The 67,462-nt window shown below is 37.9% G+C and overlaps 5 protein-coding genes and 3 non-coding genes across 8 annotated transcripts; all 8 read left to right on the plus strand.

The window, feature by feature from the left end:
• Positions 1-23,108: 23,108 nt before the first annotated feature.
• On the plus strand, positions 23,109-25,703 carry LOC106637435 (tRNA N(3)-cytidine methyltransferase METTL6). Its single transcript, XM_014350218.2, has 10 exons — positions 23,109-23,181; positions 23,261-23,659; positions 23,752-23,897; positions 23,973-24,116; positions 24,214-24,378; positions 24,573-24,648; positions 24,863-24,931; positions 25,118-25,174; positions 25,357-25,433; positions 25,618-25,703. Exons 2-5 carry the CDS (start codon positions 23,288-23,290, stop codon positions 24,368-24,370), a joined length of 819 nt encoding a protein of 272 aa, XP_014205704.2. The 5' UTR covers positions 23,109-23,181; positions 23,261-23,287; the 3' UTR covers positions 24,371-24,378; positions 24,573-24,648; positions 24,863-24,931; positions 25,118-25,174; positions 25,357-25,433; positions 25,618-25,703.
• On the plus strand, positions 24,423-24,509 carry LOC111642934 (small nucleolar RNA snR60/Z15/Z230/Z193/J17). The gene has a single exon (XR_002759617.2). It is a non-coding gene; the product is annotated as a small nucleolar RNA snR60/Z15/Z230/Z193/J17 (small nucleolar RNA).
• On the plus strand, positions 24,716-24,801 carry LOC111642932 (small nucleolar RNA snR60/Z15/Z230/Z193/J17). Its single transcript, XR_002759615.2, has one exon. It is a non-coding gene; the product is annotated as a small nucleolar RNA snR60/Z15/Z230/Z193/J17 (small nucleolar RNA).
• On the plus strand, positions 24,964-25,051 carry LOC111642933 (small nucleolar RNA snR60/Z15/Z230/Z193/J17). Its single transcript, XR_002759616.1, has one exon. It is a non-coding gene; the product is annotated as a small nucleolar RNA snR60/Z15/Z230/Z193/J17 (small nucleolar RNA).
• Positions 25,704-28,897: 3,194 nt separating the features above from the next.
• LOC106637437 (uncharacterized) lies at positions 28,898-30,436 on the plus strand. Its single transcript, XM_014350221.2, has 2 exons — positions 28,898-28,973; positions 29,808-30,436. Exons 1-2 carry the CDS (start codon positions 28,959-28,961, stop codon positions 30,096-30,098), a joined length of 306 nt encoding a protein of 101 aa, XP_014205707.2. The 5' UTR covers positions 28,898-28,958; the 3' UTR covers positions 30,099-30,436.
• An 8,348-nt stretch (positions 30,437-38,784) lies between these two features.
• Positions 38,785-40,502, plus strand: LOC149375595 (uncharacterized). Its single transcript, XM_089598797.1, has 3 exons — positions 38,785-38,919; positions 38,964-39,143; positions 39,237-40,502. The coding sequence occupies exons 1-3, from the start codon at positions 38,785-38,787 to the stop codon at positions 40,500-40,502; spliced, it is 1,581 nt and encodes a 526-aa protein (XP_089454923.1).
• A 7,019-nt stretch (positions 40,503-47,521) lies between these two features.
• LOC149375596 (uncharacterized) lies at positions 47,522-49,650 on the plus strand. Its single transcript, XM_089598798.1, has 2 exons — positions 47,522-47,533; positions 47,833-49,650. Exons 1-2 carry the CDS (start codon positions 47,522-47,524, stop codon positions 49,648-49,650), a joined length of 1,830 nt encoding a protein of 609 aa, XP_089454924.1.
• A 5,274-nt stretch (positions 49,651-54,924) lies between these two features.
• Positions 54,925-58,719, plus strand: LOC149375597 (uncharacterized). Its single transcript, XM_089598799.1, has 2 exons — positions 54,925-55,146; positions 57,211-58,719. Exons 1-2 carry the CDS (start codon positions 54,925-54,927, stop codon positions 58,717-58,719), a joined length of 1,731 nt encoding a protein of 576 aa, XP_089454925.1.
• Positions 58,720-67,462: the final 8,743 nt, after the last annotated feature.

A 67,462-nucleotide genomic window follows, 5' to 3' on the forward strand; every position in this document is an offset into this window, starting at 1 on the left:
ACAATTGTTACCGGACCTCTGCAGCCATTGTTTACCCCATTGGAGGGTGAACGGGTACACGGAATGTTAATGAGTGACAGAGCCCAAGCTGTACAACGTCACTGATTCTATCTTATTGTATACTCTCTAAGCTCGGGACTTACGTAAACGATTCACGGTGCACTTGTATACTCCACAATGATGTCGTATACGCATGCTCATAAAAGTCCATGATACATTTGTTTTCCGTGATTTCACTGCTTGGGCATGACTCGATGATGGTGTGTATTTAAGAGAGACATATGTATACGTATACGCCATACACATTTGTACGACTGAGGCTTTCGCGGTGATGCAGTTAACGAAGTAACGAGTCGAAGGGAAACGAGCGAAAATAAGGCCACGGTGTTGCTCATTCTTTTTTTTTTTTTTTTTTTCACAACTTTCCGGAACACAGGTGTAACAGCCGAAATTATGGTTTCCTCTGACTCATACAAATACGATATCATACATATATACACTTGTGATAAAAACAGCGGCTATCTTTTAGCCACTGCTGCAGTTTTTTTTTTTTTCCATGATCCAGAAAATTTCCCTCATCACGTGCACGCGCGCTTTTACTGCCCGATAAGCACGAACGCCGGATTAAATGTCGTTTTACGTTACCGTTGCGCCATAAAGTCCGCCTTTTTACACGCGGGCGCGCGACTCCCGGGGTATCTAATTAATCTCTCGTCATCTCGTTATCGCGCTCGGGGCAACCTGTAAACACACCGGGAATGTGCTGATCCACTTTTCTGGATGAAAAAAAAAAAAAAAAAAAAACAAGAGCATCGATCGTCCGAAACACGGAAAGTAATCCAAGTGCGATACGGCGGGGAACAAAAGTTTTGAAATCCTCTCCGGCAAATAGAGCTTATGACGCCTTTTTTTTTCTTCAATGTCCCACCAGCAAACGACAGCGATAGGGAAGGGGAAAAAAAGATAGCAAGGGGATGAGTCGGGGGTGGAACAACAGGGAGGGCTCGGGGGGGAGGGTCGTCGTAGGAAAGTTCACCCAGCGCGTGAACAGCTCGAATACGGCAGAGAAGCAAGGGGGTGAACGCGTATAAACAACGAGGCTTTGTGCCGGGCACAGCCACGTGCACGGGTGGGCGGTGGAGAGCCATAAAGAAAACGCACCTTCGGCTGCAGAAGTGCTTGCCGCTTCACGTGTGTATTACAAGTATGTCGTGTGTATACGTATATATGCACACGCCCCCAACGGAGCGGCTGACCGTACGGATGGCTGGCTTAAGTGGGTGCGGGGGATATAATAATGCGCTCTTGTTATCTCTATTATTAGACTTGCTCCCTTTTGTCCGACCCTACGGAGATGGTACAAGACTGCACGTTTATATAAATGCCGTGCATGCACGTACACGTGTATAGGAAGAGTCTGTCACTGTACATCTTGGCTCGTGGACGTATCGAGGCTTGCTTGTGAGTTACGCGAGTCGGTCCTTTCTGCGGTCAACGAGTTGTCCAAGGAAAAATATGATTCCTGCGAAAAATATCCTTGTGACCGGTGAAGATGATAATAATAATGGACCTCTGAACGATGGTGACATTAGATTTAAGAGTTTTCTTCTCTCTCGGTGTGTTTTCGTTGCATGACGATGTCATTTATAATAAATGTTGGATTCCTTAAATCTAATGCAAAAACATTGGGTACATGGTGCATCGTTCCGAGTCGTTAAGTCTTGTGCAATACTTGGATTTACCTTCCAATTCCAGCAGCCTTACTTTATCAACTAAAGATTGCCAATGTACTTACGCTTCTTTAATCCATAATATTATCATTCTACAACCAATCAATAATATTACTATATAAGATTTTTTTTTAGGAGCATCAAGCGAATCTATTGGATATCATTGAACTGAATACCGTACAATACAGACTTTATACAATTCATTGTAACTTTATCACCTCAACAACTTTAACAATAACAACTATCCATTGTAATTGTTAAAAATGTGTATTGTCAAAAACAAACAAAAAAGAAAAATTAAATCTCATGGCTGCCATTACAAAAAAAAAAAAAAAAAAAAAAGCATAAACATTGTTAAGAGTGGACGTGCTCCCAATGAGGAGTAGCTCGCGAGTTGCAACACATAAAATCGCTCGCTTAACGGGTCTTCGGAGCACCCGTGCTATTCCATCCTTTCTATTTATCTTCGCCAATAATGGCCAAGCTGCGCTCCTCCACGTGTGAGTGTGGGAGGAGTTTATACAGAAAGCTGGGACGAGGTTGAGGTGGTCATCGAGTGTGCACCTATAACCATCACAAGCAGCTATACATACAATAATAGTATAGTGTCTCCTTTAACAACTACTCCGGAGATAATAACACTGTGCTCTTTGTCGTATTTTTATTTCTTCTACTTTTTACATTCGTTGCATTTTTTTTTTTTTTTTTTTCCCCAATATAAGAAGAAAATGGCACATGAAAAAGGTGAAATCAACTTACTTCTTTGTGCCACTGCAACGTTCATGACTGACTTGGTGTTTTATATGACTACACGAAGAAAGAAAGGAGAAGAAGACATTCTTGGAACAAGTTTTTCATTAGAAATAATATCTTGTTTTATATTCGTTGTTTCACATTAGCTCCATTTTTGTTATCTCAATGTATGCCATTATGGCTAATATAACTCTGTTCGCGCACAAAAACGAAACTTTGAAAGATAACAACAAGTTTTATTTGTACAAAAGATCACAACAATCGATTACAACGTGAGTTTATTTACTGAAAAACAGCTAGGACGAGAACTTGACGACGTCTCACCTCTTTTCGATTTTTTAGTCAGACGAACGCTTGAATAAAACAAAAAAGCATCGTTCTTTAGCTACTCGATGAACAAATAATTTAACGCAAAATAATGCCATCGTTGCTAAGCGAACACCTGTAGCCTTCCACCCATGAGAAAATCCCTTTGATTCCTCATGACGTAATCTCTAAAACTTTAGAAGCGTGGCCTTGGAAAACCCTCTTCGGTCACCTTGCACACGGCCTACGTTGCGGTAACACATTACCCGTAACGGCGGAATCAAAGCTTAGCAACAATAATTTGCAACAATAAAATATTAAAATAAACAAGAGAACTTCTGACGTTACAAAGTAATCCGTAACAATAACAGTAACATGTAAAAACCTACCCTTGCATCAAATCGGGGCTTTCTATCATTAACAAGAAGATTTTTTTGTAAATAATTTTTGTTATATTCCATGCAACGCTTGAATTTTATGACGTAAATGCCTACTCCAATAACAAACAATACTTGCGATTTGAAATAACGATCGTGAACTCTATCTCGGAATTAAGATGTGGATGAGAGCCAATATTGATATCCTCGTCGAGTACTGAAACCTCGAGCCATTACCCTGCGGACCGTGGAAGCATTAGGCAAGACGCACACTACTTCATTATTACCTCACCAATAATGTCCGCTCGTATAATGCGGTGCATAACGTTGCACGGTAACGCATCGCGGTTCCCTACCTTTTACTGCTGCATCCCCATAAGCTCTTGATTATGCTGAATCATGAACAACGCTTGGATGCTCGCAGGCGCGTAAAATATTTCTGGGAAACAGAAAAACTTTTACCGTTCTTAAACGGTCTATAAGTTTAAATAATTGTGATGCCCATAGCGAGGAGCGTGCGATTTTTCAGTAGCAATCAGTTACATTCAATATTTCAGTGTGTAGGTGAAATTTCCTTTAATAAGTCCTGCAGAGCTTCTCATTCCTACATGACTATGTGTTTTATTGTATCATCATTGCTTTTAGAAAAACTTTCTCTGATAAATTGTGAATTTATTACCAACCGACAAATAAAAAACTGACATTTTTCATGGTTTCTGAGTCATTGGGTCCGCGATTGAAAAAAATACGAATGTAATCGTATTAAGTTATCTAATCCTTAAGATCAGCTCGTCGTTGTGCTATCCAACCACATCAGAAATACTAATCCCATGAAATTCAGATTCTGGCTTTTAAGTCTAAAAGATGATAATAATTCATAATATTAAAAATATAATTGATGAAAAATTTATAAATTAAGTATAATCTTAGCAACTGAAAACGATAATTGATAAAATTATATTATTAGATTACAAATCGATAAGGGACATTTATACTGATCATTTATTAAAAGAACCATGGGGTAAACGTAATTTCACGACTAACTATGATTACAAAATTCATTCTATGATTATTGATGAATTTAGAAGTCTGTCAATGACTTTTGATGATTTTTAATAACTTTGTATGATTGTTTTGTCGTAACTAAAGACTTTTCAAGATGAATTCGTTGATTGGATACAATATTTAAATTACAATAAAATAAAACCATCTTACTGTCTATGTGATGATCAACTATGGCCATATTTGTTTGTTATCCGTGATAAGTACTGTAAAAGAATACAACGTGCACTAGTAACGAGCTTTATTCAATAAAAACAATGTCTTTGTGATATCTGGTCGTGAAACAAGACAAAATTTGTTTAGCATTGAAACAGTGCAAACGATTTATCTAAAGTATCGTATAATGAAACAAAAAATTCCTGATTTCTCAGACAAACGATCAAGTTTTTATTTAATTTATTTTATGCGGTTGCTCTAGTGAGCTGTACCACTTTGACAATTTTCCATCACATTTACAGCTAGTCAACGTGGATAGCCCCTGCACCTTTGTCCACGTATAAACAAACATCAGTGCTTACGCGAGATTAACAATGCATCAAGAAAATAGAAGAAGAAGAACAAAGCGTGCACAGCATATACGTACGCAGCACAGCCTGTATGGCCCGTGCATTCCGCATATCAGCATTTCAATGCACGCGAGAACACCTCGCGAGACCCGCGGCCGCAAAATAAGAGAAACACAGCTCGAGCAAGAGTAGCGAGCATCTTGTACCATCCCTGTGCAACCAACACTGCACTGTAATATTGAACTGTATGCCTTAGAGAGAAGCATGTAGCCGCAGCCGCAACTTGGGTATACGGGATTAATAGAGGAGCACTCAAAGTCCCAAAGCACCGCATACAGCCTCGGCGGAGAGGTATAGGATAATAGTTGGCAGCGGTGGCGAAGCTATACCATATACTCGTGTAGCTCGGACAACGGTATAATACACCGGCCGCTTGTAAGTTGACCGCGAGTGACCGGCGAGCCGGCGTACCCGTATATAGGTATATAGACGCGAGTACGAGTATACCGATCTTCCAGCGCGAGTGCACGCGCCTCTTAGTGAGAATCGAGTGGAGGAGAGAGAGAGGCATCTGCATGTGTAACGATCGGCTCACGCATGCGAGTACAAGGTGGCAAAGGATGGGGAGGGCCGTGACGAGATTTTTCCTGGAAATCGGCTCCTCGCGAGAGGCGACGCGCCTTGACGAGCGTAAAATGGCACAGCGTCGCCCTCGTCTTTGACATATCCTTGTCATTTTCGCTGCGCCGCATAATTTGACGCTTCGTAAGGGTACAGGCACTCGTAAGTTCGAAGCAGGAGTTAAGGTGGTGGTTGTTGTTCTTCTTGTTGTTTCTGCTACACTATTATTGCCTTGTGCAAAGCAAAGTTTTAGCCAATGCTTTGCGCACGTGTATTGTGCATGTGCGTGTATGAGATAGCGTTAAGCGAGATGTGTGTTCATGATTATACGGAGGATGTGGAACATGTGCGGTGCTCGTTTATAGAGTGTGCGATTGTATCGCTAATGCCGTGTTCAACAATTATGGAAGTCCCAACGGAGGAAGGGAATTTTGGGGCTTGAGAGTAAAATTCTCACGGCGGTGGTTTACCTGTCATTTCAAGAGGACTTTGATTTCCAATCGAGTTACCAACAGTCATTGGAAACATTTCAAGGATGCATGATTTGTCTTTTCTAAACAATATATATTATGAGTTGCAGGCTTCTAGTATCTCATGATTACGTGATGCTTCTATTAAACTTGATTTGATGTCCATTTGTTAAGTAGAAACATCGAATGTTATCCAACATGGTGGTCACCCCAAAATTGCGGATAATCTGTCTTCATAATTCCAGCAACCTGATTATTGTGCGAAATGATTCGACAGTTGGAATGTACTTAACACTGTGACATTATCCTACGTCCAAATCGAAGTGTTAGCTATAGTATTAGAAAAAGGGATTTCGAATATAAGGGTTTGACGAGTATGGTGTTATGATATTAATTGCATTATGGGCAGTCATTCGCAAACAGCGGAGCATCTATTTATTCTTTACTTTCTCGATGCCAAATCCAGAATAATTTGGGTCTCTATAGCCCTCCGAATGATTGACAAGTAAAACAATAGAACGAGCCTTTTTGTTTCAGTCGGTGAAATCTTATGTAAAAGAATTCTTTTTATCAACGAATAAAAAAAAAGTCAGCAAACAGACGAACGTACAGGCAAAGGAGCTGCTCGAGATGACTATACCTACAATCCATTTTGCAAGCTAAAGATACAAAAAATTAATGGCACACGAGTCTGCGCTACTACTTGTAAGATTGTCCATTAGGAGTAATTTATTGTATCCTTGACCTAGCCATCAGAAAGTTGAAAAGTACTAATGTGGATTCAACATCACGGATGCATTAACTTTTTACTCACAGTCATTTTGCGTTCCACCTATACCTCACGATCCTAGTGAAGTCTTGCAGTGATGATTTCCACAACTGCACGTGCGGACAAAATTATTCATCCAAGGAGGACACAATACTTTTAAGATACCATGAAAACGTATTGCAATTGCCGTATACATAAACTCGGGGAAGTTTTTAGATACAAAAGAAATAAAAGAGACACCCACAACAAGCGGAACGGACGCGATCGAGCGAGCGAGTAAATCGTCCTGTCATCGGGAGTACACACATAGGAGGGTAATAGCCCGTCTATAAACAAAAGTGCATTCCATTCGCACGTGTGCACCAACTCGGAGAGTCGGAGTCGGAGCGTATGATGTACGTGTATATACCTACCAGGTATGGGTGGAGAAAAAAGAGCGAAAGATCGCGGGAAGCGGTTCCCAAGGAGACGTGCATTAGATACAGTGAGAGCACGCGGGGGAAAAGAGAGAGGCCGTTGGGGGAAAAAAAGTTAGCCAGCACCGGTGGCCGCGACTTTCTAAGCGTTTATTCACGTGCCATCGGTGATATTCATGTAGGTACTGGGTATGATATACCTGCAAGGCTTACGCAGCAGTTTCCGGGCACACGGTCCATTGCACAAAAAATGAAACAGTTTGATGAGCACGTAGTGAAACAAGATTTCATTCTCTTTTTTTTTTCTTATGATTTTTTAGAATATTTTTGATGGGACAATGGGCTATTGATTTTTCAAGTGCTTACCAAAATGTCTGATTGTGCACGACTTGTTTACGTGCATTCAGTCTTCGTGCAGTTAAATATATTCATTTGTTTTATTCCCACCCACGATATTATGTATAGGGTACAACTAAGTGGTATTGAACAAAATTACCACGAGGAGAGTTTTTCTTGGAGTCGTAAAATACTGTGTCCCCAGCCTCTATGAGATCACGCAATGGACAACAGACTTTGTACAATCTCATCGTAAAGAAATGTAAAGGAGCTGTCTGGGAAGATGATGACGCCATACAGCTTATAAGGTCAACAGAACAAGCCTATGCTATAAAAGATGGCTAATGCACTTGGCTTTAACTTCATCGTAGAGCCTGACCAAAGAGCAGATTGCGAGAATTAGAATTACATAATAATTACTATTGGAAAGATGAATGTTGTAGTCTCACATCCAAGGTTTGATATTTGTTGGTACTTGATTTTATTTTTAACGTAAGATCATTTTGCTTAGGCAGAGAATAATTTTTTTAACAATCTTTACGTGTGACTACGAATGTTAAAAATTTGGAGTGCTCGTATTTTAAATTTATCACATTGCGTAAATTAGTTAATATTTTACAAATTCTATTGATAAATCGATTGATGTTTAAAAAAAAAAACTATGCAACACTTTCATGGAGGTGAAAAACGTTCAAGGAAACCAATACCTGACTGTATGGTTCAGATGAACTGTATTTAATGATCTACTGAAAAAAAATATTGCCAAAATTTTTCAACTGACACAAGCGTACTTTTCGAAACTCTCGTAAAGCAAGGACTACATTAATTTTCGTGCAACATACTCATGCAAAAACATGAACAAGGCAACTTGTGACAATTTTGCCCCCAAAGCTTGGTCCACAAAATGTCCATTGTTTGTGAAAAACTCCACATATACGTACGCATGCACGCAGCACAAGAGACAGTCACATAGTGGCGGATCGCGCGGTGAAAGAGAAATCTCGCGGTGACGAATTTTCACAACGTGCATATGCATATAGGTATGCACTGCGAGCCACGTGAGTACTCATCAGAGGACACTTGGAAGCAAACGCTCGTACGGCTGTCCATGGAATTCCATTCGGATGTAGATGTTGAGTAACTGTACCTCACGAGCTCAAGTACACATTAATTCGGATACAGTCGTGTAAGTACACGATATGGAGCGGACGCGATAATGGGTTGAGCACGAAACGGCGGAACTCGACAATGGAGCGAGACGGGTCCCTCCCATCGTCGCGAGCGTGTGCGATCGGCGAAGCAGCAGCGATGGGTACTTATATACACGAAGCGATGACGAAGTCGACGCGTGGCGTTGCTTCGCGTTCTATTTATAAGCGACCGCCAAAGTTGTTGTTCTTACGCTGGAAAACAATGGCTGCACGTGCTGTGTTTCTTTTATCCCGTTTTCGAAGACTGCGAGGATTTTTTTTTTTTTTAACGACATGAGTAGACTCTGATTGGAATGGTCCATTTTTCGGTTCGTACAATGTAACAAACCGAACGAGCGGATGAGAGTTTGAAAAAAAAAATTTGTTTCTTTTTCATGCCCACGTAAAACGAGTGTCTCTCTGCTGTGCTGTATTTCTTTTTTGCAATAGTTCTGTTTCTAACGCATTGTGGGTCGTTGCTGGCGTTGTTTTGCAACGCTGCAACTTTCTAAGGAAAACGGCGAGTCGTGGAAATGGGAAGCACGAGAATGATAATTATTATAGAAAATCCAGTTGTTCGATTGGAATTTTTGTAAAGGTGAAGTTTTTTTTTTTTTTTGCTTTTCGATAGCTCAGGTAACGTAGAGTATGCCACGAGTATATTTTCAATTAAATTTTGTGAGCGTTTCAAACATTTTTTACACTCGAGCCTGACTACATTAGAGAGCGGTGCGTGATGTTGTTGGAATTTTTAAATTTTTAAATAACGCGTGGATAAGGCAGCCTTTTGTAATGAATAATTGTTTTACAAAAATTGTTGTGTTCATTCAAAAATAACCAGTATACTCGGGTGTACTTGCTGACCAAGAAATTTCATAGCAAATTTTGGGAAAAATTTTTAATATTTATTTGCAACTCGGCGGGAGTTTTTAGTCCGATAAGCCAGAAATTTGATTTTCCACCCTACATGCAATTACTTTCATGGCTTTAGGCGTAAATTTGTTCGTTACGTTCCGAGAATTTCCACGTAAAACAGGAAAAAAAATGGTGCGTTCATCAATAATTTGATATAACGCGGGCATCGAAATATGCGTGTATGCAGAGAATTTTCCCGTGGAAGCGAAAATTCCAAAGAAAATTCTCCATAAAACCTCTCGCTGAGCATCGACAAAGTGATGAATCTACCCATTTTCTTTCTTTATCCTATGCCTATCTTTTAAAATATTCACGCGCTTTCATTGCATTGTTCTTTAATGCTATTTTCTATGAAAAACTTTGTAAAACGCAGTTACGCAGAACAAAAAAAAATACCACATAATATACTAAATCGCACAAATTATGTGTCGCCATTGACCACAATCAGGAAATTCGACTGAAACTAGTATTTTTGCCAGTCAGTTTATGAAGTTGAACTTCTCGTGACTGTATACATAAAATATACGAAGTGCCAAACACAGCAAGCGAAATCGTATTTTTTAGCACTAGTGATGAAGTATTTACGTTCTAATCACGTAATTATAAAATAACGAGCAAAGAAAATAACTTACATACGAGCAAATATTAATTTTTACGTGGGGCCAGAATCGAAAAATTTACACTCTTTGAGCAAGAAATAGAAGTTAAACTTCACATCATACATCGCGTCAAAAGAAACAAGCGTTAAGTCTACAAACAAAACTAAAGTGGAACAACATCCACCTACATCTATACATAAATATATCGTCTCTGTTGTTTTCTCTCAGCTACTCACAGTGGACGAATTCGTAGCCAATTATTTCACCGCAAACGTAGAGAAATCATCATCGATATTCATCGAGAGTTGTCAAGCCGGTACGAGAAATCCGTACGGTTAACGGTGATTTCAGTCCTCTGAGGTCGCGGTGATTGGAAAAAAAGTTTTTTTTTTTTTTTTTTTTGGTGAAAAAACCCACTCTAAACTCTTTATGTAACTAACATGCGTAAAATACATGTACGCGTATACCGCGTTGAAAAAGTTGCCATTAAATTTTCAGCTTACCAGTGCACACGCCTATACACGTGCATAAAATATCCTCGCGCTCTTTCCATGTACACAGTATACACCGCAACCAGCACTCTCTTGCACACAAGCCACATTTTATACGCTTATCGCTCGCTCGGGCCGGTGACATATATCAAATAAAGTTCCCAGTCGCGGAAACTATATTTCTCCAAGCAGCCGGGAAATGCGCAATAATTTCCAATAAAAGAGCCACGTGGCTTTCAGCGTATTTTCATTCGTGGGTGCCATCTGGAACCGATTCACCTGTGATTGATGCACGTGATAATTAAAACAGCTGCACTTACATATACTTGCACATGACCATTACCCCTACGTGTACTCAGATTTTGATGAAGTGGAGTCGGGCGAAGATACGGGTCTCATGTGTGCACCCAAATGCTCGCTTCTTTCAATCAGTTCTTACAATATTAGCATACCTACCGGTGTGGTCGAGCTTGAAAGTGAAATTTCTCGTTTGCCCCCGAGTCTCTGAGAGTCGAGCCAGAGGAAATTTAAAAAAAAAAAAGGGAGAACCGCAAGATACGCCATCCATCTCCGTGGTCGCGACCCAGCGAGGCGGCAAAAAAATAATTGGAGTGGCCAAACACGCTCCGAGCGATCGATCCAAATATCAATCGACGTCCCATCGGCTTTTTTCAGTGAAGAGCCGGGGGGTAAGAAGATTCTCTTCGTGGGAACTTTTCCTTTTCGCTTGTAGAGAGGAGTTCGTGACAACGGAGCGACTCGCCGGATGTTCCACTCTCTTTGTTGTATTGGTGGGAAGAACGGCAGCGCGTGCCTCTCTGTGGGAAGGGCTTTCGATTTTCATTGGATCGGCTTATAGCAGCGGTGCTTTTGGTACGCGTTATTATGTCACGGCAGGGGAGCTATCGTTGGGAAATTGGTGCGTCTCATCGCTAAATGTGTCAAGTGGTAGTGGTGCCATTTTGGTACGTATACGTGCCTGCGTGATCACGGAGATAAAGTTGGCTTATTGGAAGTATGAATAGGGGTAATTTCTGTCATTCTGGTAGAGAGAAACGGCATAATGAAGATGGCATCCAAATTGCAATGTTGTGTGTGCGAAGCATGTGTGGATATCAGTTTTTATATACAGATACCTACTGGTATTTGTTAGAGTAACTTTACAGTATAATAACTTGGCTACTTGAAACTCTGCTCGAAGAGACTATGACCATTTTTATAAACATGTTTCATCGAATACGGTGATACAAGTGTTGATGAAAATTTTACTACGTAGGAGCTATTGTTTTCTTTGTGATATTTCAGCTGTTTGAAAGCTATGCTTTAAAACCATTTTTTAAAGCCGTATATGAAGGTATCTCTTCAAACTATACTTGTAGTAAATGTTGATCGGTCAATCAAATCAATTTTCAGGCAGATTTGATTTAGATTCTTACTTAAATGAGTATCAAAGTGCGAAGCAGATATTACATATTTTTTTTGGATATTTCATTTGGGCTATGTTTAAAAATAATATCTATCAATGTTGTAAGGTTTTCCAATTTTTTTAAGTCAATGATATATTTTATGCGTTATATATTACAGGACTGTAGAAAAACAAGTTACGTTGTCTTCTATCTGCTTGGCATTTACTTTGATTACGATGAAATTCTCTTTTGAATTTACCAAGTCTCTTGGAGCACGCATCGAGTTCACTTGTTTAATGTTTGCGTAACATATTAAAATTCTTCAAACTCCCGCCAAAGGCAGGAAGAGAATGAGGCATGTAACTCGTTGACTCAATATGAAATGAGAAAATACGAGAAATTCATCATACCTACTCCTCATGCGTGCCGTAGTTTATTCAAATAAATTATGGTTTTCCATTGCCAGATGACCCAACATGGATATCCAAAACACCGCCAGTGATGCAAAGCCGACTCGATGCAATTGTCGAGAAGAAGAAACAAAACAAGTATATCCAACGTAAGCCAATCCTCATCAAGATACCGCATCGACGTTCCATGAAAGGTTCCTCGTAGTAGGTATACAGGAACCAACAAAAACCCCTCATTGGCGCTAAGACAGCCACATCAGCATTGTCCGCGGAATCATCGACACGTGTATATATATGTGTGTACAGCTGCAAGCGAAAAGAGGAAGATCCGAGCGACAAGCTGTAACGTCGTTATACGGAAACGTATAGGTCGGGCACGGGGCCAGCCCCAAAAACGCAGCCTTTGTCCCCGCTGTCGTCGCCAAGGCGCCCCCTCCACCTCCTCTGGGCTACGTATACCAACCATCGAGAGTTTCCTTCTTCCGAGCTCCGATTATTGCCACAAGCGGAGCGTAACAACGCGGGGATCAATCAACGGGTTTCCGGGCTCTCGCTTTCTTCGCGTCTACATCCATGCCGGCTCCTCTCGTCGATCAGTTTGTCCTTGCTGAGAGAGAGAGAGAGAGAGAGATAAAAGGGAAGATAGGAGTGGAGAAACGACGACTGTTATTGGACGCTTCCTCGACGCGAGTCCCTAAGCCAAAGATGAATTGCACGCTCGACTCTGTGCCTATACATCATATGTGGTACAATTATACCTATTTTCTCTCTATATCTATAACTCTCTCTTATTGCACTTGCACTCGAGCTTTTGTGTCGTGCTTTCAACGTGAATTTGTATAAATTTTTCTGTCAACAAAACGGCGTAGGAACACCAACGGCTTCTAGTGCCGGTTTAGCCTTTGAAGATCATCGATATGCAGGGCTAATCGGCAATCAACGTTGTATTTTATCAATATGCTGCGTATTGTTGAAATAACACGATTAAATCGTGAAGAATTAAAATCCATGGCTTACTGCTGACTTTGTTTCGTAAACCCGGAAGCAATGAAAATTCGAATCAGTAAAAATGATCTAACAAAAGGTATAATATTGTGTGACAAATCTTTTCAGAAGATGATAAATGTTTATTTTTGCACTTGGCCTTTTTTCGTTCAGTTGACGATATCCAAGTATACTATGAGTATACACTCCTTGCACTTGTGCAAAGGCTTAATTATATACGATACTACAAAATGCCGTTCGTGTCTTTATACCATATTTATAAACAAAACTTGAACAAAGACGTTCATACAACTTTTTTTTTTTTTTTTTTTTTTTTTAATTCATTTAAATGCAGCATGACGAAATTAAATCAACATCTCAATTAAAGCACATCTTTGGGGGGCCTGTGACTTTAATGTCGAGACTCGGTACTTGTATCAAGTTGCTATTCATCTCAAGAAACTATTAAAATTCTCATTTACTTTAATCAAAAGGGGAAAGCTCGGTTCTTTTTACTTTTTTTACAAACTGTTTACGCTCTAATTATAAGCACGAGGAAGTAGACGACAAAAATGTTCTTTACGATATTTTATTCCTCGTAAATCGATTTGTGCAGGTATAGGTATAGTCTTCATCGAGTTATTGGATGGTAACGTCCATCGGCGGTTCATTAACCAGGTTATTTACCCTTTTTAATTTTCTCCCGACGAGATCCTCTTCGCGATAAATTGTCCATCGAATGAGTGCGATTTCAAAAACGCCCATCACGTGCAAACGGCGAAAACGATCGTCCGATCCTTGAAATACAAAATAAGTTAATAAACGAGATTAGAAAGTACCAAACGCAGCCGAGTGTTTCGATCGCACGAGAAAACACAATTATGTTGCACTAATTAGAGTGCAAACGCGATTTCTTTCTTCTTTTTTTTTTTTTTTTTTTTTTTTTTTATCATATATATATAGTTTCTGATTTCACGTTATTCGATGGCTGAAGTAACTTTTCCAAATGCCTTTACGTAAGCACCGTGCACCGGCCTATGCGTCGTTTTCGCAAAGCATACATCACTCGGACTAGCTTGGTTTCTGTGTATGCAATGAGAAATTTTCCATTTGTCTATTAATTGCTTCATGCTGTAAGCCACAATGTTCTACACGTCAATAATGAGTGTATATTATATAGTCGCCGAGGTTGTAGTGGGAGTGGCCTTTTTGTGTAATTTCACTCTGCGTATGGATGTAAGGCCTGTCTTCAAGCGTTTATTATATACGTTTTTATTTATGATTAGATACAAACTTTTTTTTTTTGACAGATGTTTGACATAATTTCATAGTATCACACCAAATTTTTTTCTTTCTGTTGACATTTAAAAATTTTGAGTGAATGTCAGGTCTGACCACTTCAATGTCTCTACGTTTGTCTTACCTTACTCGTCTGTTTCTACTTAATGCCGCGGCCCATGACTTCTTTGGCGAGAATTCAAATGTAGTACGGATTGATGGATCAATAGTACATCAAAATTAGTTTGAAAATAATATTAGAATGTAACGAGAGTTCTTTTGCGTTGCAAAAAAATGTTTTGACATTAAATAATTTCATCTTCATCATTCAGTTCACAAGCATTAACGCACAACAACGTTATTTTGTTCGGGTCAAAAATGACGTAACATTTATTTTCGTTTCTACATGCACGTAATATATTGTATGGTGATGAAATAATAAAACGAAAATTTCATGTTATAACCACGTTGAAAAAAAAAAAAAAAAAGAAAAAAACTGATCTAATCGATCTTTAGAAAATCGTCGGGTTAACGACCCAAAAAAAATTAAAGCGTAATGAAATGAGCATAGTGCTCAGTACCAATTGCACAGGAGTGAGTATGTACTATGTGGGGGAAAGGACGAAATCCAATAACACCGAAAATCATCGAAGCCCAAAAATAAAAGGGGTAAACAACAATCGAATCGCAAACAGCCAATCACAAAGAACAGTCGAATGAGAGGACCATTCAATAATGTGTAGTACCCCTTGTCACGCGATATCAGTATCATCGTCGACCCGTTTTAATGACATACTCGCGCTTTGGCTCTCCACCCCAAGTACAAACATAAATACCACTTACACATATACACTACAACCCAAAGAGAAAAAAAGGAGCTCACGGTTCGACGACCAAAGAGTAAATTAACTATCGCTTCCTCGCCATCCCGGAAATAATTCCCTTCGCAACATCGCTACACCAATAACAAACAGCATTGCCTTTAGCTGGCAGATTGCTCATTTCATCCAACCGTGCTTATATACGTGCACCTCCCTGTATACACACGTATATATACGCACGGGTAGCCGCGGACGAGCGGCGCATTATTATTTTCACCGGATTCAAAATCGCAACTCCGTTTTAAAACGCGCCGCCTCGGCTTTCTCTTTGCCTTCGCTGTGCTGCACGTGTACGTATGTACGTATACGTGTATATACAGTACATTTAATGCAACGCGTGTATACGTATACAAAGTGCCGGGCTTTTCGAGCGGAGCGTAAATACTCCGAGTACCTATGAGTATATATATATGCACTTTAGCCGATGAAAGTTTGTTAAAGCGTAGACGCGGTGAAAGAAGGATCTTCTTCTCTGGAGCTCATTGCGACGACTACGTCGTACCCCCGGTTATTTTTCTACCAACGTCTCGTTAATCTGCGCGGAGCAGGTGTACAGCTAAGTATATGTATATGCAAAACAGGTTCGCGAGGCAAACGTTAATACCTCCCGACTCTCGACGAGTGACTCTGGAATCTGTTTCGCTCCCAGTCACATCTCGCACCTGCTGTTACTTTTTAGCGGTGGACGGTATACCCGATTCCGATGCATATTTATAGACGCGGCTGGTGAAATCAATCTTCTGTTCCATACGCGGCATTATACCCCGTGAGATCGATCGATCGGTGAAAGGTAGCTCGCCTTCCTGGGCAACTTTTACTTTTACAAATGTACATGCGAGTGCGGCAGATGCCGGTCCGTCCAGTATATACTTTTGATGGATAATCAAAGTATACAAAGTTTTGTGGAACGCTTCGTTTGATCGAGCTTGCGAGCCGTGTCTCGGAACGTTGTGGTCAAAGGGCCTTTAGGTGCCATTTTTTTCTGTTCCCTTTGGACGGAAGTCAGCACCGCTTTGGGAGATGCTGATCGGTAATCTTACGTCCGATGCATTTTAACGAGTGGAAAACTCGGGTTGGATCTCAGTGTCCGAGAAAGTTTTTTCACTGTTCCAAAGATATTGTTTCAATGGACCGTAAAAAACGGACGCGAGAGCGCAAGAGTAGTAATGAGTACTTTGAGATTTTTACTATCAGGTGCAGATTTCCCTTTGTGGATCCGGTATCAAATGCAAGACCAAACAGCGCTGCAAGAGCCAATGTTTTTCGTACATCACTAAAATAATGTGAAAAGATGACTAGAACGAAAAATAAGCCATGAAATTTATGCAAAACAGTACGTCTTATGCATGCGAGGCACGTCCGAAAAGTTTTATGTAAATAACAGGATTTAATTTGGATATTATTCTTTTGGTTTCTATATCCGACCGAGTTTCAATATTGATATGCTAACTTTTAGTTTAAAGTAACAAACTTACGTGCTACAAAACGCTTTTTTAGCCATTTTGAAATGTTTTTCGTTAGTAAGTGTATGGCAAAAACCCCATTAGATGAAAATTGATAAATACAAAAAAATGTATTTTTAGAAGATCTACAACTTTTCTATTAAACATTTTCTCCAAAAATACGATGTACAAGCTGTAACACATTTCTTTGCCGTTTTTTAACCATTTTTGCCGATTAAATCGTTTAGAAGGCACTTTCGAGACAAAATTTACTAAACGAAAAAAATGTCGTTTTAATGAGCTCTACAAGATTTTTACTTAACACTTTATTGTAGGATTTTAATTAATTTTTGTTATACACAATATAACGTTTTTTCGCTGTTTTCAAGATCTTGGCTTTTGTTGTTAATAACATCTACAACTCTACGTTTTAACGCGGACGAGTGAAATTTACATGAAAAAATTATTGCAAAAGAACTGGTTTTTTGTCCAAACTGTTTGCATCATAATAATACTTAATTTAGTCGAAAGACTCCATTACGTATACATACACCACGAGACATACTCAGCTCACCTTCACATTAGATTTAAAATTTGTTTCACATATCGCAATGAATTCGAGCATCCACTCGATAATCATTTTAAAAGATAAAATAAAAACATCCAGTTAAAGCTACAAAAAGGTCCAAACGCAGTTCTTTCCAGTATAGACCTTTGCGTCGCCCCATTTCTTACCACATTACATTCACCAATCAGTCAAAGCTAAAGCACTTGTTTTAGGTACAAAAAAGCCTCGTACGCAACAAAAATAAATGTCGCTCCCGGCAAAGGACTGGTTTGAAAATAAAATAACTTTGAAAACATTGCGAAATAACTTGTTACAAAATTCCGTATACACCATTTCATAATTACCACTTGACTGGCAACGTCGCGTTACGTGTCCGTGCGCAGTAAATGCCAAAAACGAAATTTTCGGCCAATCGCATAATTATACATTCCGTTCGCTACCGCAAAGCCCACGTCATACATGTATACAACGAACCCCTGTACTTACTCCGACGAGTGCGGCTTCGGGGTGCGCAAGCCCACGAGCAACCAATGACGCCGAAAGACACGCCGAAAGACACGCCGATCTAAACACTCGCCCCTACAAAAGGGCGGGAGGTTCGAACCAACCCACAAACCTGATGTAGACGCCAAACAACAACGACGTAAGGGACACTTACCCCGCGATGAGAAGAGCTTGAGGGGGGCTAAAGGTGGCTGGACCGAGTCCTATCTCGAGGGACATGGACCGCGGCTGACCATCGCTTGCGCTCCTCCGGTGAGTCAACGTCGCAGAGGTCCGATTGTTAGCAGAGATTGACCATCGGTGCCACACGAACAAAAGGACGATGGTGAATTCAACAAAAAAAGGTGCACACCACCCACGGAGTATCCCTTTTGATTGTAACGCGAGCACACGCGATCTTTAGGAGGAACGTAAGTATATACACATACACACTATAGTGACTCGTCTCGCGCGCCGCGATACACACGAACGACTGAAAGCGGAATTCCAGCGCGAGGAATGCGCCCGGTACCACCACTATACTCTCTTGCTCCGCGCGCGTACAGATCGCGAAGCGCTCCTTCGTGTATGTATGTATATTGGTGCTGTACACCTTCTCCGTGTATATAATATAACGTGCCCACTCGGTCGCGAGCAAAGTAAGTATGTTTTGCCAAGTGCGCGTGTAAAGGTGCGCTCGGTGATACAGGCCGTCTCTCTCGCGCCTCCTCCCATGCGCGGTCCACGGCGATGGGATGTCTTGGCTTCCTCTCCTGGTTTCCGAGCGACTTGGGTGTTTGGCCCACAGCCTATACACCGCGAGCTGGTCTCTTTACTCCGAGTTGGAAGAGGAGCTCGACTCACTGGGATACTGAGCCAGAGTCTTTGGTACTTCGTGGGCATGGAGGATCCGATCGAAATGATCGGCGTACCGTTATCTATCCATGACCATATCCGACGTAGCTCCAACACATATAGGATGAGACCCTACGCGCTATTGCGGCTTGTAACCGATACGTTTCATGCGCTGTATGGTTGCTTGAAACAATTTTCTTTCTGCGGTCGCGTTTTTTGGTGATTCAATAAGTTTTGTGATTTTTCAAATATATATATAAGAGTAAATGATCAGGCGTAAAGAGGAGAAATTGGAGGTGAAAGTACGCGTCTACTTTGTGGAAAACGCTTGATATCCCTTTTATAGTGTTTTAGTCCCATCATAAGGATAATAAAGATTTTTTTTTTTGCATTCAGAAGTTAATCGAACATTGTGAAATCTCCAAAATGTTCAAGTTGTTCTCTAAATAGCTTACAATAAAATCAGAGGATCTGCATTTCGTGTCTTGGATAGTAATTATTAGAACCGCTATGGTTTCAAAACATTGTCTTCGTCATATGTGTGTACAAAGTTTTTATATTTGGTAAAACATATTTTATTCTTAAATTTAACGTATTCACAAGAAAATATGTACTCTTGACTGTACTTCTAAACCCAAGAAAGATTATCTATTAAAATTGTGTAACCCTCCCAAGACTCCCAAGAGGGAATAATTTCATTCGATTAACTGGCAACAACTATTTTAAACAATGCGTTGAAAATTAAAGTATAATAAACTATTAAATTTAAAGTTTTTAATAAAAATAATACGTTACTTGGCTGGTATAAAATTCACTGACTAAAATGTGGTACAATTGAAGTGTCAACGATTGGTAAAAGTAGTGTCAACAACGTAAGTTATGCAAGTCGCAATATACAACGTAATCAGCACTTCTAAAAAATCAAATTAAATCAAGCAAACTAGTAAAAATGCTTAGTTTTTAACTTGCCAAGCCTTCTTTATTACCCTACGAGATCTCGTGTAAAATAGTCCGAATTCAGTGGTGGAGACCCGTGAATCACACTGGGCCAGTTAAGCAGCTTAGTTATATCAGCTGCAACGTACAAAATACACACCACCCTCATATAATATATGTACGGTGATATGTACATAATATTACCTATATATCGTACATCGTAATCCCGTACATGCAATTTCATGCATTGGAGTAAAGTGCACAGCATATTACAAGGCGCATGATCGCGTTGCACTGCTCCTCTGATCTCTAATAATCCATTTGCAAATGTACATCTGCCCTCGGCACGAATCAGTTAGACAATTGTTTTTCGCCGAAAGATACTCCTTGTTTCCATGCATATTTTTAAATGATACTGGCTTAAGGCCTTGGCTGGTGTATATAATTGGCTCGAAAATTAGCTTATATACGTATAGCAGTTGAAGCAAACCATCTGCTTCCTGTATTTTTTTTGTTCTTATAGTTCTGCCGACTGTGCTTTTTATGCGAGTTCACGGAATGCAAGGCAAGGCTTGCGAAAGCTCTTTTTAAACAAGGAAATTGCTTAGTCACAAAAGCTTGCGTGTACGGGTGTTATTGCTCGCGTGTGTATATACCTACGTACTTTCGGTGACAAAAGACGGAAGTGGCGGAACAGACATTTTCTCGTTAGCTGTAATGATTACAAGGACGAATCGCTGGACTAGATGTTCAGTGTTTTCACACTTGGCTGCAACGAAGCTTCATACTTATTTGCTCCTCCCAAGGCTTATGAGAGAAAATTGTTATTTTTTCACTTTTACTGAAATAAAAAAGTATGATGAAGTATAGTAGTATGGTCGGAAAAAAAAAATTAATTTTCATTACAGATCCTACAGATATTGATGTCTATCGATATATATGCATATTTGTTTCAAAATAACATCTCATTCAAAGGCTTTTTGGATGCTAATTATGAATGTACCCTTGGAAACCATAATAGTTGATGTGTTATAACTGACAAAAAATACCTGCAGCCTTGTTAGCGATTCCTTGTTATAAGATTACACGTAGAAAAAATTTTTTGTTAAGTGCAATTAAGTAGAGATACATCCACTTTTAAACTACTATTCTTCCCTAAGGGCGCGAGGATCCCTGCAGGCCGTCACTTTACACCCCTCGTCTTGGTGACGGTAAAAGTGCAAAGGTAAAAAAGTCCATGGTAGGAAAATTTTTAATAACTCAGCGGTTTCAGCAACTGACTAGAGGCACGTTTGGCAGATGCGCCCATTGTCCTCCAGTTCCCACGGGGAGCTACAAAAGGAGACTGGTCGTTGAAAAATTTAGTCATGCTGTTTAGCTGATGTGTAAACCTAAGGTGCAAAATATCAATTAAACGCATGTAACCTTTATTTTTTTTTTAAATCTCCATGCGTCATTCAGAAATTTGTTATGATCAAAGAGATTCACAAGTCAAACGGCGTCCTCGACAAAAAGATGCTGCTGGATTAAAAACATCTGTGTGAAAATTAAAATTAAAGGTTTTAAGAGAACATTCATGTATTCAAACGTATAGAATGATATTTTTTTATTTTTTTTTTATTTTCAAATGCATCAGCACCGAACATTATTGCACATGATAACGGGCACGAAGCAAGTGAACCATAAATTTAGCGCAAATGCGTTCCTGTATCGATCGCTCGAAAAACTGCCTTTCCAGCCTCGGAAAACCGTGCCCAGGTCACACACACACACACACACACAACTATTTACTTTCAAAGTGCCGAACTCGAAATTTCCTCACCCTGTTTAGTTTCCAATGGGATTGTCAAAAGAAATTTCAGTCACGCGTACACACGGCCAGCTCTCCTTTTTTGGCTCGCGCGCTCGATTGCGTGCAAACACCGATCCACATACACGCATATCGGTATAATATACCTATACCAATATATACATATATGAGCAAACACTACGCGACGTGCTCTGAGAATCAATCGAAATCGCATAAATAGCCACAACAGCAAAACGTCAAATGTATAATATACATACACAAATAAACGCTGTCGATTTATCATCGCGTGCAGGAAATATATAAGTATACGAGAGCACGTTGCCGATGCTGCGCATATTGGGTGCATTGTATTTGTTCAGAAATTCACTTTGAGGAGCACATGCATTGTATTTATATTGATGCTACGTCTCATAAATAATATACGCGTAGTATTGTAGCGAGGGGCAATAATGGAGTGCATGCGTCAGAATTTTCATTTATTTATTTTTTGCTTGTACCAAATGCCATCCGTCATCAGCTGTGCAAATTCGTTTGACTGACGTTCCAAGTGTCGGGTAGCTCAAGCTTATTTCAATTCAATCGAAGATTTAATTCGTGATTGAAAAAATTTTTCCACCGACTCCTCGATCGTTTTACTGTGTTTCGCCAATTAAAACTTGTTAATCATACGTTTCGATGTTGCGAAATTCCTTCGAGTAAAAGTTTCAAATTGTTCCCTCCTTGCTCTTTTTATTCGGGCCTTCGCGAAACTTTTCTCATTTTAAAAATTAATTCTTGGACTTTTGATCAAAGTTGTCCAATCCAAGATTCACTGTTACAGTGTTTTTGTGACTAATCAAAGAAATTGTACATCATATCGTCCATTTACATTTTTCATGTCGCGTTTTGTCTATGGATCAGGGATGAATCAATGAAATGATGGTCCTGCTTTGATTTTGTAAAAACAATGGATGATTGCAGCAAGTATTTGTTTTTTAATTTTTATTATGTTTGTCATGTTTTACTTAAATGGAACACTTTTAAAGAAGAAGTGCACATTTAAAATGAAGTAAAATCAAAAAGTACACCAGTAGAAATTTATTAAATATTTTTATCATATTTTTTACTATCAAATTAGTAAGTAATAACCATAATATCGCATTTTTACAAAATACGATTTTTTCGACTTTCGTGTTCGATATCTCGAAAAGGAGGTAAGAAGGAATTTTTTAATTATTTTTCCTGTATTCCTGGGATCAAAATATACAAGAAACCACACTCAGATCACGGCACCACGGAAATCGAAATCTCCCCAAAAGTTTTTTTTAGTTATCGAAATGATGAGATTATTTGAATTGTACCCTTTAAAAATGTTTAAATTTTCGCGCCCACTTCAAGTCCCCTTTCATTTGGCAACGTACGCATGCAGACAAAATTTAATAAATGTGGCAACATTGACACTTCCCCCCCTCCTTGCGCCGCTCCCCACTGCAGTCTGCTCCGTTTTCGTTGCTTCTGCTTTCTTTCGATCACACAACTCCGCGTAAGAAAGGTCATGCCGCATTCCCGCGTCTGCTGCAGCGTGCATTCACCACGAGGACAAAAGAGGTTAGCTTGTCCACTTGCTACACGCTTAAAATTATTTGTAAGTCTTTTTCGTGAGTAAAACAACTAATTTTATCCACAGCAAAATACCGTGGTTGGATCCTCAAGAATGGAAGAGTCCGCGGCGTTCGTGGGCCACGTGGCGAAGCAACAGCTTTCGGCCGACGAGGTAGCTCGCATGCGGGCCCAGGACACGCGCCTCATTTCGGAATTCCGAGCGATGCAGCTCGAGAAAAACGCACAGAAGCACTGGGACTTGTTTTACAAGCGCAACGAGGTCAGGTTCTTCAAGGACAGGCACTGGACCACCAGGGAGTTCGAGGAGCTCTTGAGGTCGGGTGACGACTCGAAAAAGCCACGCCGTTTGCTAGAGGTTGGATGTGGCGTTGGAAATTTGATGTACCCGTTGCTAGAGGACGACGCTGCTTTTGAACAAATCTACGCCTGTGACCTCTCACCCAGGGCCATCGACTTTGTCAAGGTATATATTTGGTTACTGTTAAATTTCGATCATTAAAATGCCAATTGTTGATTCTTTGAACTCGTGTAAAGGGTGTTCTTTTTTTTGTCCAGAGTAACAAATTGTACGATCCAAACAAGGTGAAGGCTTTCCAGTGCGATGTGACCGATGAAAATTGCTTTAGAGATGTAGATTGCCTCGTGGATGTTACTACTTTGGTGTTTGTGTTATCTACCATACACCCAAAGAAGTTTCATAAGTAAGTATAGGATTCTAATAGCATCTAAGTCGTGTGTATCTGTATGCCTATACTAATTCTGAGTTTTATTTGTAGGGTTATTAGTAATATTTGGCAAGTTACTGGTATGAACGGAATAGTTTTATTTCGCGATTATGGAAGGTATGACATGGCTCAGTTGAGATTTAAGCCAGGACACAAAATTTCTGAAAATTTCTACATGCGTCAAGATGGCACAAGGTGAGACAATAGATAAATTATTTTACCATGTTATATTGCTTAACATCTCGCTTTTGCATTATTATAAGTTTAACGAAAGTGTCATGTTAATTTTTAGAAGCTACTACTTTACTACAGAAGAGATACAAAGTTTATTTGAATCAATTGGCTTTCGTACTGTTGATTGTTCCTACATCCAAAGACGTACTGTGAATTTGAAAGAAGGAATTGATGTACCTAGAATTTTTGTACAAGCAAAGTTCACCAAAACTTGATGAGTGTGGTAAGTCTTCACATGTTCAACACTTTCACTAATCTTTCATGGCCTTATTGCAAGTGATGAGCCCATAGTTCAACTGTAATTTATTTGATGACATACTTTTAATGTCTTTCGCTCCTATCTGAATAAAAATCAAAAAAAAAATATTAATTTTAATCTGAAGTAGACTGTCATTTATACTTTGTAATATATTTCAGGGTTCCTGTAGACAGCCTGAGCAGAAAAATTTTAAACCCCATTGATGTAACCCATAGGAGTGAATCGTAAAAATCTGTAAGTGTTACTTGAACAAAAAAATTCATTCTAATTATCTGTAGTTACCCGCCATTTTATACAACTCAATGTTTCAATGATGACTTCATAGTTCAACTGAAAATAAATTGATGACATACTAAATATGTCTTTCGCTCCTAGCTGAAAAACCATTAAAATTCAGAATTTACTCCTCCAAAATTAATACATGGTTAATGAATGTTCATTATTTCAGGAGCCTTATGTGAGAGTACACGATTGAATACAGCAATTCATATTCTTATCAGTGGATCCGTTGTATTTGGTTAGTATTACATTTTTTTGCATTTGTACATTAGAAATTTGTTCGTGATGATTTCATAGTTCAACTGAAATGAAATTGATGACATAGCATATTATGTCTTTCGCTCCTATCTGATTTCTTAATCACATGTTAGATTACCTGTAGAAAAAGTTTCAGTTTATTTCACGATTATATTTATTATTTCAGAAGCGGCATAAAAGATTGCTCTTGGTGGCTTTTGTAGTGCAGCGATACAAACTCAATGTAAGTTGAAATTTTTTACTTATTTTTACTTTCGTTAAGTACCAAATGATGAGGTCTGTGTTTGATAACTGTCAATGATGCACACAATATTTCGTCACTACCACTGAACAAAAAAAAAATTCGTTAATTATATTAAACGAAATATTAGTCAAGCAAGTAACATTTTTGTTTTTTTTTTTTAGTATCATTCCAATGCTTTCTAAGTACAAGGTGTGATGAAATCCCTCGAAACTCAACAAAATTTTGGAAATCAGCCATGGTAAGCAATCCAAGTTTATGTAAAAAAAACAACAATTTTTTTAACGGTATGATGATTTAATGAAAACCATATAATCTTTCATGAATGACACAATATTAGCTCTATCTGACTCGTAAAAGATTATCAATCAAATCTTGCTTCACTTGATCTTCAAAAAAAAAACCTTGATCTCTTTTTTTTTCAGGATGCAGATCATGTTGGAAATTGATTCACGTATCCAGAGCAACAAGAAAATATTATCAGTTCATGTTTTTGTGAAACAATATGAATTAATAAAAACTATTTTTACTTACAAAAACCATCTTACAATTATTTCTTACCCCCAATAACCCTGATACCTAGCTCATTCATTCTTTATATAAATGTAGTAACAAGCAATTATACTTCGAGATGAAAGTAAAAGAGAATCAATATTTAAAAAAAAAAAACAGTACTCATGGTAATCAAAATTTCTCCCTTTTGCATATTTCACTCGATCTTTGAACAACATTTAATAGTAATTACTTTGGTTATCGCGATTGCTTTGGTTGAATTTTTCAATCAAAGGGGAATCTCCGCAATATAGTACCATCCCTTCCTCAATGGTATCGGAGCTTCTCCATGTGTACTACGTGTGATTCTCATTCGAAACCGACTCAAGTACTTATTTTTACTCCCAAATGTGCGCCGTTATTGGAAATGCCCTTGCCAATTTTCAATGGAATGCTACACGGATAGTACAGATTCGTTAAGAATTCATGGAGTCATTAAATACTTTTATTTATTATTCAAGGGTGGAATTACTTAATTTAGTGTTTCGAGTATAAACTTATCGATGTCACTGTTTGCTCCTCTATGTATATGCATACGATGTGCCCTATTCTTCTAAAGTAGTATACAAAATCACTGTAATGAAAAAACCGATTCTATATCAATTTTCTCGAGAATATTGAGATAATGATTGTATGAGAAAAAAGTAAATAACTTTACTAGAGTTTCAAGTACGAACTTGAGCACCCGATGGGCGTGGTTCTTGTAGGTTTGTGCCACAGTTGCGTTGGCTTTTTTGGAACGTAAATATGTCTAGTATAAACAGTGCACGTATTGAGTGAAATTTTTAATTGATCTTTTTTGTTTTGAATACTGAAAACGAAATCAAAAAGAATACTGAAAATGTGAATTGTATGAGGAATTATTCTCTTGTTTATTATTTCTTCGATTGGTAAGATTTTAATTAATTTTTTTTTTCTGACCCACAGCGTAGTTGGTGAGAAAGATTACGAAAAAAGAAAAAAAAATTCAAGGACATGATTTTTTGTGCAATAATTAAAAAAATAGTTTTAGATTCCTATTAGATTCCATCGTTAAAAAAACGACTCTTTTTCTGGGCGTAAAGTAATTAAATAAACTGTTTGTTCACTTAAAATCCGTGGAGTGATATTTGTTTTTATATTAATTGTAATTTTAGCTCAAAGGTAAATAAGAAATAACCGGAGCGAGTAAAATTTCTTACGCGTGTATAGCATTTACAACGCGAGTTAAGGTGCTATATATGTATTACGCAAGTTCACTCACTGCATGCTGCAAATTATTCATCAGAATTTAAACAAAAAAAATTACTGTTGGAACAAAAACCTACGAAAAATTTTAAACGTTTTCAAATATGCTGTGCTAAATTGTAACTTAAAGTTTCTTTTAAAATAAACGAAATAAATTATTGGCGAATCAAAACTGTAAGGTTGTGGTATGAAAATGAAGCTCAAAATTAAATTTGAGCACAATCGGGTTTGTTGTCCCTAAGTTTTAACACATATATTGTTCACCTATTATTCAAAGACAATATACCATGAACCTTGAAAAATTTAACTTTTTTTCACTAAATTTTAGTCTTTCATGCAGTACAGATTCTCTGTAATGCAAATAGATTTGCCAACAGCGAAAAAATCGTTTTCTGTACGCGAATAAAATAAACTTCAACTTTACAATAATGTGTTAAATACAGAAGTAATGTAGCTCATTATAATAAAACTTTTTTGTGCAGTAAGTTTTTCTCTATAGTGCCATCTTAATGCTGTAAATTGTAAAAATCGTTTCAAAACGGCTTAAAACTCGTTTTGCATGATCTAACTATTTTACATTAAATTTACAGGTACAATTTTCAATACTCAAGTTATAGATCTTACTTTTTTGTTCTGATCATTTTCGTTAATATTGTTATCCTATCATTTAAAATTATACATGTAACTGTTGCACTTAAAATTATTTCATGGGTAAAACTTTTATCATCAATATATATTAAATATATGTCCAGCTGATTAATTGATTAGCGCTATGAAACTTTCCAAATCATCGAATAAATTTTTTATTTTTATGATTGCACCTATACAGAGCAGCAGATGAGCACCTCGTATTACGTCGATTCTACTTTATATTTCCATCAGAAGAAAAATGATTGTTACCGGACAATGCACTCGTTAACAATAGAAATACGTCACTAATTCCCAATCGTTTATAAAAGGAATCAAATACAATATTGTAATTCTCGATTTTATTGAAAATCAACAGATGGTTAGGTGTTTATGAAACATACCATAGTAAACAATAGGAACCCATCACAAGCAAACTACACATTGAACCTCAGTTTGAAATTTAAATTTTCTCGTTAAAAAATTAACGCCCCTAATAATCGACAGATAATATCCTCCGAAATATGCCCAACCCCAGATAGGTAGAAAAATCGCTCATTATCCAAATCAAGGGAACAATAAGCGAGGGGTATCAAAGAGTCACGTTGATTAGAACGCACCGCGACGCATCAATTACAAGCACCGGAGCGCCAAATACGTCAATCATTGGACCCATCCCGTATTCAGCAACCTCGGCCTCGTACCACCTGTGGCCAAAAAGTCAGCGTGTACACACCGAAGAGACACGCGTAACCCGTACGATAGATATACACACGACCATAATATAGACATATATACACCCTGGAACTCAGACGCGTACACCTCATTATGCTTTCGGCTCGTCGCTGTTGTATTACACGCGCATACCATATGTACCCCCCCGTCCAGAAACTCCGGGGGGGGGGGCATTACGCGGCTCCTCGCGACGTAATATCCATCAGCGCCGTGTCGGCGAGTTCTCTGCTCCGATGGCAAAAGCTTTGGCCGGACGCCAAGGCCCTCCGTGTACCTGTGCACCTACGACACGTGCTTTTGCGCACAATATAGAATGATAATAATAACGTGTAAGGTGTCTCTTTCCCAGCATGAAAATCAGCAACGTAGCCTCGGACGCGAGATCCATGAGCACCTCGATGGACAACACTAGCGCCCAACAATGGCAACCCCTCTCTCACTCTCTGCTGGCACAATCCCCTTGACCGGTGAGATGCGTCCTCGTGAGCTGAGGATAACGCGTGCAGTCCGCGATTTTCAGGAGGTATATAAGGGGCGCGATTTTTCTGTCCAGGCATCATTCGGCTCTCGAGCATCTTCGCTTACACCTGACCGGTGAACCACCAGCAAACCCACAACCTACGACATGAAGTGCTTCGCTGTGAGTATATTATCTATTCGTTGCTGCTCGATAACGTTCGATATTATTTAATTACGTACGTTTTTAAGAAAAATATTTTGTTGTTTGATTAACTCGATAATGGTACATTTTTTTCAATTCATGGTTTATGTGAATACTGTTTGATGGCGTTTATTGATGTAAAATTAAATTTCAATACTTTATCGTGAGCAGTATCAACTTTTTTTTCTTCAAGTCACTGCTTTTCATTGATTGGTATCACTTTTTTTTTTTTACTATCGAAATATGTATGTTGGAACCGAGGTGTTGGAAAATTGTTTTTTTATACAAAATTCGAGTACGAATTGTCAAATGAACTCTTTTTTTTTTTTTATTAAATGGTTCGCATGAAATCACAATCCTCTTACCAAATGGATAACATATGCGAAACGCGTAACGTGAAAATGGTGTCACGAGTATACGATGCAGTTCTTTCTAGACTCCATATAATTCAACAATCCAAGATTTTTCTTTGCATTAATACAATTTTTATAACTAAAAAAATTAAAAACTCCCAATTGTTTAACGGAATAATTTATGTATACTCTTTATGGTAATATTAGACAATACTAATAGCCTCATATTTTTTGCAAAGGGTGTGGTAGATTTATTAACAGAGCAAAAGTTACAAATACTGCGTTGTAATTCAAGTCTTCATTATCCTCATTTTCCGATAAAATCGTTGTAAGCCAACAAACAATTTTCACGTCCGAGAATAGTCGAATACATCGTACGTGTAAATTAAGCGACTTGTCTGTTTGTTCTTTGTTTTTTGTTTTTTCTGCTCGACGTAAAAATATGTTAACGCGTTCACAGGCAATCCTGCTTTTGGCCCTCATCGCCACGGCCTACGCCGCCAAGCTGCCAGCCGCTGCTGAACCGAAGCCAGAGGCCGAAGCGGAATCCTCATCCACCAGCGGCGAGGCAAGGAACAAGCGCGGCCTCCTCTACACCGGAGCCTACGCTGCCCCGTACGCCGCGGCCTACAGCTACCCGGCATACACCTCCGCCTACAGCTACCCGGTTGCCTACAGCTCTCCCGTCGCTTACACCGCGGCTTACCGCTCCTACTACCCCGGATACTACGGATCCCTCGTCATTGGTTAGATCAGCCTACGACAATTGCAAATTCTGAGGGCCGTGGGAGTCGTTGCTGGCGTTGACATTTTTTTACCATAAATAATTCGTGTTGCGCATACATGGGCGAGCTCGACGATTCTTGCGTGCCATTCTGGTACTACATTTTTGGGCCATTAAACAGTGTTAACAGTATAATTATACACTGCAAACAGTTTTCAATTTTGGAATCCGTGGAAATTGCGATGCGAAACTTGTTTGCGACCAGCCGTGCCAGGCACTCTTTGTACACTATATAAATATGTTACATTGTTACGTTTTTAGTATATGTATTGACAATTAAGTATTACTACGAAATATATACATACATATATCATTGCATATATAAAACTCAAAACTCGTTTGTGGTTAAATTTTATTCAATCCTCGTTCTTCTAGTAGTAATAATCGTTTTTTATACCGTAAAAATGCGTTTAAACAATTTTTTTCGATGCGACTTTTTTTTAAAGATTTTTTTATCATTTCATCATTTCCGTTTGTGTCTTCAGATAAATACCAGTTTTTAATGTTTCAAACAATTGTCGAGCCTTTTTTCTAGTAGAATAACTTTATACCACTTTTCTAATGGATGATTAACAGTTCAATCAAAAACTATTAAAAAATACTGTTATTTCAAAGAACTCTAAGTTTTTTGGTCAAATTCGTTGTTTTTTAGTGAAACACAGCGTTTTCGAGCATTATTCTCAACACTAAAACGTGTGTCAATATTATTAAAATCTATTTGGGCTTTCCACCTTACTACTACTTTCATACATCAATAGCATTTAAAATGAGTGTAATCAATATTTTAATATTATTTCCGAGTCAGTAAAGTGCTTGTGCCGCGAAACCTCCAATATTATATCTTGGGAGTGCCGTTCATAAGGCGTTAATTAAAACTTGGGCAAAATAACTTTTAATTTGTATTCTTATATTCAGTTGCAAAAATCTTGAGAATAATTTGTTTGAATGAAAAGCATCAGTCTTACTTTTCCTTGATATTTACTGAATAAAGTACAGGAGGAATAATAGAGTGTTATAGTTAGATCTGAAAAGAGTTTATAACTTTTACCACATAATTAAGGCAACGTCTTATTACTGTGAGGAATTCTATGAAATACGAATTACCTATTTTTTTTGGTCCAAATACTTTTCGAATGAGTGAAAAGAAAAACTTAATGCGTTTTTAAGTGCGAATACGTGTGCAGTTCATTTGGAGGTATGATATTACTAATTGTGTGACGATGAAAAAAATTCTTTGTCTTCATTGTGGAACATGTAGTAAACTTAGTCTAAACATAAAAAAAAATTTTACTTATTAACTATTCATTGTTATTAAGTTTGAAGATTTATTGCATCATGCCATGTATGGCATCACGCTAACGTTAAACATTAGAAACGTTTCTTTAGATAAATATACGTCTTTTCAACTTTAAAACAAATTATTACTTTATAAATGCTCAACGGTCAAAACTTCTTTTACAATGTTTTGATAGGAAATATTATTTTCTTAACTTCCACCCCTAATTTGAATAAAAAACTAGTTACACCTTCTACAATGGTTAATTCGTGGATAGTGGAATTTGGTGATGTTCGTAACGGATGCTACATTAAAATTTTAAGATCCGTAAGGAATCAAAGGTTGATAGAATCGTATTAATTTGTTTTGTAATAATTGAGCTGATACTATTTTAGATGGATTTACTAGACACATTTAAAAAAAAATTTCTTAATGGACTGCTTTTATGTATTACAAAAGTAAATTAAAATTAGGGGCCTTCTCTAACGCTTATTTATTTATAAAATATTCGAATAGTGTACGTAACGTTGAAGAAAAACCAAAGCCAACTGATTTTCTTTTTATAAACATCGACAACAAAGTTTTACTGGATTAAAAAAAAATTTAATTCCAACGATTTTATTTATTCACTGTGTGAAAGTTTTTGTGTACTTATTAAGATTTTACTATAGGATTTTGTTTGATTAACAATAAAAACTTTTAATTGTACTTTAAATAACTAGAAAAAGTAATTACAACACAAATAGTTTTTTAGAAACATGTTCTAACATGTAGCAATCAATATTTCAACAATGTTCACTTCAAAACTATGTTGTGTCAAAAAAGCCGTATCTGAGCCTTCGAGCAATGGTGAACTGTTAAAAAAAAAAAAAAATAATAATATAACACATTTTATAATACCAAAACTTACTGTTTTATAAAAACTTGCATATACGCTTTTAAGAGTTAGAATATTTATGTTTTTATTGTTAATCGAATTGACTATCAAAAAAATTATCCACCCAGACACTTTTTTCAGATTCCAATATAATAAGTTAGTTTACCTTTCAAAAATGATCATTGATTCACTCGCTATTTTTAGCTATTTAAGGGTTCCCCAATGTATCTACCAAAGTAAACCCAAATATAACTATCATGGTGAACGTATATGATATTTATTGTTTTGTATTTTAACAATTTTTATTTTTATTTTTTCAAATGATCAAACTTCCAATAATCATTCAAACGGTATAACCTTGTGCATACATGTTTTCTACAATTTTTTGTATGTGGAATATTTAATTTTAATAACTAAGTTTGGCAGTTGTTATGGTGACGAAAATAAGTTAAAAAGCAGTATACTACATAAAAATAATAAGAAATGATTCACAGAATTTGATTGGAAAATTTTTACAAGTTATGCCAATGGTAGTGAAGTATTATCGAAAAAAAAATTTTTTTGCGTTGTACTTTTGAAAGAGAGAGAGAGAGAGCAGTGATAGAATACACTTTTAGTGGCCAGAAATATTAATTACTAGCTTTTGTTTTTGAAATATTTAAGTTTAAAGTGCCTTTTTTTACTTAGGCTAAATGGGCTATAACAATAACGGCTTTGAAGAAATACGTAACAAATCAAACTATTTTTGTAAAAAATACTTTACAAATCTTAGAAATTCGTACTTTATTTTGGCCCTTTCAAATTATGGTGTGATGGCATTACATGAAAATCAGTTTATTGATTAATATTTTTCCCGTTACAAAATCATCCGGCCATAATCTGTAAGACTGTCAGGATACGGTAAATGACGCACTTTACTCGCTTGATTAACTCGGTTCACGGATTTTCTACCTTAATTAACGAAACACTTGCAGTGTGGCACAAAGTTTCATGTGAGTAGACCAAGTAACATATTTCAAAAGAAAGAAGAATTTATTCAATGAAAGTTGAAATGTCTGGACGCCATTCCAAATGTACAGGTGATGATAATATTTTTATGTATTTTTATCACCCATAACTTGAAGTCGTTTCAACCGTAGGTTAGTAAAGACGCACATTTTTTCGTCTGATGTGTACAGTAAAAATATGTGGCATCCATGTGTTCCTGAATTTTATTTTTTTGCCGAATAAAAAAAAAATTACTGCATAATTAGTAAGATTTTCTTTACAATAAATAGAAAGTTTATCAGTCGAAATTATTAAAGTATTTAGATTTGCAAGAATCGAGACAAACTTACTGTTTTGCTTTTTAAAAATTTAGGTAATACACAGTTTTAAAAATTATTTTTTGTACTATAAGAAACGATAGTTGTTTTACGGTTACTTATTATCTACTACATAAAACCTTATTTCTGTCTAACTAACATTTATTTATACCACGTCATACACACACACACACACACACACACACACACACACAGCAATACACACATAAACACATGCTACATCTTTGGATAAAATATACTTGTGATGTTGTTCGGTCATTGTTTGATAAAGGTGCATATTTTCTTATTACACCAATCTAGCATTTTTTCTAATTTCTTGTTCAGTCAGACTATAAACTATATCTTACCCCCCCCCCTTTTTTTACATAAAATATTCCTGTATATATTACGGAGGTTGTTGTTATACTATATTTAATAGAAAATGTTTGTCTCGTATACATAAATCATTTGCTTATCATACAGTATTTTATAAGCATACACATTGAAGTATCTTTAAAACACGAAACGTAGAGATTTTTGTAAAAAATAATTAAACTTTGGTATGCTTTAGAAAACGATTTCTCTACACATCTAATTTGACAAAAAAATTTGTAGTCAACAACCAGTCACACGAGCAATGATTAGTTTACTCTCTCTGGCCTAGGTACATAATATACTATTGACTGTATTTCAATAAACATCAAGATTATCAGTTCCAACCTCGACGTCATAAAGCACAAATACATATCAAATACATGAAAAACGATAATATATATTACGTTAAACAGAAAATTTCAAAAGTATTAAATGTACCTCATGAAGTCACGTATATCTTTGAAAGAAATACGATAGGATGGTTGAAAATAATTAAAGTGATACATTTAAAATCGTATTTTTACTTTTCAATAGTGATAATTTTTAAATGATTTTAGGTATCTCGTGGTGCCATTGCTGTCGAAAATTTGCTTGCAGCTGCCATAAACCATGTGCTTACAAAACATTACGAGACTACTTAAGAGATCAAAATAACCAGAATGACCAAAACAAACGTAAGTATATGGGTTTTTCATCCCTGTCCATACCCAAAAAGAATACTCTTAATAAGTTATTTGCACATAAATTAAATCAAATTAATATTTTTTATACTATTAGCATTTAATAATAGGATTAATTCAACCCAAGTCAATCTATCATTGATATAATTGAGAAAAATTAAAAAATTGCTACATAAAGACCGTAGATCAAGTCAATAAATGTGTGGTTCAAGAATTGTTTCAAGTGTAACTCTAATTAGACTTATAAATTTAAAAAACTTTATTTTGGCTATATTTGTGCTAAATATTTTATGTATAAAAAAGGATAGTTAGGATTATTTTTAATTTAATTTCTATGTTACTGTTAAACCGAACATGTTTAAAAATACTATCTTTTCTACAAAAAAAACGTAGCTTAAAAAATTTTACTCATTGCAAAACATCAAAATAGTTTATTCTTTGTTACCTGAAAAGAACTACTATCTATTATCTATGTACTATGAACGAATGAGTCGTATGAGTTTCGTTGCAACATTAAAGCTGTTTGATTTCGAATGTTTCAGCTGATTCAACCAGCAGTAAATAAGAACATGCCAATATGACTGCCGTTGTGTGGATGATAATCTCCATATTACTTGAAATGTTTGTATTTTTTTATGATTTTACAAACGTTTTCCAAATAAAAATCACTATAAAACTTTAACAACTAATTGTAAAATATCTCTAAAACCTTTGCACCTTTGTCGATATAATAATTATATAATCATGTATCATTTTAGACTAAGGATAACACTCCAGTCAGCTCACGCTGCCACACTCGTTTCAATACTTAAATCATGTCTGTTTTCAATGTAAAACAAACTTTGAACGTAGTATAATGGAGATCTGAGTTAGTCACATAGTGTATATGTACGTAATCAAGTTTTTCGACTCATTCAAGTAATTACTACCCGGATAGGCTCGATTAATAAAAGGCTAACGATTGACATGCATTTACGAGGGATTGATTAAAAAAACCAAAAAAAAAAAAAAAAAAACCGACCACCAAACGACATGGTGAACGTGCCATGAGCTCTTTGCTCGCTGACAATTTCTCTTATCAATAAGCGTATTCAAAATTTTTATTTTTTTGTCTTTCTTCAAGTCTTTTCTGTACTGTACAGCTAGCTGTCTTTAACAAATCAGAAATATGTATTTAAGTTAGCCCTCATTAGAGTTTCTATTTTTGTCCTCGTTGCTCCACCCAATTACCAATACCTTAATTTCAAGTATTTGAATTAAATCAATACTTGTTTTTATTGAAAATTTATGTAAGTATGCATCCACTCACAACTTGTAAATAATGACACTTTGAAGAGAGGCACTCCCTTTTAATACCTGTACACCAGTCATCTTGCATTACTTGCGGCTCTGCACGCAACAATTATATCTCACACGTAAACTGTGGTATCGGCAAAAAGAAATTCCAAAAAAAATCCGTTCTGTCTGCACTTACACTTTCTTTCGCAAAATCAGCCATCTCAATTCAATACCAAACATGCAGCGCGTAATCTCAGGAGGGAGAGCGTATACGGCGTTGCACAATGAAAGCGGTTTTTTGTTCGTACACATATGGAGTGTACACTTGTCGGACGCAGCTACACTCTCTTACTCTGTATTCTCCAAACGAGGAATCTCCACCCGCAGAGACAGAAAAGAGCCGAAGAGCTGCTATGGGGACGTGAAAACTTTCACTGCACACAAGCAAGATGTACACGCCCGTCGCGACCTGGACAGGAATGCCCTGTGCATGACTAGAACAACACACTGTCATTGTTGTAGTCATTCTGCTTTGTGGTAATTGAAACTTATGGTTATGGTGTGCAAACGCGTGCATACCCCGGTGCTCGTCAAGCTGGATGTATGTGGATACTGTTACTGTGACTTAAGATTTGGGAAATTCAAATACCACATAACTTTATGAGTTTTAACAGTTTTTTTAATTCTTGTACCTTGCTGTTACAGATTGAAAAAAAAATTATCTTATGGATATTTTTATATTGCAGAACAGATGAGGTGAAATTTTTTGCACGATTACGTTATTTTTATGGTTTTAAGAATAGGAATGATAAAATACAACCAATGGAAAGCAATTCTTACGTGATGGTGAAATTTAATACAAATACATGCATGATTTTAAAATGTTTATTTTCCAATACTATATTATTTATTCATTTTATATGTGAAAATTTCTTCCATGGTATCTCTAGATTTGTAGGCCTGGCTGATAAATTTTTGTTCAACAAAAATTATTTCATTTTATAGAAGCACTGCAATACCAGGGTGTACATTGCATTAGTTATGGTATCATGTTGAAAATTTAATTGATTACAAGATATTATGTTGTAAACCAAATATTGATTAAGTTCTTTTTTTAAGCGAAAGTAACACGTGACTTAAAATATTTCTATTTTCCAACAGCCATGAGCTTTACGTTTCGTAGTGAAACAGTATGGTGTAATGATACTAGATTCTTCAATATTTTTATAACTTTTGGAATTCTTGTTGTGTTGATTTGAAAAACAGTTTTTTTAACACCACATCGTTACAAAAAACACATAACATGTTCGATTTTGTTTTGTGTTTTGTTTTTTTACTACACTAAAATATTTCTAAATATATATTTACTTCAGAACAAAGATTATAGTTACAAAAATTATAGTGTTACTGTAACTTTCCGTCCGAACAAAAGCATTTTTTAAAATTTATGTTACGTCTAGTAAAATGAAAAATCAATAGAAAAACATTACGATGACTTATTACTAGCAAATGTTTACATAAAACATTTACATTTCCATACCGTTAATAGTTGGTAAATAGAAAAAGAATAAGACTACGATGAATGCATGTTTGCAACGACTAGACATTTTCGTATCCTGAATGAGCTATCACCATCTCGAAATTTGGAACCACCGAAAATTCTATGAATCGTCCTAGTTCCCAGACTAATCATTGAGTTGGGCGATATACGTACTCGTACAAATTTTTTGAGGAGGTAAGTATGTGCACAGGTGTACGCAAGTGCGAGAGAGGGGTCCCATTGGTCACTGCTGTCGCCGCATAGGTTCAAGTTCAAATTGAAGAAAGCTGACAAGAAAGTCCATTGTAATTCGTAAAATGTCGCGACCCAACTGTATATATACATGTGCTGGTACGACCGGTGGCCTTAGTCGCAGAGGATCCTTCTGGCCTTGAACGAAAGGCTTTCTTTCGATTTTTTTCAAATGTCGTTTTTAGTGGTTAGTCTGATTTTACAAATGAATACTTAGTGTCTCCTGAAATTTTTCTTGCTGATTTGGACCGCATAGTTTTACCCAACAAATGCCAAGTGAAGTGTTACACTGGATATAGTAAAAATGAGAATCAAAGCACCGTTAATGGTAAGTTTAAGAAATAATAATTAATTTAATTTAATGATAATGATAATAGATAATGGTTGATGATGTAAGTGTATGGGTGACCATTACATTGTTTATTGTCTTCGTCTCGGCATGTATTGTAACGTTCTATGAATTAAAAAAATGTCATTTCGGTAATGCTTAATTATGGAATTAATTTTTTTTTTTTTTTTTTTATAACATCATCCTCAGTGCTTACTTTTTTGAATTCTTTAAATTGTTTAAAAAATTTGTACTTACACATAGTAAATAACGAAATAAAAATTGTATTGCATTAAACATAGTTGCACGATGTGGCTTTAAAAAATGCATTATTCCTACCTGTAGTTAAGTATTATTTTTAAGATGAAACAATTCTATTGAACCAATGCAATAAATTACTTTAATTTATTTTTTTTAGTAACTCGTAAATCTATTGTTGTACACGCATTTTGTTAAAAATTTGTAAACACACTTTCTACGTAAGACTACATCTACAAGTCATGAAACTTGGTTTCTGTAGATGTATTATTCATTGATAGGATCATGAATAACGTTTTGCATTACGAACTATACTACTATTTTTAATTCAATATAGACTTACACTGTATAATATTTTATATAGATAACCTACTTTCTACTTGCTCAAGTTTTTATTACTTTGGCGGATCGAAGGACTGACTCAAAGGCAGCTGAAGTTAAAAAACATAATACTGCACGTATAAAAGAGTCCAACTTACATGAGGATGAAAAATCACAAGTCACGCAAAGAAAAAGGGATCCTGGATATTACTACAGCAAACCAATTCATTTGGTTAATGACGGACATTTTGAATCTAGACATCCTGGAAATAGAGGACGAATCATTACAAGACTGCAAAGTCAAATAAATCGTCCTTTTAAGCAGTATGGATCGCCTGATCAGGAAAGTGGTGGTTTTATTGCAGATCAGTCAACAACAACTGTTGGCCTTGTAAATCAGGAAATGCCGGATTCCTCGAGGCAAAACAGTTTTGTTCCCGAAAATCCGATAGCCAGTCAGAACAATCAACCGTTTGGACAACATACAGCCAACTATTTGCCACCGAGAAACCAAAAATTACCGGTGGTAACTCCAGCCTATCAATTTTCTACCTACGAATCCCATGATAATCAACAGTTTCAACAGCAGCACTTACGATTCCCAGAGCAAAATCAGGAATTCCAAGGTGATGTCCAAAATTCTTTTGGTCAAAACTCTGAGATTCAGAATTTCGATCAAAAAGAATTTCAAAGTCAACAAATATCGGACGCTGCTTTATTTTTAACTCAAAATGCTCAAGCTATTTCTAGTCTTTATGGAGCTCCTGCACCTAATCAAAATTATGCACCGCATAATCAGGAGTCGGAGTCCATCGGTCAGCATCAACAAGGTCAACAAAACCAGAATCTTCACGTTACTGCCGAGGGTCAACCTTTAAGTTTTCCTAGCCAACTACCATCTTATGCGTCCGGTATTTTTGAAAACCAAGATACTCTTGCGAATATAGAATCGCTGGAAAAAGACAAAATCATTGCCCAACTTCAGCAAGCTTTGTCTAGTCGAGAGAACTTAGCTCAATTTATTCAGAAAGAAGAATCAGCATACTCATCACATCACTTTGGTAATGATCACGTGTCCCTCAATCAGTATGGCACATCATTTTCACCAACAACAACAACTAGTTCTTCAGGATTTCAAGGTTATTATGTAACATCACCAATTCCAACAACGACACCAGCTCCAATTCAAGTGCCTTCGACCTCGATCGCTACGACGACAACAACACTCCAATCACCTGGAAGTGACACAAGCAGCTCTCAAGTAGGAACTAACTTTCAAGTAGGACCCACTTTCGTAAATACCGTACATCCCCAGTACGGTGGATTCATACCAACTGCGGTAACTTCTTCGGGATTCGTACCGAGTGCACCAACTTTTGGTACTGCTTTGTACCCTACGGTGGCTAAACCAGTAGAAAGTACGCCAACTCATTTTGCTATTCCCATACCTTCCTTGGATGTTTCAAAACCTGTGAATCCATCAAATACATTACCTATCGCAACAAAACCATCGTACGACCATCCTAACTTTTCTGGCCTTCTAAGTCACCCAAGTACGCCTACATTCTCTATAACCCTGGATGCAGTCCACCCGCCACAGGCTACTCCACCTGTTCACACTCCTATTGTCAAGCCCCATCCAGTTTCAATAATTCCCGCAGCAACGCCGATTCATCCCACTTACGGACTTCATCCGGCGGTAACTCCCGTCAATCCAGCATACGGACTCCATCATACGGTGGTCAATCCTAGTTACGTGTACAAACCTGTCAAGGTGTATCCGGTTTATTACTATCCTGGACTTTATCATAGGAAGACGGTTTCAACTACACATCCATGGAATTATGCTCCATCATACACTCAAGCCAAAATATGGAAATAAGAGACTTAGTGATCAATAATCGATAGTCATGAAATTTAGTTTTTTATGCAGGTGAATTGATTTTATTTTTTATACTTTGTTATTGAATCATGCGTACGATTATTTATTTGTTCATTAATAATACTTCATCTACATTATCAGTTGATGCCGTCTAATAGTTTGTAAATAGATGTATTTTATTTATTTTTACATAAAATATTGATCATGTGACAAGTTAAATACTATTTGTTTTGTTTTACATGTAAATGTATAAGTTAAAAATGTATAAGTTAAAAAATCGAAACACACATTATAAATTTATTTTTTTTTAAAACCATCTGGAAATAAATAAAAAAAAATTATTCAGAAAAAATTTTTGATCCAAGATTATTTAAACGTCCAGTAATGAATTTTTGTACTTAGAGTTTAAAAATAAGTTTTTCCAATAGAAATGTTATTTATTGTGTTGAAATAAAGATATCATCAGGGAATACTGTTATTCCACATCTATTTCGAAAGAACTGTTTTCAAGTGAAAAAGTGTCACATTTTTTCTCGGGTAAGAAATTCGGTTTTTCTTTTACAAAGGAATTATGTTGCACTTTTTAATCTGAAGTCAAAGAGAAAATGTCGTACGTTTAATGGAGGAAGAAAAAAAACTGTATATGCTACTGCGTTTTTTATTCCTGGGTGTTTGCTCATCCTCGTTGTTGGTGTAATATACTGTATTGACGCCCAAGAATCCGTAAAGTTTAATTTGGTTCATGAAATGTTTGAGCAAACATAAGACACAATTATTGGTATCTAATTTGAAAATCTTTTCAAAAGAGCAGTAACCTTCATAATAATAGTCAATCAAACATTTTTCTTCGTCCAATGCGCTGCGAATGGTATCAGCTTTGTAAACAATTGTTAATTTGAGCCAACGTGCATCGAGTCAACAGTTTCAATCAGTGGCCGGAAAAACGAAAGAAATGAGCCTGGCGGAAATTGCAGTTCAAATAAAAGTAACTTGATCCGGATAATGGAGTTGGAGGAATCGAATGGAAAGTTGGCCACACGGTCGTATGTGTACATACATTGCATGTAGATCTGTCCATGTATCTACAAGTCCATGCAAAAACAAAGCACCTTACGTTCAGCAAACTGAAAGCACTCTCACTCCCTATACAATTCAAGCTATAGCGCACTAGCGTAAGTATAATGCAGATACTAGATGCGAGTGCGTCAGCCTTGAAACGAATCCATCGTCCACCGCAATGTGGACTGTCGAACCTGACCTCGATCGGCATTTGACGATTCTATTCACGATCGACGAAGTTGACGCATGAATTCGAACGAGCCATCACTTGCATACGTTATAACATTCACGTAGATGGGCTATAATTATATTATTACTATGGAGCTTGGCTCTACTTACTTTATAAATCAAAGTTGTCATAATTGCATCCATGTGACCACTACTTCTTTGTAGATCGTAAATTAATAACTCTTATAAATTGAATGCCATAAGATAATATTATATCTCAATAAAACATGATGTATTTTTTCTGCAACTGAGATCTTCAACTATTTTCCTCTAAAAATCATGCCACATTACATTATCAGCAAATATGTTGAACTAGCAGCCCCCCCGTCTCGGCTTCGCCCGAGACTTACTAAATAAAACACCGTAGTGTGTTGACATGTAATGTGAAACATTTTTAGTTAGAAAATTTTACACATACTCCCGATACATCTCAGAACAAAAATCTTCTTATTAAAAAATATTTTTTCGGAATCCATATAGTTTATTTGGTCAAATAATAAGGTGTGAAAATTCAAAAAAATAATTATGCTGAAAATTTATGCCATAAAATAATCAATGGCTATAAGAAGTTGTTGATTTAGTTTCTTCTGTGTAATTCACGAAAAGGGCTATTTTTTAAAGCTGTTAAGATTTTAAACCCACAAAAAATTTATATTAAAAAAAAATTGTTTTTTCTCATATCTCACTATTTTATTACCAGAGCAACAAAGTCCTGGACCTTAAACCCAACATTTTTATTGCCACAAAAACAGAAATACATTTCCTACTTATTTAAAAATCTGAAGTAGGATCTTTAAAGATTTCAGAGATTGCTGTAAGGGTACAATGGAAAGCTGATCTCTCACGTAATGGACTCTTAAGTTGACGATTTTGACGCTGCTGTTTCAATCTCGATAAATTTTCTGCGTCAGTTTCTTGACGCCTCAAATTGTATTCATTAGATACATTTGAAGTTTTCTTTCCAATATACCCTTTTGCGACTATTGGCATGCTTACGACTTTTATGACCCCTAAAGGCTATTTTCAGTCAACTTTGTTAATTTTAATACATTTGTTGGCAAGGTAGTTCGACGTCCGATGGCCCTAAAAAACACCGGTGAGCTTCTTAAGTTAACCCTTTCTTGACTGCAGTTAACAGAAATTGTGACCTGGATACCTCAGGGTGATCTTCTCTGGCTTACTGTTGAAGACCCAGACTGATTGGGAGAAAAATTACAAAGTCCGAAGCTTTGGGGCTAGTTGTAGTGCTCTTTCCCAACGTCTCCCGGTATAACGTCGAAGACGTTGGTGTCTAAAGCACCTTTTTTATTTTCAGATTCAGTTGTTTTGGTGATCTTAGATGGGGAGATTGGTTAGTGATACTTGTCCAGTGGAGGCTGTCCCGTTGGCTTAAGTTTTTTTTCCTTTATAGCTGTTATAGGTTTGCCCAGCGCAGACCTTGGAGAGGATCAGTGATTCCTGGTTGAATGCTTAGAGTCGAGAGGGTAATATAGAGTCGTTGGTCACCGGGTTTTCCAGCCTTGCGAAGAACAATTCCGCAGGTGACGTCTGCCAGTGAATAGCTGACTTGGTTTAATAGTGCCCGTCTTTAGTTAATATAGTCTTATAGTCGATGAATCGCTTCCGGAAATTGTAAAAAAAAAATGTATTTGTTGGCAAGGTAGTTTACACTTAGGTGGCCCCTAAAAAGAACCGATGAAATTGATGGTTAAGTAGGGAACGTAAATACTTATAATGGCCCTAAAAAGCGCCAGTGGTGAAACTTCCAGGCTATTCTTCATTATTATTCCTGATGATGAAGAGCTGGCTACGGGTTGCTTGATTCTTACCCTGGGAGTCTCGATGTACAGAGACTGTGATGGAGGGAGGTACGCCGCTGACCAAAGAATATCTCGTCTCGGGTCGTTCCCCGGATAACCAACTGCTCAATTGCTCATCTTTAGACGGGAACATGTGGGTAAGCGCGTTGGGGACGCGACGACCAAGAAGAAAGCCGTTGTGGTTACCGTGACCCTCAGAGCTGTTTTTCCTTGCTTACATTTGTAGCCACAAATTCTTTAACTACAACAGGTGGGATGGTGGGACTGCCACACAACTATGAAGAGTTGGTGCAGATTGTGCTCTGGCTAAATATGTCTCCTGGTATTCTGGCAGAGACGGCATCGGTTGGAAGTAATTTATTATTCTTTGATCACACTCGTCGAGATTTAGGGTGAAGGAATACTTAGGTCCCTTCCCCCTTGGAGAAGAGTGTCGTCCGTAACCGGGATACCCAGCTGCAGGACTATCACCAGCATCCTCTGAACAGCTTGATGAGCTGCCGAAGCTCAACTGTACAGCTATCGATACGCTCCGGCCTATTATAACCACACTTATTTAATTATGTTGCAGGTAGCTTCGATTTTATGTCGACGCCGCCTAGCGGATTTTACTGAACTAAAGTGAAAAGCTGGCGTATTTTTGCAAAACTTTGAGCTCATTTATTGCTATTGTTGTTAAATTTTTTAAGATAAAAACTATACTAAAACCATCTAGGAAGTATCATGAATCAGTGTGCAAAATTTCAGCAAAATCGGTTCAGTAGTTTTCGCGGTTAGCGATTACAACGGTTTTAGCGACTTTGCTTTATATATTAGTAAGATTAAAGTTCAGTTAGTTTTATTTAAGATTAACTGAATGTATGCAATATCATGTATTTGATAGACCTATAAATTTTTCTTATGAATAAATACTAAAAAAAATTATCTGTACCCTTACGATAAAAGAAATAGTTTTAATTTTCTGAAGATCTATACATTTTTTATAACAAACACATATCTTGAATACCAGTGTATTTTATATGCATTTCCAACACATAACGATTAAAAAGTAGACTATATGTAGAATATATATTAGAAGTAGTCACCAATGAAATAAATATTTGGTATTCATCGCTCAAGAGATAAAACTCCAAGTATTCTCAAAGTTTTTGACAGTGTCATTTCACATTATCATAGTCCTACATTATTCGAAAATTTTAAGCATTGTTGGATTCAGAAATGTGCAAAAATGACTATTTAATGCCCGAATAAATTTCGTAAAAAATCCTGTTTTTCGAAACTTTGTCAATTTTTTACAAAAAAACTAAGGTTTTAACAAAAAAATCACAAGAACATTTTTCCTCTGAAAATCAGCCAAATAATCTAAAAAAATGTTAAAAAAAAAAACAAAACTTTTTTATTTGTAGACAGAAAAAATCTATAACAATTAATCGGCCAACTTTACGTTTATGAATCTTTGATACTTAGATTCAGCGCACGAAAATACGTAAGAAAAATTTTGGTGCAGCCATTGGATCTCGATTGGCTTGACCCCATATTATCATCACCTAATTTATATATATAGTTGAGATTTTTTAACCAAGTATTTACACCTCATTGCACCAGTTTCTCAAAATCTTTATCGACTGCATACACGATTCTTCTGACGTGCAAGCGAAAGCTAGTACCGGCACCGCAAAGCTCAAACACCGCAAATCGATATAAACTCTCGGTCGCTCGTCAAGCCGCGGTCCATTTTTATTATCAAGTTCCACCACGTGAGCCCCGCCTCACTTTCAGTTGGAGGTTTTTACACGTACACCCATGCACGTTCACAAACACAGCCGAAGCCATTCCTGACGAGAGGCGCAAAACATCTTCGATCAGCTGACCTACAGCTGCGGCGAAGAAAAATATATAAGGAAACACTTTTTCCACACCAGATCTCGCGCATCGGGATTCCAGTGTTCAATCGGCCAACGCTTTATAAACGCGTCTGGAAATCGTGAGATATTTTTACCGTGAACTTGAAAAAGCTGTTCCAAACGCAGCGTGAAAGTGACAAAGATTGTATTTGAGTACACAAATATGCGATACTTACTTTTTTCGGATGGTGTTGACATTGCAACGGAGCACTAGGGCTGATCAGGATTTACATTAGCTCATTATTGTGTAGCTGAGCGAGAAAAATACTGATCTGTGATTTTAAGGGGTTTTGAAATCTATGACAATTTACCACTTGAAATAACACATTAGAGACGAATCAATCATATCCCTTTTTATAAATACAACCGAATATGAATTTGGAGGGGTAAAAAAAAAGATTATAATGATAGTTGATTTTCTGAAATTTGGATTTCTTGCAAATTTTTCATGTTAATTATGAAAGTATCAGTAGATATGTTTGATAACGTAACAGAATATATATTTTACATATCGATGCATAAAAGGAAGTTTTTAAGTGTAACCTTCATTGTATTTAAAACAAAAGTTGTTTATGTTTATTCCCACGTTTAATATGTATTCTATTGTTCCTCTTTTTTTTATAAATCATAATCAAATAAATAGTTCTAGTCGCCTCATCCGAAAGCTCCAAAAAAAAGGTAATAATTACTTCAAACTATTTTATATAATTTCCGTCAAATCCGTAAATATGAGTAACAACTCATTTGAAAGTAGGAAATTTTTCATTAGAAAATGAATTTGTTTGGAAAAATCTATTACATACTTTTACAGCCACAAATTATTTGTGAAAGTAAAAGTATGGTAAAAAAAATTGTCGCTTACACGTACGACTGTGACATTACTTGCTATTATATTATCACTATGCCATTTAACTTCTGAGTATATGTTTGTAAGTTTAATTATGATAAGTTGCATAACTTTTAACTTGTATTGAATATCTATGCTTTTTCCGGTAAGTATTTTTAAAATATGTTATTTCCGCTTGCATTAGAAATTTTATTTTCCATGGTATTTCTTGGTGAAAGCGAAATGAGACTTCCCTGTTTTGTAGTTGATCAGCAAACAAAAGCGAAACCAACCACTTATATCAATAGTGTATACATAATACGAAAACCAATTTTTTGATTCAACAACAACGTTATGATAATATTTACACTACCCATCTTAGATATTGTATGCTTGAAAATACTCCACACAGATTTCAAAGCTCTTTTTTAAGGCAACAGGTAAGGATGTGCAGCCTATTAGATCGTTGTATCATTTGTTGGTGCTCCTTGTAAAAAAGATAAATACATACCCTCTGTTATTTCAGAAAGTTCTTCATATTATTGCATCAAGTATCTCACAAAGTGGACTTCTGTTAACGGATTTATTATCCAAGGGAAGATATCACAAGCCTCGTCTACTCTAAAAATTTAGCCATTTTTTAATGTCATTTATCACTCGATCAAATTTTTTTAACGTAAGTTCAAAACAATTCCCTAATAAGTTTACCATTTCGAATTTCTCAAAGGCACTTCTTCACTATACATATTTTGACTCAAATAACTACAGGGCCATACAAAGATACAATATTAGAGAGAGAGAGAGAGAGAGCAAGAGAAGATCACGTTTCCACACGTGCTGCAGGCCAATAGTCACACCGTAAAGGTAGATCAGAATAGTGGTTCAGCGTGAGCTCGAAATCGCATACAAGCTACATATACGCACGTGCCTGACTCGCTTACCTTCACCTAGACCTTTCTCGCGTGCAAGAAACCAGAGCTGGTGGCTGTGCTGCTGCCGCTGCAACTGCTGGCGGTAGCAGAGGGGATCTTGATATAAAAGGTCCCATACGGAGTTGCTCGCCTATCAGAGGGACCACGACACTTTGTACCATTTGGTGGCACTGTTTTGGACCTCACAACACATAAGCACGTGGAGTAGCTGTAAAGAACCGCTTGCAGTTCTGTCGGTTTTCCGTGCATCATGCGGCTCCTGGTGAGTTTTCACACATTACTTTAAACTTCATTTGTGCTACGTAGGTCTGATACCAGAACGATGAGAGAATTTCGAGTGAATTTTATTTTGTTTTCAATTTTTTTGGGGTATTTCTATTTGTATGTTGATATCGCTTATCCATCTACGTATTTATGACTATGCAGAAAAGAAACATTATCACCAACTACGTAGATTTGCAATTTTGGGTTACAGGAAATAATTGGTTAAAAAAAGCATTAAAATATAATTTAATTTTCATATTTAAAATACGGCATTGAAATTGAAACCTCTTTGCACAGATTATAGCTCTCGGACTAGTAGCTACATTGTCAGCTGTGTCCTGCAAAAACCACCAAGCTCACCGTCGAGAAAATGGCCCACCACGAAGATACAAGGATACGAAAAACAAGCGAGGAATCGGTGACTACCCGTTTGGCCCTCACTACGGTGGTCCATCGTTCCAGAACTTCCAGTCACCACCACAATCATCAGCACCATCTTTTCCTCAAGGCATCCCAAGTTTCGGAGGTTATGGAGGCATCGGTACTGGAGCTCCGCTTGGCCTAGCTCCCGGTCTGATTGGTCTTCCATCTCAGGCATCACCTAGTTTTTCGGCGCTGGGCACCAATCTTGGTGGGATAGGGGGTTTTGGATCTTTGGGACAACCTCTGGGTTCTGGCTACGGTCTTCAGTCATCAGACATAAATCTAGCTGGCTTACTTGGAGGCTCATCAGGACAGGGTACTTACTCATCATCTGGCCTAAGTTTCTTGACGTCCGACAAAAATGGCCCAGTGACATTTTCCGCCCAATCACCATCAGCTGGGCAGTTACAACAGTCATACACGCCCGCGTACGCGTCGTCATCTCCAGTGGGATCGAGCAGCTATTCCTCTCCTGTGGTCTTTGGATCCTCGCAGGGATCATCTGGTCATCTCCAACCATATGGTCAATCCTCATCCAACCTGGGCCATGGCCTCTCCCTCACCTCCTTGACATCTGGAGGCGGTGTTACCTATGGTTCTCCGTCGTCATCATCGTCATCCATGTCAATTGGTGACTCTACGGCTCACGCGGTCACCGGTAGCTACATGATATCCCAGCCGAGTGGATCTTCGGCCAGTTATAACATTCCGGTATCTGCTCTCACATCTTCATCATCCACTCGTTATGCACTATCTATCCCTACTTCCTCTTATAGTTCGGGATCTAGTAATTCTGGAGGAAGTGGCAGCGGGTCTGCGATGCCCTATACTTCTCTCTCGGGCTCGCATCCGATGGGAGGTTATTCCATGAAGTACTCCCATTCACCATCAGATGGAAACAGTTACGGGGCTGACCCGCAACAGAGCGCCACCTACGGCAGCCCCACGAAGGTAGCAATGGTAAGCTTTGGCAATCCCAGCTCATATCGGGGTCCTAGTGGCAGCACTTCTAGTGCCTACTCTGGCGGTTCTACTGGTTCAAGCTACCAACTATCAGTGCCGAACTATTCGAGCGATAGCAGCTCTGATTCTAGAAAACAACCGAGCACCCCGCTGACGAGCTATGGCACCCCAGCCATGCCTTACTCCATCCCGTCCACCAGCTACGGTACCCCTAGCAGTAGTCAATATATTTCTAGCTCACATTACAATTCAGCACCTAGCACAGGACACATGATTGGCTATGCTTCATCGTCACCATCCACTGGATATGTTTCTGGTTCCCTTAATGGCTACGGTGTAAGTACCACCGGTCTACCCTACCAAGCTGATTCCACTTACAAAAATTCAGGTGGCAGCTACGAATCGTCCAACATATCCTTTATGGGATCGTCGAGTGGTGGTAGTAGTAGCAGCAACAGCGAATCTTCAAGCGAAGACAATATCATTTCAAATTACAGGATTCCCGATTCCATATCAAACTCGATAGAGAACTACGGCTCGCAGGTGTACACCGGAGTTGGAGATCTCAGCACTGCCTACTCGAATCTCTCACCGCGTTACATTCGACATCCTGCAGGCAGGACGTCATACGCTACCTACGTCGAAGCCAACGATTTCGCGGGTAGTAGTGGCAGCAGCAGTTCGGGTTACGACACGATTTCGTATTCCGTGCCTAGTGGAAAGTATTAAGTGAAAATGGGGCCGTGCGCTCGAGTAGAGTACCCCCGGTATGATGATCATGTTGTCACGTGTGTGTCCGTGTGCGTATGTGGTTGAGCGCATCAAGAGAACAAAGGACCTTCGGCACCTAAACGGGACTGTTGGCCAAATAAATTCGATTCTCTTGATTCGTTCACGTTTGCAAATAGTCAGTCGTACGTGTAGTCCGAGAAAGTTGTGTCTCAAACTCACCAGTATACGATTTTACTTTTGAAGCACTTTGAATCATTACATTACTTTTTTTGTACAAAATACGATTACTTCGAGATTATTCACACATCTAATTTTCTGCGATAAAGTGTAGCTGTATATGTAAAGTTACTGACTTATTGTGACTTGTTTATTTATGCACTGCGTTGATACCTTAAGTCTTAATAGTTGTGTGTTTTTATACCTTATAATTTATCTTTGTTATGTTTTGTAATAAAAAGGTTTCGAAATTAACTGTCATCTGTTTATTTTTTTACTTAAAACTCATCGTAACAATTTTTTTTACTGCAAATCAATATTTTTCAACTGAACAAGCTTTTTAACTATCTTGTATTATATTCTTCCGACTACAGTATACTTTTCTTTTTTCGCGATTAACAACTGATTTTACTGTGATTGTTTATTATTTTTTTGGACACTTGTATGGATTTTATGAAAAATCGTTGTTTTTTGGGCATTGGATTCGTAAAATTACACTTGAATTACTTTCAAGTGAAGAATAATTTTCGAAATTTTTCATACAAAAACTTTCGAAGCTTATTAAAAGGTTTTTTTTCCTCGAAAGCTTGATTAAAAAGTAGTTTGCATAAGAAACTTCCACCCCAGAAAAAGCAGAAACCATCGGAAAACTTTTTTTTTTTTCTTTTAAAAGTTGGACTATTTCTTTTTAATCACCAAAGAAAGTACGCGGACAAGTTGGCAGGAAGCAGCGAATCTATATGTAGCTACGACCGGTCCCGCGAGTACAAGGTTTGTCCTTCCAGCCAAATGAAGGGAGCAACGCCCTTATCCTTCTCCTTAGCGCTCAAGCCAAGTCTCCCTGGCTTCGCAGATCGGATCGAATTAATGACTCGAGATTTTCCAACGAGTTTGCCCCATCTTGGTCAACTCCTACCTTCTGCCCATGACAAAAAGCTCGTCTTACTACTCCACTCTCGCTGAGTTGGTCTTCTGTTTTCCGCTGTCGTCGACGTCGCTGGCACGTTCGATTTCAGTATTAGAAAGTTAATCGAGTTCACCCGCGGGATCTCGTTTTTCAAGCTTGGCTCGCGCGTTATGCTACTTTTGAGTAAAAAATCGATTCAAGGGATTGAATTGCATCTTGGAAGCAGCTCGCTTTCATTTACATCTTATCACTTTTACTGTGAGTAGCCTGTCAATTATGCTTCATTTGGATTTTCTCGTTTATGGAAGTACATCTGAAGCTGATGAAGAAAATACTCATTGCGTTTTGTGGCACGTTAACAACTTGGATCCTTTTGAGAGGTGCAAAATAACTTTTCGATCAAAAGACCAATGTTTTATATGACTAGCAAAAGTATTACGAACATGCATACAACTATTTCTGATACCTTGTCTTGCTAAGAATGAGAACAAATAAAACATGTTTTTTTTTTCTCAACTGATTAGTAATGATTTTTAACACTAAAAAAAAAAAAGTTTGATGGGAAAACTTTAGTGTTTTCTGAGTGGTATACAATTTTTGAAACGCACGAATGCCCAGTAGGGCCCGCTAAAGTAAAGTTTTAATTTTTTAATTTCTTGAACTGTGTAATAAAAATTATAGTCTTGGCTTCAAAAAAGGGATTAAAATTTTTAGAAGTTTTTTTTATTAATTTTAAGAGTTATAAGTATTCTTTTATTTGTAATATGTATAAGATTTCACACATAATATGTAGAATAGTTGTAAAAAATAAAAAAATCAATTGTTTATAAGATTTTGAAATGATAACCATTCAAAAATATTACATAGCAGTAAAGGCAACTTTCTTTTGCAACTAAACAAAATAATTGTGTATCTTTGCAGTTTAATTTTAGTCATAAGTACGTAAGACTTAAAAAAAAAATTACCATTACAAAACGATAGTATTTGTGACAAACTTCTACAAGAATTGTAAATAAAAAATATAATAAGTTTAATAACTTGTTGAAGCGGTTTGAAAATAGTTTCATATGGGGTAAGATGGATCTTAGCAATTTGGAAACGGTAGACTTATGTGATTTCATACCGTTGTATCTACTGCTTTTGCACTTACCGCTAATAGCAGAAAATAGTTTTACCAAGTTGTACAACATTAGATGCTGTTCTCTTATTCAACTTAGCAACTGTTTTTTTTCATTCAGTTTAACCAATCTTGTAGCTGACCTAAGGCTTTTACTCGAAAACTGATTTCTCTTATTTGTGTATTTTTCTGTTCAGGGCGTTTCTGTGTATTACAACGTTCTATGTTACAAATTAGCAGTTTCGTATTATTTAAAACTCATTTTGTGAATAGCTGTTTTGAAAAATTTAAAGAAAAAAACCTGTGAATAATAAAACCATTGAAAAAATAGAATCCCTTAATAGTCCATAATTAGCTGATTGTAAGTTGTCTGGAGGAACTGAGTCAATCACCTTATCATCTTTTTATTATTTAATTTATCAATGGAGATGATTCAAGATATTCTACGATCCAACCAGTTAAATATTCCAAATTCAGACCAAGGATTTACCAAGAAAATGCTCGTTAATTCGCCTTTTTCCCATTTATTCGCAGATGGGCGCATTTAAAGGTTTTTTTTTCTTCTCTTCTATTAATGTAAAACCCGATTTTGTACCTTTTTCATTTGTTCTTTGTTGTAACTTAGTTTTTTATATCTTTTGCCAAAGTATAACCATCCCTGTACATTATTTTCCTCGTCAATATATCTACTCGATCTCTAACTTATTATTAAGTACATGGTTTGTCGTTCTATCAGTTGATGGTTTTTTTTTTTTTTTTTTTTTCCATGTAGTCATGCTTACATATGTATTTGTCTTGAAATTTAATTCTATTTTTTATCAACTTGATGTGATTGAATCACCGGGAATGTGATAGTTTTCTCCTTAAAAATAAAACCGGAAGTATTATCTTGGAGTATCGATGCTACCCTTAATTGTATTAAATTTATCACGATGTCATTTTAAAAAAAAACCTCACGCCAAAAAAAAAAGGTTTTGATTATTTAGAAACGTATTTTTTTTTTTTTTTTTTTTTTGCAAGTGTCCCTTCACCCGCACGAGAACAAGTGTATAACCTCATTAAAGTCATGAAAATTGTACGTGAGTAATTGCAGATATAAAATTGACAAACTAGATAAAAAGAAATACTTCTTCCCCAAAATCCCATTGTTCACACCTTAGAGATATGAATTCAATAACTTAAAACCAGGTAGTCCTGAACAATCCAGATAACATGAAAAAAAAAAAAAAAAATTTCCTGACCATCCTTTCCTTCGATTCTATTTTGCATCAACTACTATCCATATATAATTGTCAAATTAACTCTACGACCAACAAATCCATCAAACGGGGTAAATCTTCATCATCGTCCGCCAGACAAAGATCGCCACGAACTCTCGGGAGGCTCGCGACGCGCGATCCTTTATATACTACTTAGCTTCCCACATGAGCAAACCGAGAGAGCGGAGTGCTGTTTCAATCCTGCCTGTCGTCGTCCAAATAAACCATTCCAGGTGCGGTCGAAGACAGCCATATCATACCCAAACAGGTAGGCCCACATCCAACTGACCGCTACCACTTGAACCCGCAACTATCCACAAGTGAAAGTAAAAGCCGGCCCCACGGGGTCTCCTCCCGTGTACACCGGCTCGCGGTCAGCCATAAACGCCTCTCTGTGCCCCATATGTGCTCTCTGCCCGAGGGCACGAGAAAAAAATCGAGAGCGAAACCAGCGGTAACTATTTTTTTTTTCTCTCTCTCTCTCTCTCCACCCGTGTCCGACGCAGGACGACTTTCGCGCTCTCTCGCGAGCAAAGAAAATCGGAGAGGAAGCGGGAAAGTGATTCCGACCAGCCGGTTTTCTCGCGCGCCGCGGATTGTTGTTCCCGCGGATCCTCTCGGGGGAGGGGGTGGGCTGGCTCGCGGAAGAAAGGAGGAGGGAGGAACAATGCAGGCGCGGAAGGGCTCGAACACAAGTGTGCATCGATTCAACGGCCTGTTGGCGAAAGGAAGGAAATCGAGGATCATTGCGTGCGGGGGGGGGGGGAGTTCCGCTGCTCTCCAACTACAGTTTCCTGTAAGTTTCCTCCCGTCTTTTGGACCTTTTTTCTTCATACATATATACCTTCACTTTTTTTCTTTTCTTTTCTTTTCGTCGGTCGAGTTTACCGAGTTAACGGCAACGCGGCTCCTTCTTCCATTGTGTCGTGCTTTTTTCTCCGGAAGGAGGGGAGAAGGCGATCACCTTCCGCTTGGCCGGGCTCGCATTCGCCTCTAATGACAGGGTCCGGTCTTGGCACGCTGGTGAGGATTTTATTGCCGTTGTCGATTCGGAGGAAAAAAAATGGGGGGGTAAGGGGGTTGGTCAAATGTTATCTTGCCTTTTGCGGAAGAGGAAGAGATAGGGGGAGGGGGATATCTGATCCTGCCGTGGACGGTCTTTTATTTTATTTTGTAATTGGTGTGTTTATTGGTGATCGATGGAGTTTTTCTTCCGGGCTGTCTATTGTATACAATTGTAAGGTGGACGTGACAATTTTGGGACCCATTTTTCATTGTTTCGTACACAGTTTCATTTGAAAAGTTAAATCACATTTCTACAACCACCACTTTTGATTTCCTTTATATTCCTTCTATATGACAATGCATAGTTCTCATTTATCTTGGGCAACACTTACATCTATACGTTGTAATTGATACGTTTGTTTGTGTGCGTTGTTTTGATTCGTTAAAATTATCTATAATATTAATTTCAATGGCCTAAAAACAATTGTTGGTATAAATAACACACTGAACAGTGAGCTCTCGAATGCAAACAAATGTTAAATAAAATTTTTTTTAGAGTTATCAAAAGTTAGATATATTCTGCAGAAACTCAATAGACATAAACTTTGATGGGATATATCAGAAATGTAACTTTTGTGAGAAACAGTCCAACGTCAGTTTCAAAAAGAAACTTTAATGGAAAATCAATGTGTGATGTTCATTTTTTTGTGACAAAAAGTTTCCACGAGAAACATCGTAAGCCTTCCTCAAAAAGAGTACGATGAAACATGGGCTGGTTCTTAATCAAAATTCAGCCAGATAACGCGTTTAGTGGAAATACGCACACCATCATCCCGAAGCAACAAACTGCAAATACATTTTTTTATCTACCACGTCTCACGGGCTTCTGGCTGCAGCATCCGCATGCAAAAGCATCGAGCGTTGAAAAAACCTCGCTTTTACGATCACCGTCAAAACAGAACCCGCAGCTGGAGAGCAAATCACCGGCCGCGCGTCCAATCCAAAAACCATGACCACCGGACACCCTTTCAATAAAACTTGCCGAGGAGTCGAATCCGGTAGGGATCGTAAAAATGTTCTCGACCTCCGTTCCTCGGACCATTGCTCTCCCGAGCCGGACAGCGTGTAATTCGACGTAATTAAAGTCCGCGCGGCGCCAACACACGCAAACCACCAAGAGACCCACGTGTTTTTGTGCACCTACTTGGCGAGGTAATTTATTCCTAACGATCGTTGGCTCCTGGGAGTCTGAATACACGTACACGTGCACGCAAAGACACACTGGTCTCGCGGGTGGATCTATACCTCTATACCACCTGCTGGTTTTCACCAGCTAGATAGTCCATGGGCGTTTGCTTTTACGCATATACGTGCAACCAGCCGGTGTACAGCTCATGGGCGTACGTGCACGTACGTTGGTCGAAAGAGAGAAAAGTCAAACGAGTTTCTGCAGGCCGATATTTTCATCGGCTGGAAGCCGGGGGTATAAAGGAGAAATTCAGTGTCGGCTGATCTATCATTGACCGGCGGGCCGTCGTCGGGTGCCCGTATAGTCGTGAACAGCAAGCGTATACAGAGCGAGTGTGCGGGTGTGCGGCTATAGTGGGTGGAAGAGCGTTTGGGGACCTCTGGATACCTTAACTAATTGATGACACCGTAGTAGTCGGAAGAGGATTTTTGTCTTCTTTTTTTTACTTTTTTTTTTTTTTTTGTTTTTTCAGTCCGTGGCAAAGGTCCTAGCGGTCAAAGGATGTTCACGATGAAGTTTCTCGTTAGTAGACGCTTTGATTTTTGTTCGATATTGCACTTGATCGTTTTGCCAGCTTCACTTTGGATATTGGTTATTGAAAGGCTGACCAAGGGGCAGTGATCGTGAGATCAGCATAATTTCATACAGAATTATACAGTCAGTGCTAGTAGAATTCTGCTGAAAGTACTATCACTGCCAAGGGGAAATATTTTCTACTGCTTACTTCATTGGCGGGAATAGCTGGTATTTACAGTTGCCAACTAATCATAGTAACGTTTACCAAATACTTTTTTTTCACTAATGGTCAATTGTAATACGTATTAACAGCTCTAGATTTTTGCCATTACTAACAGGTACAAACCAGTTCTCTTGAAGATTTGTATTCATATTTCATAAAAACAGATAATAATTCAGTTATTGGTTGTATATGTTTGTATAACTAACAACTTACTACTTATCGTTTTTAACCACTTGTGTGTAACTATACAAGTATAACTACAACTATAGGTAATGAATAATTATTATGGTTAGTCTTTTAAATAATATCACATCTCACTAAAACGCAGTTATTTAACAAAAATTTGTAATGGGTTGAAAAAGGCAGGTATCCTGATTGTGAGTTCGGAATAAAGCTAACATATTATATCAATATACACTTTGAAAATTGAGTATCAACTTTTGATCTAAGGTTTTTTTTTACTTGCTTCCGTAAATAAAATTTAGATGTTGAAATAAAAAAAAAAAAAATATTACCTTCTTTCACCTAACACAAACCATAAACTCACTTATTACTACAAAGCATGGTTGCTCTTTAAACATACTATAAACTCCAGAAAACGCAATGGTTTGTTTTTGTTAGAAAATAAATCATCTATCGTTAAATTTTATTTCTGTGTAAACTTTGGGTCACTGTTATTTTCCATAAACAATTTTTTTTTTATTAAATTTATTCACTAACGAAAATAATCAACCAATTACTGCAGCTCAGCTGTAAAAATTACTATTAATAATGAGTTACACAGAAAATAGAAATTTTAAAAATTCCTTTTACAGAGATTTCAATTTGTGGATTGGTAAATTTTTAAATTTCGACCCAACTATTTGCCTATCATAGCACCAAGTTCAATTGTTACGCTCTACAGCGCTTAGTTGATCTGTTCATAACGTTATTTTTTCAAAAAACGTACAACTATATTCGATTCGTGACGATTCACCCATCCAATCGACTTTTGACTACGTTTGAAAAACACGAGTTAAAATCCCGAAACTATATTCCACATACTCCAAAACGTTAATCCTGAAGAGTATACATCTTACTGTATTGCAGATCCTCGTGCTCTTTTCACCGGCAGTGATATGCGTGCAGCGCTACCGCAAGAGCACAAACCCGAACGATGAGCCCTTTTTACCGATCCATCCGGAGTACCCCTACAACCCGAAGTTGATGAAACGCGGTATCGAGCAAATCTCAGGACCGCAGTCCCCGCAACAGCCGCCACAGCAGCAGGCCCAGAATCTCGCCCAACTGAGCCCCGAGCTATACGCGCCAAAAGTAGACGCGCGTGATCCTTACTCGGCCAGCTACGGTCAGAACCCCTACTTGGGTGGGCCAGCCTACGACAACCCCTACGCCAAGTCAGCCGCAACGACCAGCGCACTGGCCACCTCGCCCTACCTGTCCCCCTACTCCCCCACCTCGCCCTCCTTTGGATCTAGTCCTTACGGACTCCTAGGTTCCTACGGCAGTCCCTTCCCTGGGTCTGTGCCTGGCTATGGTGGTGGGACCACTCCAGGGCCATACTCTGCCGCTCTGGGAGCGTACGGTGCCAGCCCCTACGGTGGCACTGCCGCTGCCGGGGCATACCCAAACTACTACTACCAGCCCCCGTACTACTATCCAAACTACTACAACCAGCCTCCTTACCCACCACCCCCGGGCTACCCAGTGGGGCCCTACAAGCCCAAGGACGAGAACGAAGATGACGACGACGACGAGGTGGACGAGAAGCGCAGGTCCAAGGCCAGAAAGTCCGGGAACAGCAAGAATAGGCTGCGGGAGTCGGACCGCGACTCAACCAACAACCACTACGTCGACGGCGCGAATTTCATCATCTCCAGTGCCAAGGATCTCGATGGGGAGTCGAGCACCCACAGGACCCCCAGCACTTACAACCAGATCGAGGACTCGGACGTCCACCCGCACACCGTAACCCTGCCAAAGGCCACCTACCGGCTCGTCAGCGTTTCCGGGCAGGGCTCTCCCTCACCGGTCGGTTACGTGAAGATCCAGCAATTGGAGCAGCTGATGCGCCAGGCCCTGGCCAGACTACTGGCCCAAAATGCCGCCCAGCAAGCCAGTCTCGTCCAAATCCAGGAGGTCGCCCAGAACCAAGCCAAGGACACCGAGCCGTACCTCGCCCTACCCAACAACGTCCCAGCCAAGACGGGGCTCAGCTACGTCGTTAACCCAACGATCCTCAACAGAGTGACGCCCGGCCAGTACAACCCGAGCCAGCTCATCAACACCCAGGCGTTCCTGGGCAACGGGGTGAGTGGCAAGCAGAAGCCGGTGACGAGCGTGAGCCTGCAGCAATCGCCTGGTGTCTACATACCACCTAAGGCCCAAGGTGGTGTCGAGCAATCCTCGCCAAACGACTACGGGGACTATGACTCCGCCGACAGCGCCACCAGCCGGGGTTTTCAGCCAACCGCCGAGCCGGCGCGCGGTAACCTCTACTCGACTTACCGGCCGACGCAGCAGACGAGCCTCGAGGACGTCAACTTTGGCAGCAAGCAGAAGAGCAAGAGCTAGACGCTGACGTATATATATGGTTGTTGTTGGTATATATACTTGAGGCTTTTTACATGCGATTCGAGGCTAAACGCTAGGTGTTAAGACTTTGTGTGATTTTAAATTATTTTTTTTTTTTGTTTTTCTTGTTAATGTAATCGTACCTTTTTATTTTCTTCCAAATTACATTTTTTGTGAGCGAAAGACTGCCATGAACCACCCATCAGTTCCGGAAGTTCCACGGTGTGTTGATGTTATACAGTAGAACACGATGCAATCCCGATTGCCAATCGACTGTTATTGTTTTATTTTGATCGGTGGATGTGGTCGTTTGATGCACATTGTAACGTTGTAACAAATGTATCTTATGCATACCAATGCTAGTTTAATATTAGCACATGCACTAATAAAATCATTTACTTTTATGGAATTTGATAATCCTGTTGTTGAAGTTATTCGAATGATATTACTTCCAAAGATATTATTTTAATAAACATAAACTCTTTTTGCGGAAAAATTTGTACTATTGTACAACCGATGCACGTGGGATCGTAGATTATGGTTGAACTGTTTTTGAATCAAATTCACTGTATTAACAAACACTTTCGTAACTATAAAATCTGTAAACAATTTTATTATTGGGCTTACATTTGTTTATAGAATTAAAAAAGGGTAATTGAAGAAAATGACGACTTTATAAGCGATGTAATTTTTAAAAATCTTATGATTTGCTCAAAGCTAAATGATTTAAGAGTATTGTTTTGCATTTTATGACTTTTAAAAGTTAAATACTCTGATAGCAAAATTTCCAGAGCAATGAATTTTTTTGTTCAATGCAATTGTCACATGTCATACAACCATACATTATTATTAATAAATATTTTATTATTATAAATATTTTTTTCTCACCTGTTTTTTTGGATTTACTGAAAATCAAGTACATTTTTTGTGTATCAATAATTAATTATATTTATACCCTGACTTTCACAGGACCAAAAAATAAAAAAAAAGTTACAACCAATAAAGATCAAGCAGCATACCGTTTGTTACACAATAAATCATTTACAGACTTAGAAATATCAATCTGGGGTAAACTTTTTCTTCAAAGACAGAAAATTGTTACATCAAATACTTTATTATTATGACAATTAGTACATAACGTGAGTACGTATCATCAGATGTTGTGAAAAAATTTTCTGAACAATACTGTTGGTCAAACACAAACAGTATACTGCATTGAAATAAAAAGTAAACTTGACCTTTATTAGATTTTAATTCCATTACTACTTCAGGCTGTAATTTTATATGTGTCTTGAAAAAAAAAATCTAATCGTGTATTGATTGATGAGCAAAATATCGTTGAAAAATATTTGTAAACCTATTTATCAAATCATACAAGAGACTGGTAATTACCGCTTTCGAATCATAAACGTCTGCTCCTTAATAGATCACGTAAGTCTAACGTTCCTCTTTCACTTTGTATACTAAAAAATAGTATAAGCACTTTTTTCAAACTCCTTATTAAAACCAACGAACGAAAAGCAGTAGTTTACTTAGGCTCGTACGCCACGAAGTAAATGAACATGAATTCGTCGCTCACGTATACTTTGCGTCGCGTACAAGTGATCTTCGTAGGGGATCTTGAAAAATTCATAGCCAGTGGCATTAAACTTTGTTAAGCAAGTGCGCGCCATTGATTAATGAATTGGCCGTTCCTCTTTTTTAATTGCAGCTCCTGATTAATGCGCCAACATTAGAGCCCAGAGTCGGTTATCGTATTCATTAACCGTATACCTCCTGCCCTCTTAATTAGACGTCATTTCCGACTCGCGAAGCTCGCCCTCCATCCATCCGTGCACGTGTATATGTATATAGTACACCCCACATCAGCTCTTTTTCCACATCCACAGGATCGCGGGGATCGGCCGCAGTTCGTTCTTGCGCTCCTTCGCGCTTTATTTTCGCGCTCTTTTTCATCGTCTCGTGTCTACGGGCTGACCATCCACGGGAGGAGGTGGAATGAATGAATCACGCGGCTCGCGGCGCAGAGGGGCTGGCTCGTAACAAATGATACTCGTGAGCGCGAGAGATGTGCCCCGAGGAAGGAGGAGTGGAGGAGATGTGCGAGTGAATCCGGTAGACCGATGCCTCGAAGTGGAGAGGAAAAATGAGCTCGAAGTTCTCGCGTGTAATTAGCGAAACATAGGGATACACCTGCACTGTGGATAGTAATATATATATATATTTGATCGATCGCTGTATATGGGATGTACCTATATGTCAAACGTACAAACATGTACTTCATGTGCTGGACACTTTTACGCCTTCCTACTGCTGTCATAACTCCAAATACCATATCTACAACTGATGAAACACAGACGGAGGGGCAGTAACAATTTAAAGATTTTACATGTAAATCTAAAAATAAATTAGCAATACCTAGTAGGTTCTACGTAGAGAAATCTGAGTAGTAAAATGATGAACTTAATTTTCCACATCAAATCAAGCGTTCGGAAAAATCTCCATGAAACTGTTACTACTCTGATGGCAAGTTTCAACGTTTTTGTGAGAAAATCGTTTTCTGAATGAACCACCTTTACTACGACGAAAACACACGTTACTCCCTTCATAATAAGATACATACGGCTGAAAACTCTGCTCTTGTATCAACACTGGCATTGCAAGCACGTTCGTCCGAAGAGACATGTTTGGCTTTTTTCCCGACAAAGTAAAACCAAAGAGAGAGAAGAGGGACGATTAAAAAATAAAGAAAAATAAAAAACGCGTTAACGGGACTCTTACTCTCTAGACGTCCTCGGCTCTGCCAGCACCGAGTAATAGAAAGCCCCACTCTCATTACTGCGTTACAAAAATAAATCGGCCAACCACTCTTACTTTCTCGAGTGTGCATGTTCTTTCTCTCTCCAGCTCTTTTTCACGCTCACTCGCGTGCTCTCCATTCGCCACTGACCACAAGAAAGTTTAAAAGAACAAAATGGCAGGAGTTGAGGTTTTTGGCCAAAAAATTTTTAAAAAATTCAAGAGGTCAGGCTTCAATTTTTTCAACTATTCGTACAATTGCTCAAACAATAGTTAATACAATTTATTACATTTATAAAAAAGTGTATGAAAATATATTTTATTTTTATAAGGATATAAAAAGATTCACGTAAAAATTAGGATATGATGACAAATTTTACTATTCGGGGCAAGGATGTACCAAACCTTACGCAATTGTATTAAATATTGAACTATGATGGTGGTTTTTTCTTACTTTTGTTTTAAGCTTAGCCCTATTTTGGAAGCACATACATGTAAAAAATTTTAACAACTTATATAGAAATCGATTCTCTTCGAGTAACCATGTAAACAAACTATGACTTTTTCTAACTTTTGGAAAAATCTGAGCTCTTGGATCTTTCAATACATTTTCTTTATCAACAAGATGATGTTTAATGTATAACCTCGAGTTTAAAAAAAGAACCTTACATGGAAATGACAAAATTTTAGATGTTTTTTTCGATGCAAAAATGAAGCCTATATAGCGAATATAATCCGAATAAACGCAGGTCTAACCGACAGCCACGAAGTGCATCCCAAGCAAAACACTTTTCAGATTTTCGTTCACTCCAGGCAGTACACACAATATTCATCTATGATTAATGATCAGCCAGACATGGTAATTGATCTTAGACGCTAATCTTGACGGTTTTTCACGAGCACATTCCCCTCCACCGCACCCGTGCGTCCATCTCCGAGTCATCGGGAGAGCAGGAATCTAAAATTTTTCCACGAAACGCCGGCTCGCTCGACCCGAGTAGAAAACATCAATAAATAACCCGGGGAGGAAGAAAGTTTTCGCTGCTACGCGCATACACGACCCGGTGCTGAGGCTGGTAAAAAGGGCGGGACATGAAAAAAATGTTAAAAAGTACCCAGCAGCTTGTATCCATACGCGTCGATGGACCGAAAATTCATGAGGATGGCAAAAAGTGTACAGTGCAACAACGCAACGCAAGCACGCGTGTAAATATCTAGAAAGTCGATCTGTACGCAAAACTCCGTACGAACCGCGCGTATTGTGGTACAGAAGCGCCTCGTTTGGTCCCCGAATTTCCAAGCCCAGCCAAAAGACGAACGCATCGTTTTAACCACCAACGAGCGTGAGAACGCGGGGACTACCGTGGCAATAGTGCCATAAACAAAGCAAACAAATTGGACGATTTACAGCCCCGGCATTGTTTCCACGAGGAAAACAGCCCATCCGTGGATTTCCTGGTCCCAAACGCTGCATAAACGCACAAAAGCCCCATCGATCCCCGTGCGTGCTCTTCCCCGATACGTTACCATTTGAATAAGGACGACGCGCACATAGCCACACCATAAAAATCTCAGGTCGCACCGCGAGTATCGGCAAGCTTTCTCGCTCTCGCCGTAACTTTTCGAAATAAAATCAAGCCCAGGCAGTGATGGCCGACAGCAGCGGGGTATCAATTATTCATGGAACACGGCGTGGCCCTTGGGCCGCCCATCCATCTTCGGGCGCGCGCGTGCGCGAAAGTCAATAAATCGCCGGCCCCTGAAATATTTCCATCAATTTTTACATCCGCCCCGGGTTTTCCGCTTTTCGAAGACTCCTGGAAATCCATCTCCGCGCTCCCAAAGCGTTTTTGACGCACGTGCCCGATGGACTTGCCGACTTATCTCCATATACATCGGAAAAATCAGTGCCCCTTTTTTTTCGCACGGTGGGTCCATTTGTTTGGTATACTTTTGACACCAGCAATTACCGCTACCATAAGTGTTGTGTAGGACAAAGCACGAGCTCTTGTTCCCCGGCTCGGGAAAGTTTCGCTTTCCTTCATTGGATGTTGACTCGGTCATCTCAAGATACCGTTCGCATAATACGCGTCATCCTATATATCTTCCTTTCGTTCTCTGTGGCTCATCGACAGCGGCCACGCGCCATAATCTTGATAGAAAGTCCAAGAGGTGGACTCTGCTTTGTCCGGGAGACGCCTTTTTATTGGCAGTCACGTGTGCGTGCGATGGTGATGATTGCAGGGAGGATTGGCTTTCTCGATGATGACGAGGTCCTTTGTTTTGATCGGTAAGCGCCGAGTTTTGACGGCTCCTTATCTTAAGTGTTTGCTTCGATTGGATAGCAACAGGTGAATATTTTTGCTCTTTTAACACTTATACTTGAGTCCGTTGAAATCAAATGTTTAAAAAAAATATCTTGTTACAAGGAAAGGTTGTGTTTTCATCATTTACTTTTATTTCTTCGTGACTTTTTAAAATCAAATTCAGGTGAATATCATATGTTACTTTCAATCGTTACGTCTCCTCCAATGTCTATCTTAGCTTAATTGTCACACAATCTTGGCCTTTTTATTGGCTTTTTTATCAGATTGGTTAAAACACATCACACGGTCTATTTGACGTTTTTTTCCAACGTCTTGATATTTTTCCAACACATTATAATTATATTTAAAAGTAGGGTAATACTGTCAGAATAACTCGATCTTCTATTAAAAAAATGACTTAAATTTAAAATTGTCAAAAAAAGCAAATTCACAATTGTTGTCACCTTGATTGCAAGATACGTGTACTTGCAAAGGCTTACATAAAATAAAAATTCAAGCAATATTTTTCTTTGTGTTCTATTGTAGTGTAAAATTTAAGTTATGAAATATCAAAATATTTTTAATGAACTCCAAGTGGTATCGAATTGACGATTGGATCACTCAGAACGCGTTTACCATAACTATAGTACGGAAAAATAAGATGACTTTAAACATAACTGAACAACATCTTTTTTGTTTGATTCTGAAAAAAATATTACAGTAGTTTAATAGTACGAAATTTATCGAATCATTTTTTTTTACGTTTAAAATAACAAAATCTATAGGTTTTACAAAAATACATTATGAAATTTCAAATTCAAAAGATACGTATCAAAATATTTGCACGTTAAAAATTTATTGAATACTAAAAAGCAACTTGCACAATGCAAAATCTTTATTTGCTCCGAATAAGTATGCTCATTTCGATACTTGTTGCTGCAAACGTGTTTGCGTAATAATTAGCTATTCGGTTTCTTGGTACAACAATTGATTTTTATGTTATAGAATCAGGGTGAAATTGCATAATGGTCCCCACGCACTTACCTGGTTGAACGTGTGAAGAGAAGGTTCTTATTTCTTCATTTCGAAACAATAATTTCAAGTATTCACTATTTTTTCGGAGTTTCAAGCTATTTTTAGAGTGCTCTTTAGATAAAACCAATGAGGTTTTTCAATAACTATTGAGTAAACTATTGGAATCTACAAGTAATTGAATTCATGCTCTACGAAACGTGAGCTTTGTAAATTGGAAAAGTTTTTGTCTCAAACCTGACAAAACTACGACACAAATGATGTTAACAATGTGTGACTCATACAGTAGTTAATATAAAAATAATATGTTTTAACATACTTTTTTGCCTTAAAAATTTTGTTCATAAGAATTACTTAAGAATATTTTTGCAATACAACACTATTATCTAAATAACGAATTGAGAACAAATAAATTTTGTGAAATATTTGTTGCTATTAGGCTTCTTACGAGAAGAAAAAAAGTATGTCTTTTTTAAAAATTATTCAAGTTAAAATGCAACTATCACGATATTGACCCTACCCGAACGTTTTTCTTGATATATTCGAAAAAAAAACTATTACCAAATAAAAACGATGATAATTCTCACTGAGCACTAACTACTTGTGCAAGATCTTTTAAAGAAAAAAAAAAGTCTCCTCGAGATCAAAGGGTTACAATCGTCAAGTACAAAGAATAATATTTATAATTTTGGATGATTCACACGAACGTTCACGTAAAATAGGTATCTCTTTCATGAAGGAAATGACAATTAAAAATTACCAGTTCGTTTATTTGATAAGCACTATCGTATACGCGTGCGAAAAACTGTCGAAAGTTTAGTTTTTACAATAATGACAAAAGTACACTGATACAGTTCAAAATCATGCTAAACTCTGTAGAAAATTTTCGTGGTATTCAAATACTTTGTAAACAAAAAACTTGTGCATAATTATAACGCCTCCTACGTATACGAAAGAAATGTTTATGCCATGGCCAATAATTTACGTAATGTACAAGGAGCACATTCCTTCGTACTCTATGAGTTAAAGTCTCGAGCCGATACCATTATGTGCCTTACATAACAACACTTGGCATACAAAGACGTAACTACTTTGACAAAACATAATTTAAAGCACAGCTTCCGGGCAACAAGACAAAGTTTATACCAAACAATAGCAATCCATAGCAAAAATCCTCCGATGTTTGTTTTTTTTGTTCACCCTCGGGAAGACAACAAAAAGCCGCGTATCAAATCTTCATAGCCGTTGCGGGATATCCCAATGTTGCAGACCGCATGAATAAAGCATGACCGTAAAATCGCATTACCCGCGAGTATAATGTACGCAAACGTAACACCAGCGGCAGCACCTTATCCCACTGTATGCCGTAGCTTTTCGGCTCCCACCCCGAGGGTCAACGCCTTTCCGAAACCCATCGCCGGATTCCCTCCGCTCACACTCTCGGTGCACATACAAGCTTTTTTTTGCACCACAATGTCTTGGCTATTCAGATTTTATGGGTTTTCCGCTCTCGCTGCTATCTGCTCCTCCGATCGCACGCCCCCCTCCTTTAATAGATCGCCGCGGCGTTCGTCTTCCGGGTGCGTGTGTTTCAACTCGAGCGAAAAAAGTCGCTCGGCTTACGGAGCCCCTTGTTTTCGTCCCCACAGCCACACTTAGCCATTTTGGCGACCCGCGTTACATTCGCTGGTATTTTTAACGAGGCTCCGTACTTTTATTTCTCCATTCTGCCTTGGACGCGCGCACCACCATAAAGAAGCGGCTAGCGGGTAAAAGTGCCGGTTGCAGGGGTATTGCGCGAAATTACGAGCGATTTAATGCTAATCGCGTGTTTATTCGCAAGCGATATATGGTATACAATTAAAATTTTCGTTCTTCCATAGGTATACGGGGTGGGGGACTGGGCCATTGTTTGGTTCGCGCCGAGCTTTGCGGGCCTTAATCCGCTTACTGTGCGTTTCTTCTTTCCCTTGCGCGTGTGTATCTTGTGCATTAAAATGGGCACGAGTAATGGCTATTGTAACGATTACAAGCTGCACGTTCTTGAATTAATTGCGAGAATTTAAGTTTTACCCTTACAGCCGGTTTTGAGGCAATAATGCGGCTGGTCTTGATATTAATATGCTGCTCCTACTTTGATTTATGTTCTGTGAATTAGTTTTTTGTGGAAAATATCTTCCCATCTTCATTTAGTCAATGAATTTTCTTCGCCTTCGTTACGTTTCAATTCTCAAAAAAAATATTTTAGTTCCATTGCTTTGAAAAACCACGTGATTAGTCTAAACGCAACCAGTAAAAGACATTTGTCATGCTATATGAATGTAATGTCAGATAATTACAGCATTTTTTGGAGTAAAATAATTTTCTCTCAGTATGATTTGGAGATCAGGTTAAAAAAGTTATTTGCGTAGCTGCAAGATGCAAAAAAGGTAAAAAATGTCAATCATTCAAAAATAAAATTATGGCACTTATGCATTAGATTTTTTATTTATTTTTTTTTTCACACCCTAGATTATTTTGAAGTATAAAGTGTAAAGTATTTTTTCTTGCAGTTTAGAAGAATTAAAAAATTCAATGATTAAGTACGAGATATTTCATTCGTGAAA

The sequence above is a fragment of the Copidosoma floridanum genome, unplaced genomic scaffold (assembly GCF_036245765.1).
Source record: "Copidosoma floridanum isolate Cflo_tuat_1 unplaced genomic scaffold, Cflo_Japanese_pri ptg000006l, whole genome shotgun sequence".
In the NCBI taxonomy this organism is placed as follows: domain Eukaryota; kingdom Metazoa; phylum Arthropoda; class Insecta; order Hymenoptera; family Encyrtidae; genus Copidosoma; species Copidosoma floridanum.

Coding starts and splice junctions, on each gene's coding strand:
- LOC149375595 (XM_089598797.1), top strand. CDS start 38,785: ATGAAAAATCACAAGTCACGCAAAGAAAAAGGGATCCTGGATATTACT. Junction 38,920..38,963: donor AATCATTACAAGACTGCAAA/GTCAAATAAATC, acceptor TCGCCTGATCAG/GAAAGTGGTGGTTTTATTGC. Junction 39,144..39,236: donor CGAGAAACCAAAAATTACCG/GTGGTAACTCCA, acceptor GAGCAAAATCAG/GAATTCCAAGGTGATGTCCA.
- LOC149375597 (XM_089598799.1), top strand. CDS start 54,925: ATGGGCTGGTTCTTAATCAAAATTCAGCCAGATAACGCGTTTAGTGGA. Junction 55,147..57,210: donor TGGAGAGCAAATCACCGGCC/GCGCGTCCAATC, acceptor TTAATCCTGAAG/AGTATACATCTTACTGTATT.
- LOC106637435 (XM_014350218.2), top strand. CDS start 23,288: ATGGAAGAGTCCGCGGCGTTCGTGGGCCACGTGGCGAAGCAACAGCTT. Junction 23,660..23,751: donor GGGCCATCGACTTTGTCAAG/GTATATATTTGG, acceptor TTTTTTGTCCAG/AGTAACAAATTGTACGATCC. Junction 23,898..23,972: donor CACCCAAAGAAGTTTCATAA/GTAAGTATAGGA, acceptor TTTTATTTGTAG/GGTTATTAGTAATATTTGGC.